At 58.7% G+C, this 63989-nt stretch overlaps 4 protein-coding genes across 8 annotated transcripts in view; 3 read left to right on the top strand and 1 right to left on the bottom strand.

Moving 5' to 3' along the window:
* Positions 1–5594: 5594 nt before the first annotated feature.
* Positions 5595–19584, top strand: DEF8 (differentially expressed in FDCP 8 homolog). 3 transcript variants are annotated; one of them, XM_034788966.1, is made up of 12 exons: positions 5595–5731; positions 8104–8229; positions 9107–9204; positions 9425–9574; positions 9840–9981; positions 10394–10558; positions 11310–11437; positions 11998–12111; positions 12433–12510; positions 13355–13495; positions 14015–14124; positions 14808–19584. In XM_034788966.1, the coding sequence occupies exons 2-12, from the start codon at positions 8115–8117 to the stop codon at positions 14908–14910; spliced, it is 1344 nt and encodes a 447-aa protein (XP_034644857.1). In that variant the 5' UTR covers positions 5595–5731; positions 8104–8114; the 3' UTR covers positions 14911–19584. The 3 variants fall into 3 exon arrangements, with proteins under 3 accessions (XP_034644857.1, XP_034644854.1, XP_034644856.1); XM_034788963.1 differs by having other exon boundaries at positions 12430–12510; XM_034788965.1 differs by having other exon boundaries at positions 5607–5731; positions 8022–8229; positions 12430–12510.
* Positions 19585–20406: 822 nt separating this feature from the next.
* Positions 20407–38798, top strand: LOC117886869 (AFG3-like protein 1). The gene is made up of 17 exons (XM_034788962.1): positions 20407–20580; positions 21348–21435; positions 22717–22785; positions 23232–23338; positions 25474–25623; positions 27000–27068; positions 27449–27573; positions 27666–27936; positions 28873–29010; positions 29534–29687; positions 30085–30192; positions 31111–31236; positions 32375–32485; positions 33717–33832; positions 34333–34533; positions 34657–34851; positions 35119–38798. Exons 1-17 carry the CDS (start codon positions 20467–20469, stop codon positions 35323–35325), a joined length of 2349 nt encoding a protein of 782 aa, XP_034644853.1. The 5' UTR covers positions 20407–20466; the 3' UTR covers positions 35326–38798.
* A 2391-nt stretch (positions 38799–41189) lies between these two features.
* On the bottom strand, positions 41190–52215 carry DBNDD1 (dysbindin domain containing 1). The gene is made up of 4 exons (XM_034788830.1): positions 51917–52215; positions 46380–46526; positions 45881–46021; positions 41190–43202 (listed from the first exon to the last, which is right to left on the bottom strand). Exons 1-4 carry the CDS (start codon positions 51945–51947, stop codon positions 43039–43041), a joined length of 483 nt encoding a protein of 160 aa, XP_034644721.1. The 5' UTR covers positions 51948–52215; the 3' UTR covers positions 41190–43038.
* A 6047-nt stretch (positions 52216–58262) lies between these two features.
* The window catches only part of GAS8 (growth arrest specific 8), a 12609-nt gene continuing 6882 nt past the window's right edge, over positions 58263–63989 (top strand). The window contains exons 1-7 of one of the 3 annotated variants that reach the window (XM_034788540.1): positions 58263–58475; positions 59620–59712; positions 61043–61240; positions 61570–61776; positions 62393–62447; positions 63235–63440; positions 63861–63989. The exon at positions 63861–63989 is cut by the window's right edge and continues 39 nt beyond it. In XM_034788540.1, coding sequence (XP_034644431.1) covers positions 58473–58475; positions 59620–59712; positions 61043–61240; positions 61570–61776; positions 62393–62447; positions 63235–63440; positions 63861–63989 — 891 coding nt within the window. In that variant the 5' untranslated portion in view covers positions 58263–58472. Of the gene's footprint in view, positions 58476–58753; positions 61262–61569; positions 61777–62392; positions 62448–63234; positions 63441–63860 lie in introns of those variants that run through there. The other 2 variants (XM_034788539.1, XM_034788541.1) reach the window with 2 other exon arrangements.

Raw genomic sequence — 63989 nt, 5'->3', positions numbered from 1 at the left:
CAAAACTGGGTGACTGGCAGGACCAGCTCACGTGCCCCCCCTTCCCCTTGGCTGCCCTAAGCACCTGCTTGCTGGGCTGGTGCCTGGAGCCGGCCCTGGTGACTGGGCAACAAAATGGCAGATGAAATTCAATGTTGATAAATGCAAAGTAATGCACATTGGAAAACAATCTCAACTCTACATACAAAATGAAGGAGTCTGAATTAGCTGTTACCACTCAAGAAAGAGATCTTAGAGTCACTGTGGAGAGTTCTCTGAAATCATCCACTCAATGTGCAGCGACAGTCAAAAAAGCGAACAGAATGTTGGGAATCATTAAGAAAGGGATAGATAATAAGACAGAAAATATCATATTGCCTCTATATAAATCCATGGAACGTGCACACCTTGAATACTGTGTGCAGATCTGGTCACCCCTTCTCAAAAAAGATATATTGGAAATGGAAGAGGTACAGAGATGGGCAACTAAAATGATTAGGGTATGAAACAGGAGGAGAAATTAAAATGACTGGGAATTTTCAGCTTAGAAAAGAGACGACTAAGGGGGTCTATGATAGAGGTCTATAAAATCTTGACTGGTGTGGAGAAAGTGAATAAGGAAATATTATTTAATCCTTCACATAACACAAGAACTAGCCGTCACCCAATGAAATTAATAGGCAGCAGGTTTTAAAAAAACAAAAGGAAGTACTTCTTCACACAACATAAAGTCAACCCATGGAACTGTTTGCCAGGGGATGCTGTGAAGACCAAAACTATAACAGGATTAAAAAAAGAACTAGATAAATTCCTGGAGAATAGGTCCATCAGTGGCTATTAGCCAGGATGGGGAGGGATGCAACACCATGCTCTGAGTGTCCCTAGCCTGTTTGCCAGAAGCTGGGAATGGGCGACGGGATGGATCACTTGATGATTCCCTGTTCTGTTCATTCCCTCTGGGGCACCTGGCACTGGCCACTGTCGGAAGACAGGATACTGGGCTAGATGGACCATTGGTCTGACCCAGTATGACCATTCGTATGTAAACATTAATTATAATAATAAAAATGTTTAGTACAGAATCTCCCCAACATAATGACTTCTCAAGATAGCAACAATGTGAGATAACAACCTTGGCAAATAATGCATTTTAAAAATCTTGGCCTACTAGGAAACATATTTATATAAATTTCCATTCCCAGTCACAAATCTAGCATTCTGGAGCAAAGTCACTAAAATATAGTCCAACAAACAAATGTTTATTTAACATGCCCCTCACTTTTCCCTCCACCACACCCCACTCACCGGGGTGTTCCTTGGTCAGTGGAGACTCAGAGTTCAGAGGTGCTTTCATGTGAGTACACCTCCCAGGTGGGGGGGCAAGAAGGCACCTTGCTCGTTCGTCCAGCTGCTCACTGTTCGCTCTGGCCACTGCGGTTTGTTGTGCCACTGTTCACTCCACCACTCTGTTGCCAATGGCCCTGCGCCATCACCTGCTGCTGCCACCTGCCACTGTGACCTCTGCGAGCTAGTCTCTTGAGGTTCCACCAGCTCTCAGTGATTTCAGCTGAGCTTTCAGGGGGGGAACCTCGCTGCTAGTACAGACTGGGTCGTCTCTTCCACAGAAACACTGTCCCACAGCTGGTCTAAGCACTTAGACCTGATCATCAGTGATTTCAGCTGCAGTGGTCACTCAACAGAACAAAAGACGATCTATGGAGCCTAATCAGCTCTGTCTTTAAACAGTGGAGAGGGACAGGTCCCCACCCTCTCTCTTGATGCCCTCAATCAGCACAGGCTAAGTACAGTTCTACTGCCCTTTACTCATACAATGAGAATGTTGCCTGCCCTAAAGGGCTCGAGGGGACAACAATGGTCCGTCGCCCGGTGTGCTTGGCACCAATAAAGACACCGAGGGGAGAAAGCAAGCCAAGTTTATTTCAGAGCTCTGAAATGGCACTAGGAGACCATCATGTCTCAAATCCAGTGCAACAAATACAAACAACTTTTACCTTTTATACTCCAAACTGTTTACATACATCTCTTTGTTTGGCTGTTCCCCCTTACCCCTCCCTTCCAGACAACTGTTACAATAAGCTCTACATAAGCTTGTGAGAAAACTTTCTCAATCTTTGCGACCTTGAGTTAGACGCCTGCAAACTAACTACCCCGCTTCTTATCTCTATTATTTCTGCTAGTGTGAGTGAAACTGCAGCCATCTGCTAAAAAGCTGACATTACATTTCTGCTTCAGCCTACTTCAGAGCATGTAAGCAGTTAGCATAGAAGTAGGTGAGAGTTCCCAAGATGGGGTTTGGGGGTTCAGATAGGCCCAGAGCAAAAGAGCTTCATCGGCACTTGTGGCCTTCCACTCTCCCGAGTTACCTGGTAGCTATGCCTAGTGGACCCCAACAAGAACAACATTTCATCCCCCCCCCGTGCATTCAACCCCAGCCAAAATCTATCACTTGGGCAACACAGCTCTGTTTGCTAGGTAGATTAGGTGTGAATGTAAATACAATCTGGTCCTGCAGCCTTTCCCCCCAGCTCATCACTAGCTGTCAGAGAGCGCTCATTTAGGCTTTGCTTACAAATCATCATTTGAAATGATTAGGTTGGCCAATGTCACTGGAATGAATGCACCGACATGGTCATAAAAACAACAGCCGTAGAAGGAAGCTAGTCTATGTTCATACTTTTCAACTCCTTGATACTTTTTCAGATACACATATTTTATCATACACTGTATATGCTTTTAAAGTGTGTAATAATATTTCAATTTCAATTCAAATTTCCAAACAGTCACTAAATTGTCAGGTTTCAGAGTAGCAGCCGTGTTAGTCTGTATCTGCAAAAAGAACAGGAGTACTTGTGGCACCTTAGAGACTAACACATTTATTTGAGCATAAGCTTTCGTGGGCTGGTCGATGGGGAGGGAAGGAAGAGGACTGCCCTGCAGGGCGCTCTGGTTCTCCGCACCGCCGCCCCCTACAGGGCAGACGGAGCGGAACAAGAACAAAACAAACAAACAACAACAAAAAGCGGCCGTGCCGCCCTAGGATTGGGCAGAATGCCGCCTCCAACAATCTGCCGCCCCAAGCACCAGCTTGCTCGGCTGGTGCCTGGAGCCGGCCCTGCATACAGAGAACATGAAAAGGTGGGAGTTGCCCAACCAACTCTAGGAGGCTAATTAATTAAGATGAGCTATTGTCAGCAGGAGAAAAAAACCTTTTGTAGTGATAATCCAGATGGCCCATTCCAGACAGTTGACAAGAAGGTGTGAGGATACTTAACATGGGGAAATAGATTCAATGTGTGTATTTCCCAGTCTCTATTGAAGCCTAAATTGATTGTATCTAGTTTGCATATTAATTCCTTGGAGTCTGTTTTTGAAGCTTTTCTGTTACAAAATTGCCACCTTTAAATCAGACCTGTACCCAGAAGCCTCCTGCTACAAGACAAGCCCAAAAAAGAAACCAACAGAACTCCACTGGCCATCACCTACAGTCCTCAGCTTAAACCTCTCCAACGCATCATCAGTGATCTACAACCCATCCTGGACAATGATCCCTCACTTTCACAGACCTTGGGAGGCAGGCCAGTCCTCGCCCACAGACAACCTGCCAACCTTAAGCATATTCTCACCAGCAACCACGCACCGCACCATAATAACTCTAACTCAGGAACCAATCCATGCAACAAACCTCGATGCCAACTCTGCCCACATATCTACACCAGCAACACCATCATAGGATCTAACCAGATCAGCTACAATATCACCGGCTCATTCACCTGCACGTCCACCAATGTTATATATGCCATCGTGTGCCAGCAATGCCCCCTCTGCTATGTACATTGGCCAAACTGGACAGTCACTACGCAAGAGGATAAATGGACACAAGTCAGAGATCAGGAATGGCAATACACAAAAACCTGTAGGAGAACACTTCAACTTCCCTGGCCACACAATAGCGGATGTAAAGGTAGCCATCTTACAGCAAAAAAACTTCAGGACCAGACTCCAAAGAGAAACTGCTGAGCTCCAGTTCATTTGCAAATTTGACACCATCAGATCAGGATCAAACAAAGACTGTGAATGGCTATCCAACTACAGAAACAGTTTCTCCTCCCTTGGTGTTCACACCTCAACTGCTAGCAGAGCATCTCACCCTCCCTCGTTATCTCCATACTGATTTATACCTGCCTCTGGAAGTTTCCATTACTTGCGTCTGATGAAGTGGGCATTCACCCACGAAAGCTTATGCTCCAATACTTCTGTTAGTCTTAAAGGTGCCACAGGACCCTCTGTTACCTTTAAATCTGTTACTGAATGACCAGAGAGGTTGAAGTGTTCTCCTACTGGTTTTTGAATATTATGATTCCTGATGTCAGATTTGTGTCCATTTATTCTTTTGCGTAGAGACTGTCTGGTTTGGCCAATGTACATGGCAGAGGGGCATTGCTGGCACATGGTGGCATATATCACATTGGTAGATGCGCAGGTGAACGAGCCCCTGATGGTATGGCTGATGTGATTAGGTCCTATGATGATGTCACTTGAATAGATATGTGGACAGAGTTGGCATCGGGCTTTGTTGCAGGGATAGGTTCCTGGGTCAGTGTTTTTGTTCAGTGGTGTGTGGTTGCTGGTGAGTATTTGCTTCAGGTTGGCGGGTTGTCTGTAAGTGAGGACTGGCCTGTCTCCCAAATTCTGTGAAAGTGAGGGATCATCTTTCAGGATAGGTTGTAGATCTCTGATGATGCGCTGGAGAGGTTTTAGTTGGGGGCTGAAGGTGACAGCTAGTGGTATTCTGTTACTTTCTTTGTTGTGCCTGTCCTGTAGTAGGTGACTTCTGGGTACTCGTCTGGCTCTGTCAATCTGTTTTTTCACTTCAGCAGGTGGGTATTGTAGTTTTAAGAATGTTTGATAGCGATCCTGTAGGTGTTTGTCTCTATCTGAGGGATTGGAGCAAATGCGGGTATATCTTAGAACTTGTCTGTAGACAATGGATCGTGTGGTGTGTCCTGGATGGAAGCTGGAGGCATGTAGGTAAGTGTAGCGGTCAGTAGGTTTCTGGTATAGGGTGGTATTGATGTGACCATCGCTTATTAGCACAGTAGTGTCCAGGAAATGGACCGCTTGTTTGGACTGGTCCAGGCTGAGGTTGATGGTGGGATGGCAATTGTTGAAATCATGGTGGAATTCCTCAAGGGCTTCTTTTCCATGGGTCCAGATGATGATGTCCTCAGTGTAGCGCAAGTAGAGGAGGGGCGTTAGGGGACAAGCGCTGAGGAAGCGTTGTTCTATGTCAACCATAAAGATGTTGGCATACGGTGGGGCCATGCGGGTACCCGTAGCAGTGCCGCTGACTTGAAGCTACACATTGTCCCCAAATGTGAAACAGTTGTGGGTGAGGACAAGTCACAAAGTTCAGCCACCAGGCTGGGCATGTAACTAGTTCACAAAACTGGGGGCGGGGGGTCCCCGCGAGGGAAGCCCGAGCCGCTGGCTGGGTCCGTCCCCCCCCCCCCCCCACCGGCGGGCTCTGCGGGGGGGGGGCCGCGGCTGGGGGGCGCGCTGCCCCCGCCGCGCGGGGGGGCAGCAGCGGCCCCTCCGCCGCCTTCTGCGGCTGCGCCCCCAGCGCCCGAGCTCGCTACAATGTAGCAGGGGCAGCTGGGGTGCGCTGCGGACCCGGCGGGCCGTGCTGGGGCCGGGCGGACCCTGCGCTGCGGACCCGGCGGGCCATGAGCAGGTGAGGGCCGAGCCGAGCCTGGCCCCGCCGCAGCGGAGCGGGCTGTGCCCGGGCGGGGTCCCCGGGGCGGTGCCCCCTGCCCGTCCCGGCAGCGTCCCGCCCCCCCGGCCGAGGTTGGGGGGTCGCCTCCAGCCCCCTCACCCCCAGTGCTGCAGCCTCCCAAACGTGGGGTCTGTGGCGGCTCGGGCCGAGCCTGGCCCTGGGCAGCTCGGGAGCGGTCGCTGCTGTCCCCTGGGGCGGGGGGGCTGCAGCGTGTTCAAGGCCCACTTGTCACTTTCCTGCGTGGGGACGGGAAGAGGCGCGCGTGGCTCTAGCCTCGGGATCAGCCCCCGTGACCCCGAGAAACCGGCCAGGGAGGGGGAGGGGTTCTGCCGAATGCCCCAGGCCCAGGCATCCTTCCAGCCGCCTGCCCCCAGACTAGGGCAGCAGGGAATGGGAGGGGCTGCCCTGTGCCCCAGCCCAGGGGGCCACAGGTGGGGCGGCCTGGGGATTCTGCCGTGCCCATCACCATGGCATTTAGGCACCAGGTTCTGCAGTATTTCTAGGCCACTGCAGAAATCTGCATCCTGCCCCTAGCTTTGGTTGGGTGACACTTGGTGAGTCCCTTTCCCCTCTCTGGTCTCCCATCTATAAAACACCCTTTCTCATGGCAGGCCATAGAGCATTCTTGCTGTGGGTGCAATGTTCTTGTGCTGTGAAGCCCTATATAAACACCGAGCATGTTTATCATCCCACTCTGGCCCTGGGAGGGAGGGGCAGTAACTTGGTGGTGGTGTTAGTTGGGTGTGCGGATAACACCACAGCTCCAGTTTTGTCACAGCAGCACAGCGATCCTTTTAAAAATCCCACACAGGAAACTGTCAAAATCCGGCTACATTCACTGTGAGTAAAGAGCCCAGCCCAGCATTGAAATCCCACCCTGGCTGCCAACCAGGCTTTGAGTGACAATTGGCTTTAGGCGCCACTGTTGATATTTTTCAGTAGCGTCTATTGAAGGGCCTAAAATGCTTTATTTGGGGCCTAAATCTAGCTGGTGTGTGCATTGGAATGGAGCTGCCTAGTCTCTACGGTGGGACTGCAACTTCAAAACACACCTGTTATAAACCAAATTCCTTCCCCGGGCTGCTAATGAAGTGTGGATTTTTGAAAGTGGAAGTAGCAAATAATGTATCCCTGCTCTTAGCAAGGTTCTGCTTCCTCTGTGCTCATCTCTGGCATTGCACAATGAAACTCCGTCTCCCTCGGGTCTGGGTGCTGATTTGTTTGGGTGTCGATGCCAGGGGAATGGTTTAGAAAAATAACTGCTCACTCTTGAGTTTTGAATAGAGACACGTGTTTCTGTGTGCGTCATGGGTTTGGGAAACGCTCGTGTGTGGCTGTCTGTTTGGTTACAGCATTACAATTAGAGGCCAGACTGATCCTGACAGTGTGTCTTCATTAAATGGGATCAGAAATGGTTTCTGGAAATTAAGCAGCTATTTCAACATAACTTCAGGGAAAGCAGTTTTGTTGTGTGACTAAGGGCTTGTCTGCAGCGTAGTCGCTCGCTCCAGCCGCTGTTGGCAGGGTCAGTCCACCTCCCCGAGAGGCAGGAGCTAGGTCGATGGAAGACTTCTTCTGTCAGCCCAGCACTCTCCGCGCCGGGGCCTTCCTCAGCGTAGCTTTGTCGCGCGGGGGGTGGATTTTTTCCCCCTGAGAGGTCGACTCGGAGACATCAGTCTTTGGAGTGTAGACCTGGCCGTCGGAGGAAGCCTGACTGTGTGGGGAGGGCACTGGACTGGGACTTGGGAGTGGGGTTTAATTCTGTGGGACCCTGTGTGACCCTGGCCCAGTCACTTCATGTCTCTGTGCCTCAGTTCCCCACTTGTAACCATGTCGGTCTGCTCCTCAGAGCAGGGGCCCTTGCAAGGTGTGTGTCCTGTGTGTAGCACAATGAGCACTGTCAGCACACGTTTGTAGAGTGCCATTGGTAGTAGTAACTCCAGGTGGCCGGAGCCGGGGCGCGTGCTGTAATGATGGGGTGCCACGTGCCGGGCTCTCAGGTGTCTGGCGGACTTGGTTGGAAGCTGTTCTGGTGACACAGGCAGGTGGAGAGACTGGTTTTTCTACCTCCTCCACTGTGGAGCACAAACCCCGCAGAGCGTGTGAGCGGCGTGGGGTGATACGGCTCGGTACTGGCTGGGAAAAATGATCCATCGATTCCAGTTTTAAGTGGAAGCTGCCTGGGCCGGGCTGGGCTGTGGAGGGAAGGATCAGGCATTGCCAGCTCTAGCCTGTTCCCCTGCTCTAGTGTCACAGGCAGAGGGGGTGAGCACCTGGGGCAGGTGCCGTGCCCTGGCGCGGGCTCCCCTCACCTCTGCGTGGTCCGGCAGGTTGGCCTGCTATGGAATGTGATGAGAAGCTGCTCCGGTTCCGACAGGCCCACCTCAACCCCTTCAACAAGCAGCCGGGGCAAGGCCAGCATGACCAGGAGGCTGGGGACGACCTTTCTTGTCGAGGTTAGTGTGGGGTTCCCTCGCCCACGCCTACCTGCTGCTGGGGAGCAGGCAGTGACCAGGGGCTGGCACTGGCCAAGGGAGCTCTGAGAGCCACAACCAAAGGGGTGGGGGCCCCCTCTAGCCCCAGTCATCCCCCACCGGGTCCCTGCAAGCCAATTTCCTGCCCAGTCCCTGGGCTGCCAGAGACGTAAGTGCCATTGTCTGGGAGACTTCCCCCACACCCTGGAGGTGGGGGGGAGGACACTAGATTCTCCCAGCATAAGGGGTTGTGGACCAGGTGGCCTCCTCACACTGGGCAGCCTGCCAGAAAGGCAGCCGGGGCTCTAGCGACTCCTGGTTCTAACCCCGGCTCGTCCACCCGCTGGCTGCGTGGCCAGGTGACTCGTGCCTGGAAGCTGTGAAGCTCTGAGCACGGGCAGATCTTGCACATGCCGCAGCTGGTCACTCTTTGGGGCAGGGAGGCTGCGAAGTGAGACGGGAAAGCGCTTTCCCAGCATGTCTGGGGCTGAGCGTGGGGGCTGTGTGGGGGAGGGGGGAGTGGGCATCTCCGAACCCACCCGTGTCCTGCTGTGGGGTGTTCAGTTGGGAAGGTCTGTGCAGGGGCAGCCCTCGAGTGACACCTCTCCTGTGTCCCCAGGATTTGGGGTGTGCTCCTGGGAGGGGCCGCTAAGTGCTGCTGCTCCTGGGGCCTCGTGCCCGAGCCGCCCCCACGCCCAGTGCCCCTCACCATTCAGTGCTGTGGGGCTTCCAGGGGCACCAGTGCCCATGTTCTGCAGGGGGTGAGCCTGGCGCTTGCCCTGCAGCTGGGTTGAGACCATCTCGTGGGGGTGGTGCGAGGTGTCTCCCTTCCCTCTCCATATGTCTCTGCTTGTTGCAGACTCGCTGCTGGGGCTGTCCCACGGGGACCCCGGGTTCCAGTGCTCGGAGCGCGTGATGGACTTGGGGCTGGCGGAGGACCACTTCTCCCGCCCTGTGGTGAGTGACTGCGCGGGGGGTGGCTGGGGCACACGAGTCTCCCGGGGGCGGCTGGGTGAAGGTTGGGGCTGGCAGGCGTCTGGAGAAGCTGTGGTGCGGCGTTGATTGGCCCAGCAGGGGCAGCCCGGGAAGTCTCTGTGCCCCGGGGTGGGGAAGGGCACCGTGCCTGGGCCCAGCGGGGCAGCGCTGCTCACCGGGGTTGCCCGTCTCTTGCCTGCAGGGCTTGTTCCTGGCCTCCGACATCCAGCAGCTGCGGCAGGCGATCGAGGAGTGCAAGCAGGTGATCCTGGAGCTCCCTGAGCACTCGGAGAGGCAGAAAGACGCTGTGGTGAGGCTCATCCACCTGCGCCTGAAACTCCAGGAGCTGAAGGTGTGGCCCGGGGGCTGGGCACGGGGTGGGGGCTGCGGCCGGCTAGTGGTTCTGTTGGTGCCTGGACCTTCCTGCTGACTTGCCAACGAGGGCCCCGGCAGCGCTGAGCAGGATTCTGAGGTTCCACAGCCCGGGCAGGGAGCGGGGGCCCCACCCCGGGGTGTTGGCAGCAGTGCCCGCAGGAGGCGATGGCCTGGCTCTCGGTGCAAAGAAGGCGAATGTCTCCCAGGCTCAGCCCCGCTCTGGCCGTCTGTCTCCGCTGCAGGACCCCAGCGAAGACGAGCCCAACATCCGGGTGCTCCTGGAACATCGCTTCTACAAGGAGAAGAGTAAGAGCGTCAAGCAGACGTGTGACAAGTGCAACGCCATCATCTGGGGCCTGATTCAGACCTGGTACACCTGCACAGGTGAGCACCAGCCCTGCCAAGGCAGCACCTCCCTGCTCCCCAGCCCTGGGGCAGGACGAAGGCTTGTTCTCCTTCCCGGCGGCGCTGATCCCCTGGAGCTCAGTCAAAGCTGCAGGGCAGACGGGAGGCGGCAGAGCCCCCGGGCTGGGCGGGTGCTTCTGCCGGTCACCTGGGTCCTGCCGGAGACCCCTGATGGCATAAATTGCCAGTCGCTTCTCCGCTGCCACCCGCTCTGCTCTGAGCCTTTCCCCGCCGTGCGGGATGGCCTGTCTCCTGCAGGGCTGGGCCAGTTCTGAGTGTCGTGGGAGTGTTGGCAAGGAGCCTGGGTGCTCCCCAGCCGGGTCAGGCTGAAGCAAGGGGAAGGCCAGGCCGGGCAGGTGACTCCTGGGTCTCTGTGCCATGTCCTCCCCAGGGTGTTACTATCGCTGTCACAGCAAGTGCCTGAACCTCATCACCAAGCCCTGCGTGAGGTCCAAGGTCAGCCACCAGGCCGAGTACGAGCTGAGCATCTGCCCCGAGACAGGCCTGGACAGCCAGGATTACCGCTGTGCGGAGTGCCGGGCGCCCATCTCCCTCCGTAAGTGCCACCCGCGCGGGAGAGGACGCTGGGGCTGAGGCGTGACCAGGGATCGCCGTTAACCCTCGCAGTTACCAGCCTGCGTGCGCCGGGACCGGGGACCTTCCCGCTCATTTGAAGCAGAGCTCCATTAGCAGGAAGGGGGCGATCTCTGTGGCCAACACGTCAGTGGGGTCACCCTGGCGTGTGTGTGAGCAGGCTGGAGCACAGAGCACGGAGGGAGCGGGGCTCGGCTGGGGTTAGATCTTGGGAGTTCCTGGCTCCCAGGCCTGCGCTCAGCCCACTCTCGGCATCCCTGGGGTGGGGGTTCTGCAGGGGTGTGGCCAGAGGTTGCTCTGGGTATATGGAGTGAAGGGAGCATGGGCTGAGCACAGGGAGTGGGAGGAGATGACAGCAGAGATACGGGCAGAGGCCTTGGCATCAGGACACGTGGAGTCTGGTCCTGGCGTTGCCCTGACTCACCGTGTGCTCATGGGTGAGTCACTTCCCCTCTCCGAGCCTCAGTTTCCCAAGTGCAGAACAGGGCCGGTGACACTCGCCCAGCCTCCCCGAGCACAGGGCTTGGCACACGCTGGAAGTGTTGGGAGGCTCTGCAGCCTCACGGCTAAGGGGAGCAGCAGGCACTGCCCTGGCGGGTGAGAGCAGAGACCCCTGCTGGGTCTGGAATGGGTTGGGACGGGGGACCTGGCAGGGCTGGGGCCCTGGGGCTGTTCCTGGCATGATGGGGCTGACGACCCCATGTCCCATGCAGGGGGTGTGCCCAGCGAGGCCAGGCAGTGCGACTACACCGGCCTGTACTACTGTGGAAACTGCCACTGGAACGACCTGGCCATCATCCCGGCCCGCGTCATCCACAACTGGGACTTCGAACCCCGCAAGGTGAGCAGGCCGATGGGGCGGCCCCGTGGGCAGGGCGGGAGGTGACGCTAGGGGACACTGAGGTTCAGCTACCCTGGGCCGAGCCAGGGCACAGGCTGGGGGGTGGGACTTGGAGCCTTTCACCCTGGGCCAGCGGCGTCCGCTCCAGCCCCGGCTGGCGGAGACCGAAGCTAGTTCCTGTCTGCACCCGGTGGCCTGTGATGTGAGCCCGGGGCCTGCGGGGCTCATTTAAAGACGGGACCAGCCCTAGGAGCCCCGTGAGAGATGGGGTCCGGGTACGGCGCAGGAGTCGGGCTGGCTTTCTCAGATGTGTCAGCACAGCAGGGCCCTGGCCCTTCCCTTTCCCGGAGTGGGCTGCAGACCCCCTCCCAGGCCCTACCAGAACAGCTGGTCAGTATGGAGGGGCCGCGCCCAGCAGCTCCCCTAACCCCCTCTGTGCTAATCACGGGGGCCTGCAGGGCCCCTCCCTGAACCATGTGCTGTTGTTTACACCCCCCGCTGCCCCTGGGGTGGGGTTAATAACGGGGTTAATAACAGGGCGCTCTGTTCTCCGGGCCCAGGTCTCCCGCTGCAGCATGCGGTACCTTGCCCTGATGGTGTCGCGGCCGGTGCTCAAGCTGCGGGAAATCAACCCCCTTCTCTTTAACTACGTGGAGGAGCTGGTGGAGATCCGGGTAAGTGCCTGCGTCCGCCGGGGGCTCGTGCCCCTGGTTCTAAGGGCTGGGGTCCCGTCCCCAGACTGGCTTGTGAGCGTGTGGGGGAGTTCCATGGGGCTTCCAGCTCTGGGCTGGGCCGGGAGCAGCTCCCAGGCATGCCCCCTTCGCTCTGTGTTGTACGTGCTCCCCCGACTTCTCCCCCCTAGACACTGGGCCAGGGGGCAGATTATCCCACACCTGCTACTGCAGGGCCCTTACGCGTCCCTGGGAGGTGTCCGGTCGTGGTTGGACAGGAGGCTGGGCGGGCCCTATTTCCTGAGCCCCGTCTCCCCGCAGAAGCTGCGCCAGGATATCCTGCTCATGAAGCCCTACTTCATCACCTGCAAAGAGGCCATGGAGGCTCGTCTGCTGCTTCAGGTGCGGGGGTGTCTGCACGGGGAGGGGCTGCTGTGCGAGCGAGTGTGCTGGGATGGGGAGGGAGCTGAGCCCCTGAGCGCATGAAGTCGTTTGTGCCCCTGCCCGGCAGGGTACAGATCTTCCACCTGTGCCCAGCTGGTGGAACGGGCCGTGACTGGGCCGCTCCAGCCCAGAAGGTGACACCTGAGAGGCGTGGCACTGCCCACCTGCTGGGGGTGAGAGATCCGTTAATCCATCCCTGTCGGAATCAGCTCCACCTTGTGGTTTCCTGAGGGTAGAGGAGCTGTGGGGTCAGCGTCACACGGGCCAAGCCCAGAATCCACGGACGCGATTCTCCCAGCCCCGAACCTCTGGTGCCGGTGGCTGCTGCGGAGACCCCCTCTCTGTCGTGCTCCCATGTGGGGATCTGCGACCCCCCCGAGGCGGCGCACAGCAGCGGGTTCTGTGGACTCTCTCCGGGACAGGAGCCATGTGCAGGGGGAGGACGAGGGAGGCTGTGGAGGAGGGGGCTGGGTCCGATGGCCGTCGCTAGCCCAGGCGATGGTCTGGGTGGCCTGTATCTCAATTGCCCTGTGTCCTCGGTGAAATGTCAGCTCCTGTAGCTGCCTGCCCTGAGCCCCGGAAGACTCGGGCTGCTGGGGACAAGCCCCGGGCCGGGGAGGAAGGGCACGTTGAACCCCAGTGTGTGATGATGGATCAGCCAGAGGGTAATGCGGAGAGCTCTTGGCCAGGGCTTAGTTGGACTCTGCTCCCTGTCTAAGCCCCAGCTGGGGAAGGCTCCTTGGCGGGTGGGGGCAGGCAGGTGGCTGGGGAGCGTCATGGTCTGACGATTCTTCCCCTGCAGCTGCAGGACCGGCAGCACTTTGTGGAGAACGACGAGATGTACTCGCTGCAGGACCTGGTCGACATCCAGGCTGGGCGCCTCAGCTGCTCCTTAACGGAGATCCACACCCTCTTTGCCAAGCACATCAAGCTGGACTGCGAGGTGGGGCTGGGTGGCTGACCCATCCCCTGGGGATCAGCTGTCTGAGGGGCCGGAAACCCCCACTCCAGCCTGGCCTCCCTGGATGTTTGCAAAGTCTCTAATTTCTGCATCTTCATTGCTAGACAAATGCTTGTGTCTAAACCCCTCCCCTAGCAAACAGGGGAGGTGGGGGGGCCGGCCCTGCCCTCCCCCAGTAACAACCCTAGGACGACAGAGCTGGTAGGGAGCAGGCGTGCAGTGGGAGGAATTCCTTCTTTTGAGTCAGGGCTGCGTGGGGGGCGGCGCCATTGCCACTGCCCTGGTGTATTTGAGCCCCCGCAGGTAGCGGAGGTGGGGATGGGGCACACAGGATTGGGGGAGCAGGGCCTGGAAGCACTGGGGCCCCAGGGCTCTGACATCCCAGTGTGCAATCTGCTGGAGCCAGCAGCTCCATGGGGGGGCCTGGATCCCAGCACTGGTGGGGAGGGGGAAGGGCCCACGCGCTGCACAGGGCTCAGCGATCTTCACTCTTGTCTCCAGCGGTGCCAGGCGAAGGGCTTTGTGTGTGAGCTCTGCAAAGAAGGGGACGTGCTCTTCCCGTTCGACAGCCACACGTCGGTGTGCACGGACTGCTCTGCTGTCTTCCACAGGTGGGTGGGGAGGAGCCTGGGGCCGCATGTCAGCCCCCACGGCGTCCTGTGACAGCCCCAGCTGGGAGCATGGGGCCCAGTCAGGGAGAGCAGGGAGAGCTCTGTGCTGGGGGAGCCCCAAGATATGCAGGACTGTGAAATGAGCCGGACACGGAGCCAGACCCCACGGTGCCCTCAAGTGGCACTGCAAGGAACCGGCACTGGGCTGACCCTGCCTCTGGCCTAACCTGGCACTAGCCCTGGGGAGGTGAAGCTGCTGGCTGAGATCCTGCTCTCTGCTGGGCAGTGCCTGGGGTGCTGCCCGTGCACTTGGCTCAGCGGTGACCGTAGCTGGCCAGTCTGTTCACGTGCAGTTGGGTGAAGCGGGTCCCGAGTGTGGCACCTTGGACCTCTCCAGTGCTGGGGTGGGGGAGGATGGGGCTGGGCTGGGCTGCCTGGAGGAGCTGGCTTGCTCCCTGCCATGCTGTCCTCTCCTGTGGGTCTGCACCTGTCTGCTGGCAGCCATGCTCTCTGTAAGGGCACTGCGGGTGGCTCCCAGAGCGGGGGGGGCACTGGCTGTGAATTCTAGGGGGCATGCAGCTCCTTGCCAGCAGAAGCGCCCGGCGAGGCTGCAGGGCTGGCCTGAGCCCCACGCTCCTGACGGCAGGGCCAATGGGAGTAACCTTCCTCCTCCTCGCTTCCAGGGACTGCTACTATGACAACTCAACGACGTGCCCCAGGTGTGCCCGGCTCAGCCTGAGGAAGCAGTCGCTCTTCCGAGGCCCCAGTGCGGAGGAGCAGGCCTAGGGTCCCCCAGTGCCCCCCCGACCTTGGCACCAAAGAACATTGGAGAGAACTGGGCGTTCCAGAGGGGCGCGGCTGCAGCACTGGGGCTGCAAGATCTGAACTAGCTGCCACTGGGGGCGGCCCCCGGGCCAGGGAGCGAGATGTCGCCCAGGCCCGAAGGAGTTCTTTGCCCTGGGACTCTGGGACCAGCCCAGCACGCTGCCTGTTGCTGGGAGGCAGCTCAGCGGGTTCTGAACCCAGCTCTGAAAACGCCTGTGCTTGGGGGCAGTGGCGTTCCGGGCTCTGCTGCTTGCAGGTGATTTGCCCCCGGCCTGTGCTGAGTGTTGAGTTCCCTGCTGCAGGTGCTTGCTGGCCTGGGCCGAGAGGAGGGAGGTGGCTGTGGTAAGGAAGAGCTGCTGTGTGCACGCTGATCACGGCTCTAACTCCTCCTTTGGAGAAGCCCATTTCTAACGCTGCCTCTGCGCCCCAGCAAGCCCCTCCTAGCATGGTCCGGCATGCCAGCCTCCATTGGCGTTACAGCACGCCCTCTGCCAGCTGCTCGGTGCTCTCCGGTTGGTGCATGCGCGTCTAAAGGGCCGCGTTGGCCTCTGACTGGCCGGGCTGGCTTCGGGCGTGAGCTCAGGGAGCCTCCCCTTGAGGTGTCTGGCCGTGGCCCTGCTGGCGAGGGGCCTGTGTGCAAGGAGTGTGAGACTCAGGCTGGTCCCTTAGGGACACGTGTCCACATCATGTCCCTGTCCTCACCGGCATTTCTCAGCCCCGGCTGGGCTGGGCCATCGAGCCCGTCCCAGTCCTGTCCATGGGCCCTGCAGGGCCGGAGTGAGGCACAGAGGCTGGGCTGGTGGAACGGTTCGCGCTCGGTTCCCAGCCTCGCTAGGCTGATCTGGCTGGCCTCCCCTGGAGCCGGAGCCCTTGGGGCACGCCGTCTGCTGAGGGAGGACGCGAATGCCGTGGGCTGCAGGCTGGAGCATGTTGCGTCTTGCTCAAAGCCTGCCAGCACCTGGTGCTGGCTCCCTCCAGCTCCCCGTGAATGCGGGCGGCACCTCTTTGGCTGTTTAAAGAGAGACACTCGCAGAAATGAGTTTAGGGCTGAAGTAGAGCTGCTCCTTACATGGCCTTTCCCAGGACCCTCCTGTGCCGTTCAGAGGCCAGGGCCTCCGGTTGGAGTCTAGCTGCTTTAGTCTTGTATTTGTTTCCGTGCCCAGCCCGGCAGTGCCCAGAGCAGTGCCAGCATCTCCTCGGTGCTGGGAGCGTAGGGCTTGCAGTCAGCGTGGGACGGGAGCACCTGCTGGCTCCATACACTGACTGCTGCAGGAGCTAAGAGAGGCACCGGCCTCCCGCGCCACCAGCGGGATCCAAACCTGGCCCTTACACACACATGTAAGTGACCCGGCTGCCAGCCTGCGGCTCCCGCAGTGCAACTGCCGCTCTCTCTCGCCAGGGACAGGACAGGCAGGAGACGTTCAGCGTCATCCCTTTAAATAAAAAAGTACCTGGGATGGACCCCTCAAGGCTTGAACTCTAAGCCAGCCCCGTGCCCCCAGGTACGGCCTGGAATTTAAAAGTGCACCGGGGAGGGAGGGCCCTGCTGCTTTACGCAGGGTGTTTGGGTGGAAGAGAGAGCACCAGGGCCTCCCACCCCCTGCCTCACCCGTCTTGCTGCTGCTGTTACTGGGATACACTGGTGGGGGGCTAGGAGCTAGCTGGGGGCCGTCTCCCCATGCTGCAATCCCACCTCCCCACTGCAGGGCAGACGGGTTTTCAGCAAGCAGAACCAAGGACTCGAGGCTGCTGGGCCCGGCCAGGGAGGGACGCAGGCTTTGGGCAGTGACCGTGACGGAGCTCTGGGGGGGTAGCTACGGGATGAGCACTAATCCTTTAGTCTTCCTTTTTCTACAGCTGGGGGAGCAGGGCTGTGGGCTCTGTGCAGGGCCGAGCCCCTCCGTCCCAGGGGAAGTGGGAACTAGCAGGCTTTGTTCTAATCGCTTTTCCTCTTGTCGGTTCCGCCCCAGCCGTCTGTGGGGCTCTCGCATCACCAGGGGAGGGGCTGTGTATGAAACGCCCTGGATAGCAAGTGAAACACACGCTACCTGTTTGTAACCCGATTTCCCAGAGGATGCGTTTCAGCTGCTGGGCCACTTCCACTCCCTTTGGATAAGGGACTTGCTTCTAGTCCCAGTGCTAAGGGCAGGCTGAAGCCAGCAGAGGCCCTGAGCTATTGCTTAGAGCTGGAGTCCAATCAAAGGGGGTTGGAATGGAAACACCACCTCTGCTGAACGGGGTGTGGGCAGTCAGACCCCTCTGGGAACCGAGATGGGCCAGAGGTAGCACCCCCACCCCCTGAGCCAATGTAGTGTGGGGCGGGCCATTATTGCCAGGTCCCAACTGCCTCTGACCTCTTCCTCCGCTTGGATCATAGTGTTTGCTATTAGCAAACGCTGGGATTGTTACTGGGCTTCTGTTAACCCCCACGCTCAGTTTTCACTTGCTCATTTCATTTCTTTCTCAGTAGTTCTCCACGGATGAAACTTCTCCTTCCCCCTGACCGCATCCCGCCCCCAGGACTGTTACACATTGAAACCCTCCCACTTCACACTGGCATGAACTCAGCCTCTGGTTCCCCTCTGCAGTGCGGATGTTAGATACTCTGGGTTTGGTGTAGTTGTCATGGCCCAAGCCTTTAAACTCTAACTCCCTTTTCGAGGGTTTGTAACTTTCACCTGCTAGGCGTCCCTGTCCTGGGCTCTGACCAGAGGCGAGTGCTTGGAGAAAGGGTCCGTGACAGCAGCTCTGCCTCTCCGGAGAAAGCTGGCCCTTGTCTCTTAGTGAAAATGAACCACCACATGTCTGGGACGCTCCTCAAAAAGTGAGCTGCTGCCTCAACCTTCTCTTAATGGTTTTATGTTTAACGGCTAGTCCGCCAGAGCGGGTGTGCAACAATGCGTGAACACTAGCGTGAGCACTTTAATTTCTGTACAGACGTGTATGTTGGTTCTGTTTGAGTAGAAATAACAAACCTTGCTACAGAATCATTGTTTACCCTGTAAGTCCCTGACTTTTTCTTGGTTTCTAGAAACACTATGTTTGCCTGTGTGGGTGAGAGATTCAGATGGCAGGCTCCAGGCAGGCAGGGGGGAGGATCGTTGTGAAGCTGGGGTGAGGCGGCGGTGGTGGTGGTTTTTTTAAGTTTAGTTCTTAATCTTGCAATGACAAAGTCTTAAGAGGAAAGCGTTCTCCCCGCCGCCCTCCCCCCAGTTCAGAGGGCAGGACTAGCAGCGCGAGTGTGTTTTACACCCCTGCCCAGTCACCAGAGCCTAGGCATGGAAGAGCACTTGCTGAACCTGCTGTTCCACACGCTTGCAGAAGCCTGACAAGTAGCATATGCCACAGGTGTGGCCACATGTGCTAGCCTGTGGCAGGATGGGCAGTCCTGAGGGAAGGGTGCAATTCCCACCTTCCAGGCGGTATTGTGTATAACCCGACTGCCATACGTTTATCAGACCCAGTGCTGTTGCACCTATGGCAAGAGACAGTCTAGGCCCCTAGGCCAGCTGCTCCATGGCCTTTATTAAATGCACCTTGGAAAGAGTGACTGCAGCAGCTGCCGCGTTGCACCTGAGCCCCAGACAGATCATTGTAATTGTGTGTGTATTGTTACCAGACCCTCGGAGTCTGTAACTTCAGGAGTGCTTCGAGTAGCATTAACAATGGGAAAGATACCACAGACAGAACGATGGCATGATCCTTGCCTGTATCTGGAAGGGAAAAGACAGGGGAAGTGGCTGTCTGCATGGCAGCTGGGAGTGTACCTCCTAGGCCGACTAGACAGATACAGCTGGTTCTGCTTGAGCTACCGGGCTAAAAATAGTTGTGTGAATGTTGTGGCACGTGAGGACAAACCCATCTGCCCTCTTTGCAGCTCTGAGCTCGTGGGGCTGGCAACCTTTGGCACCCAGCCCATCAGGGTAAAACCGCTGGTGGGCCGGGCCGGTTTGTTTATCTGGAGCATCCGCAGGCATGGAGCTCCCACAGGCTGCGATTCGCCATTCCTAGCCAAAGGGGGGTATAGGAAGCGGTGTGGGCTGAGGGACGTGCTAGCTACTGCTTCCCACAGCTCCCATTGGCCAGGATTGGCAAACCACAGCCCGCGGGAGCTGCGGGGCTCCATGCCTGCGGACGCTCCAGATAGACAAACCAACCTGCCAGTGACTTTACCCTGGCGGGCTGGGTGCCAAAGGTTGCCGACCCCTGAGCTAGGCCATGCCACACTGGCCACACTACTATCTTTAGCAGGTAGCTGAAGCAGAGCTAGTGTGTGTCTGTCTGTCCAGCATGGGAGGCATGTTTCTAGCTACATTGTGAATATCCCCTCTTACAGTGCAGTCTGATTCCTTGCCATGCCTGCCCTCCTGTCAAGGGGTCACTTCATAATGAGAACAAAACTGTTTAGCTGACACAGCTGCCCTGTAATCTGCACAGCAAGAGAGGACAGAACCAGGACCAAAAGTTTGCAGTTCGCAAAGTGTGAATGACAAAAACAAAACCTCTGGGGAAGTTTCCCTGTGGCTACACCACAACTTGGTGGCTGTAGCAAGGGGGAGGAATGGGGGATAGTAGCACAGGAATCGAACGTACGATGGAATTGATTCAATAAACCACTGTATTTGATCATTTTAATGGTGTGTCGGCATTGCTCGTTTGTTGAAGGAGGGGGTGGTGGGGATCAGGCCAAATGACTCACGGAGGTTACATGCTGCTGCTGGGTCTGTCATTACTTAACCTGTTGCACTGAAGCCTGGGAAGGAAAGTTCAGTTGCTAATGAACTAAAGACTACAGCATGACTCAGCATTTGCTGGGACACAGATTAACAGAACTTCCCCTTTGGGCCTTGGCCAGACCAGGAAGGGGGGGGGAGAGGGGTGGGAGGAGAGAAATAGCTTGGCTTGGTTTGGTGACCTACCAACCAGTTCAAGCCCACCCTGGGGATGCACTGGGGGGGTGAGCCCAGGCCCCTGCAGCTACGTTGTCAGTTGTAGCAGAAATGAAAGCTCAGTTCTTGGCACACTGTCCCTTTGCAGGGAAGCCAGGGGGCACTCCAGGAGCTAGCTGGAGTCTGTCTCCAGGGCTCCTGCAATCCCCCACCCCACTGCAGTGCAGACATGGGGAGGGGACTAGCTGGGGTCCCCCACCCCACTACAGACGTGGGGGGGGGACTAGCTGGGGTCCGTCTCCAGGGCTGCAATCCCCCACCCCACTGCAGTGCGGGGGGGGGGGTCCACACTGGACCCCACCGCCTATTGTCCCTGCGCTGAGAGGCCGCTCTGGGCAGGGCCCGCGGGGGTCACGGGAAACGCGCAGCCGTGGGCAGCCCGGAACCAAAGGCCCCAGCGCTCGTTCCTACCCGGAATGTCTCGCTGGGACCCCGGCGGCGCCTTTCCTGTCCCGCCCCTAGGCGTCAGGTGCTTCCGCCCAGGACGAGGGGCAAGGCGCATGTGCATACAGACTTCGCGGGCGTGAACTCTGCGCATGCGCGTCAGGGCGCGACGGAGCCGTGGGGAATGGCTCATCGGCTCGCGTCGGGGACTCTGGTGCCGCCTCTCGCTGCCCTATGGCGAGGGGGCTGCCGGACGCACACACCGGCTGGACTCAGGGGCCTGGCACCGATCCGGCAGGTAAGCGGTGACTGTTTCTTTTCCGGCATTGTCGTAAAATGTACGGCTCCGTATGCCACTACAAGGGGGCAAACCGTCGCCCTGATGACGTCACCGGCGCGCGCGGGACGCGGTGATGACGTCCCTATGGCTGGAGATAAGCGCTGGTCAGGGGGCGTGGTCGGGTTGTTAGGACGAGGCTGCCCCTGCCTTGGCCGGGGTGGGAGGAGCGCACAGCCGTGAAGGCCCCGCCCCTTGCGCCCTCTGCCCCGCCCCCTCCCCCCCGCGGTGCTCTGAGGGGCGGGGCCAGGCCGTTTCCTGCTCACCCTCCCATGATGCTCCGAGTTCTCCAGCTGCCCACGGAGCCGCCCAGGGTTGGTGCCCCTCACAGCCCGCGCTGGCTCCATGGACACCAGGCCCGTCCTCTGCCGCCCCAGCCTGGCTGCCCGGGCACTGAGGCAGAGGCCTAGCTCGGCGCCAAGTCTCCCGGGCCCTGCCCGAGCCGGCACCTGGGGGCTAAGTCGGGGTCCAGCTGAGGAGCTCTGTGCGCAGGACTGGGGAGGCAGGGCCGAGGTTGCTTTGTGCCTCCTGGCGTGCTGGGTCTGCAGGGCTCCTCCTGTCAATTAGAGCAGCCCCAGAGCTGCTCTAGGTTACGCGTGGGCTGCCTGCGGTCCTAGAAGGTAATTGGAGCCCAGTAGTGCTCTGATCATTCTAAGGGTGCCTGGCCCCCGAGAGCCAGTTCAGTCCTGTGTCAGCGGTGTACATGAGACTACTCTTTACTGTTCTAGTGGCTCAAGGGGATCCGCACCCTGCAGCAGGACTATCCAGGGAGCATAGCATCCGCTTGGCAATGGCTCTGCTCAAAACCACCCAAAGGTATGCGTCTTCAGCAAGGCTACTTGTAGGGCCTTTTGCTTCTACTAGCTTTCTTGGTGTAGCTGTGGTTGGCAGAGGGATATAGACGTTAAACAAGAGGGGCACGAATGCAGGCCCTGGGTGAAAGGGGCTTGGGAATGGATTGCAGAACACCCCTGCGCACAGAGGGTGGGCTGCTGCTGCAGGGCTAAAACAATGGGGAACAGAGATCTGTTTGAACTCCTTGGGGCAGGGATCGATTTTTTGTTCTGTGTTTGTACGTCGTCTGGCACCACGGGGTCCTGGGCCGTGACTGGGGCTCCCAGGAGCTACCATAATACATCTAATAATGTACATCACTTGGTAGACCCTGGGCCCATTAATAATAATAATTTGCTCCTAGTGATGTTAAAGGGATGTCATCAGCTTAAAAATCACACTTCTGTTTAAGGGTGGGGTTTTTAATGTGTGTTTCGGGTAACAGCTGAGGTTCATGTGGCTATAAATCCAGACAAATTGGCAGGGAGACTTGGGCAGGGCCCAAACCTCACTGTAACACTTTCTGCAACTGCCTAGATTCAAGCTGCTCATGGCCCTTTGATAAGTGTTGTGTTGCAGGGCTCTCGCCCGCTGCCCTGATTTATATCCCCACAGAATCACCTTAGGCAGATTCAGTCCACCTCAGGAAGTCCGAGTTAAAACCTGAATGTTGGGGCACCTTTTCTCCAGAACTCCTCTTTGCAGTGGGATAGGAGAAGGTAACCGATGTGAGCTGAGCGAGTTCCTCTTCTGGCTTAGTCTGCATTCCAGGCTTTGAGCCAGAGACTGGGGGGATCCACCCTAGAGATCAGGGTATGTTTGTCTGTAGACTTTCAAAGAGTGCTATGCAAGGCATTCCTCTACGCAGGGACCTTCCCTCTACAGAGGCAGCAACATACTAGCTAGCAGGTGTTTCTTCCTTCCCTTAGATCGATCTGTCCAAGTTAGATCCCAGAAGCAGAGATCTGTCTTGGCCAATGCTGTTTGGTAAATAAATGTAAAGCTACATGCTCTAATAATATCTGGTATTAACTATTGTAACCTCCTTCTCTCCAGTCTTGTAGATACTAATCTGCCCCCTGCGGTCCGTACAAAAGGCTGTCATCAAAATCATTTCCCCATACCTTTTGGTTTTGGTTTAGCATCTTCCTGGTTTGCCCAGAATCTTTCCCCTATAAACAGAGGGGACTCTTTGACTGCACAGTGTCAATCCAGTGTCACTGTACCTTTAAATAACCAAAACACAATCACTTTCTCTCTAAGGCTTTGAGAAATATTTTAAGAAGAATGGAAAAAGTCCCGGCCGAGCAGAGGATGCTCACCAGACTAAAGGTAAACAGTACCAAATCCTCCAGGGCTGGTCCTTAGGTTTTATAAAGATGCTCAGGAGTGGGAGAGTGTTAGTGAGGGGGTGGATAGCGATTGCTACAGTGTGCATGTTTGTGTCTAAAATACCCCCATGACCATGAGTCAGTACGTTTCCCCACCACCACCACTATGAGAATTCAACCCTTGTCATGACACCCAACTCTCTCTGCTCTTCTAGTCCTGCCCACCTCAATTCAGATCTGTAAAATCCCCGTTGCGCTGTAGGATTCTGAGTACAATTGGCTTTATCTTGCTTTCCCTGTCTACCTCTTTTTAAATATTTTTTAATTAGACCTTCCAAACAGGGCTGGCTTATTTAATAAACAGGCTGGCTGTTCGGCGTGTGAATGGGGAAATTGGGCTCTCTTCAAAGCCAATTGTCTGTCTTAATGCACCTTTCTTTTCCCTAGGCCTCCCTGATCCAAAAGATCTCGGTCATGGGGGAAATGGCGGAGGAGGTGGCGGCAAGAGAGGAGGAAAGAAGGAGGATTCTGGGTGGTGGAGGCGCGTGTGGAAGGTCTGTAGCTCTGTTATAGGGGCAGTGATAGTTAAGGTTCCAGAAGGATTATGTCCCTTTGTTCATTCTGAAAATCAGTCTCAGTCCTCACAGGTTCATCACCCTGTCTCTGCAGGGCAGACTGAATTGTCTGGAAAGTCGCCCGTAAATCTCTTTATGAGTTTAGTAGTTCACGTGGCTCCCTGTTTGCAGTGTAAAACTGCTGTCTGGCTCTTCCTTCAGATCACTCCAGCTTAATGTTCACTGCAGTCACTCGCCGTAATCTTCGGTTTGGATCCTGTGTCAGAAATGTTTCTGTTTGTGCCCCAGCAGCCGCCCTGGGAATACAAAATCGTTCGCAAGCCGCGGATATAATATTCCACAGCAAAGCCCATACAGGGCTGCAGCGGCGCGCCGGCTTTCTGAGACTTGCAAGGCTCCAGCAGTCTTCGTGTGCCCACCCGCACAAGTTGTCTGGGGCACCAAGCTGCTAGCCATGCAGAGAGAATGTGTTCCCCCGTGCAGTGTGTGCTTGCTCCAGGTGGGTCAGCACCAAGGGGATGTGAAGGAGCTGTGAGCCAGCCCTCCCCCCTCCCCCCCCCCAGACAATACCTACAGCATAGGGTGGTCTCCCCGGCAAGTGCAGAGGATCGCCTGGTGCGAGGGGTGGAGGGCACGTGGCTGGGATGTTCCATTGCCCGGCTAACTCAGTGGGCCTTGCTGGCAGCAAAAGGCAGGGCAGCCTCTGAGGGTTAGGAGGGTACATGGGTCCCCTTGTCTGTCCCGCACTGCGCTCAGCGCCAGCTCAGGGAAGAATTGGGCCAGCGGTGCTCAGCACGTAAAGGCTTTCCTGCCCATCAGACTCCCTGCTCCTTGTGTTGGTTTGGTTTTTAAAAACTAGACAATTCCTATACGCAAACTTAATTAACTCAGGGTTAAGGAAACTGAAATGCCATATAACCCTTACGTACCATGCCTACCTATAGCATTGCCACGAAAATACCCAAGCACTGAAGAGACAGGAAATGAGCGATGCCAGGAAATGCGACCTTGGCTAAGGACAATATCCATGTGAAATCTCTACAAATGCCAGGGAGAACCTTAGTGCTGGCTCACAGCCCAGACTCAAAAGTGTGGGACATCTGGATTGCAAAAGTCTGTTAGCCTGTCCTGTAGGGCAGGGCAAAGGTGGTGGTTGGAATGTGTAGGGTGAACTTTCCCCTCAGGATAGTGGTGAATTGATAAAATATTTATATGAATGATCTGAACTGGTCATTTCCTGTCGGTAATACGTGGGTATTTTAATGACAGTGCTGTAGTTAGATAAGTGACATAAGTCACGAATTGCATCAGCTTTCTTATTTCCGAGTCATTGGGGTTTCTTGTGAGGATTACAAACCCTTTTGCTTTTTGCCAAAAGTAACTACAAACGCTGCAGAATTTCTCTGTTGGAAGGCGCTCTGCTTGCCAGGATCTAGGGATAGTTTTTCTTTCGGGATTAACATTAGCTCTGTGAGGGGGTGGGGCAAGGGCCTACCTTGGAAGGGAGGCATGAATAAGCCACGTGACACACAGGTGGCTGCGGGCTGAATGCAGCCCAGAGCCAGAGGTGTGGCTAGTGAAGACTGTGTGTTCCTCCTTGGTCCGAGTGGCCAAGGCATGCTGGGGCCTGTACTCGGCAGGCCACACCTCCACGTTCGAGGTGCAGATGGTTGGCGTTTGGTTGGGCAGCATGACAGATCAGTGCCCAGGCTCTCAGCGGGCTGCCAGCATGTCCCTTCTCAGGCAGAGTCTGGGGGCCCAGGCCCAGCTGCACACGTGCAGGTACTGACTCCAGTCTGACGCACTAGGCTCCCGCTCTACATGTGAGCGCTCCGTGTAGACACAGGCGCCGCGCTCGGAGCTCAGGGTGGGGCTGCGGCACAGATGCACTGGCTGTTTCTTCGCAATTGGAGCAGTCCTGCACCCCTTTCAAACCCGCCGTGCCAGCAGCCTGCCCGGAATCGTTCAGTAGCACTGTAGGGCTGGCCGGCAGGGCAGGGGGCAGCAAGGAACTGGCGGTTGCTCCCAGGCTAATTCTGAATGTTGGATGTTTATTTCCCGGTTGGAATCAGGCTGCTGACTTGTAGCATTCTTTTCCTTTCCTCCCACCCCAGGGAGAGTTCCCCTGGGATGACAAGAACTTCTGCTACCTGGTTGTCACGGGGGCAGGCGCTGCCGTGGGATTCCTCTATTTTTTTTGGCGAGATCCTGGCAGAGAAATCAACTGGAAGCATTTTGTCCATTACTACTTGGCTAGAGGATTGGTGAGGAAATGTCGTCTGTGTCTGTGTGCGAGAGAATGGCTCTCTCCTGGCTCATTGTGCACGTTTTCCCCATTTGTCCACTTGTGACTAGCATGGCGCTTGGGTTACCAAGTTGCCTCTGAATCCTGTTGACTCTGGGCTGGGGGAGACCACCCCCAGAGGGCCTCTGGAAAGCAGGGACTATTCGGGCACCATTCGGAGGCTGGAGTCGAGGCAGCTTCTGTTTTGATCAGGGAGAGCCCCGTTATCAGAGCATGGGCACCCCCATTCCTCACTCCCTGCCAATTGTTCCCAGAGGACTGGGTGTTACACATCAACTGATCCTGTGCGAGAGCTCCCACACGAGCCCTGGGCTGCCCTTTACCTCTAGCTTCACAGCAGAAGCATGTGACTTGCAAGGCCTTGTGTGCCTTGTGCCAACTGCCTTGAAATCCTGGGCAAGGTCCCTGGGTTCTGCAGCCTCTGGTGGAAGTTCTGCAGATGCTTCATATCCCCGGAGGGGAGGGAGGTATTGAGTTAATAATGAAGTCCGTGCCAGAGCCTCTGTTGTTTTATTCTGACTTTGTCTATTTTATGCTGTCTCCAAAATTTCAGTTTTCAGTGTGGCACAAGTTGCCATCCTTAGGTTTCAGAGTTAACACCTCATTAATAACGGGGTGGTTTGTACTTCCGAGCCGTTGTTTTAGGCTTTCTGCAGACTCAGGCAGGCCTCTCTGTGTCCATTTATGCTTGGTTTATGTTGTCCAGCATTTCACCACAACTATGAGGTCTAGAAGGGTGCAGTGTCTCTGTGTGTCTGTCTAAGGAAGCAGAGATTCTGGAGCTCACTTCTCCCATCCATGTGGTTGGGGGCTGGCTCGCCAGGCCGGGGCTGGACTGTGTGGTTGGGGGCTGGCTCGCCAGGCCGGGGCTGGGCTGTGCGGTCGGGGGCTGGCTCGCCGGGCCGGGGCTGTGTGGTTGGGGGCTGGCTCGCCGGGCCGGGGCTGGGCTGTGTGGTTGGGGGCTGGCTCGCTGGGCCGGGGCTGGGCTGTGTGGTCGGGGGCTGGCTCGCCGGGCCAGGGCTGTGTGGTTGGGGGCTGGCTCGCTGGGCTGGGGCTGGGCTGTGCATTAGGGGGCTGGCTCACGGGGCTGGGGCTGGGGCTGGGCTGTGCGGTCGGGGGCTGGCTCGCCAGGCCGGGGCTGGCTCTTGCAGAGAGAGATGGGGGCTGCCTCCCAAAGTGGCCTTTTTGTACTACACCTGGAGAGGCCCGTGCTGAACAGCCTGCTGTCCTCTACTGAATGCCTCCCGTTAGCACCAGCCTCCCTGAGAATGCAGATTGCTCGTCTTCTAGTGAGGGGCTGTACCCATCGCCTGTCTGCCTGTCTGTCTGTCTTAGGTGGACCGTCTGGAAGTGGTGAACAAACAGTTTGTGCGCGTGGTCCTCGTGCCGAGTGTGAGCTCAGAGGTAATGGGATTGTTGCCTAGTCATGGGGGAGGAGGGGTCTTGGCACACAAACAGAACTGGGGGAGGAAAGGGAAGCCCCCAGGCAAGCATGCCCCATACTGAGCCCCACGGCACAAGCCGGGCTGCTGGGGCCACGCTGGAGGCAGCGCACGCTCTGCGAATTGCTGTGGTGCCGGGGGGGGTCGAAGGGTCTCTGATGCAGCTGCCCTGTGACATAGCTCCGTGTGCGTGCTGGGGCAGCATGTGTGTGTGGCAGGCAGGGGGCAGCGCTTGGTCCTGCTGGTGGCTTGTTGGGCCCAGCCGGGGATCCTGCCCACGGGTGGGGGGCGGAGGCCGATGCAGCGACTGACTGGCTCTGGGTCTGTCCCTGGTCCCTGCAGAGGTACGTCTGGTTTAACATCGGCAGCGTCGACACGTTTGAACGGAACCTGGAGAGCGCCCAGCTGGAGCTGGGAATGGAAGGCTCCCAGCAGGTGGCAGTGATTTACACCAGGGAGAGTGACGGGTGAGTGCCAGCGGGGGGAGCGGCCGGCTGCGTGTGCTCTGCTGCACCATTGCCGCCCTGTGACGCTGGCTTGTGCTTCTCCCCACTCCCAGCACATTCCTCATGAGCATGGTGCCCATTCTGCTGCTGGTTGGCTTCCTTCTGTTCATTCTGAGACGCGGGCCAATGCGAGCCGGGCGCAGAGGACGAGGGGGCGGGCTCTTCAGCGTTGGCGAGACGACGGCCAAGATCCTGAAAGACAACATTGACGTGCAGTTCCGAGACGTGGCCGGCTGCGAGGAAGCCAAGCTGGAGATCATGGAGTTCGTGAACTTCCTGAAGAACCCCAAACAATACCAAGACCTGGGCGCCAAGATCCCAAAGGTGCCATCTCAGAGGGAGGGGTGGCTGGGACCCTCTGCGGAGCAGTTGGAGCGCTGTCCTGGGCAGTTTGGAGCGCTGTCCTCTGAGCAGTCCAGGTCCCTGAGCGGAGCTTTGTGACTAACGGAGAAAAGAGCGAGGAAAGGTGGGCCCAGCGACCAGCAGAGGGCAGCTCGCCCAGACCTGTGCTGTGTCCCAGGCCTGAGCCGTGCTGAGCAAGTAACTCAGCCTACCAGACGGGTTCCCTTGCTGCAGACAGTGGGGCATGGTGCAGAGAGGGGTGCTGTGTGCACGGCACCGCAGGGGGCGCGGACGCTTTCACACTGTGCAGCGGGGACGCTCATGTTACAAGCTGTCCGGATTCCAGCGCTACGCAGTGCCTCTGGCCACTTGCGCATTTAGTCACTTCTCTTCTCCCCCCCCCCCATGTATGTTAGTTACCATGGGGACGATGATGTCATTGGTGTGGGCAGGGCTTAGAGGCAGCTGTAAGTGCTGGTGAATGTGATATTTTGAGTTGGAGGAGGCACCAGGGTGTGCGCAGTGCAAGGCATGGGGTGTGTCCCCCCCTACATGGGGAAGGGGAGGTGTAGCAGGCGCCTGTGCACACACGTACACCCAGACTGCCTCGCTAATGCCGCGGTTCCCCTCGGGCCCTGTGGCTCGGCACTGTCTGGTGATACTGGAGCCCTGTGTGCTGGCAGTGCTGGACTCTCCCGACACGCTGCCAGGCTCTGTCCCTGTCCTGCGGGCCAGGCCTGCTATGAAAGTGATTGTAGTGGAGGCTGCTGGGAGGGACCCAGTCCCCAGACATGCCCCGAGCCACCGGGTGACAGGGCGCTTGGAGCAGCCTTGCCGGCGTTGCTGGCAGCAGGTTTCTGACAGTCAGCCCTGCCAATGGCCCCACGCTAGTGCTGGTCTCCGTTGTCCCTGCTGCAGGGTGCTGTGCTCACGGGCCCGCCGGGCACCGGGAAAACCCTCCTGGCCAAAGCGACAGCGGGAGAAGCCAACGTTCCCTTCATCACGGTGAACGGCTCGGAGTTCCTGGAGATGTTTGTGGGCGTGGGGCCCGCCCGGGTAAGTCCGCGGCAGCAAGGCTCATGAGGGCTCCCCAGAATGTTGTGCCTCTGGGGGGGGCGCGAGTCCCTTCTGGGGTGGTCATCTCTGGTGCTGGAGCTAGACGGGGGTGGCTCCTAGCTGCCACGAGAGCCTGGGGAGCAGTGGGTCTCCCGGGTGGTGGGCGGGACAGGCGGGGAGCCGGGCTCCAGATTCTCTTCCAGTACTGGCTCGTGTGAGCCCCCTCAGCTCGTTGGTGCTGCATGCACTGCACAGGCTGCTGGGCTGGGGCTGGGGCAGGTCTCTGCAGGCCCTGCCTGGAGCCCCTGGGAGGGGTTAGTCTGGTGCTGTTGTCTTCCTCCCATCTCAGCCCTGGTGGGAGTGTCCCAGACCAGTCACTCCTTCTCTGGGGACAATGGTGCTGAGAGGATGACTGGCTCTGCAGTCCCCTGCTGAGTCCCGTCCCTGCAGAAGGGCAGTGGCCAGTGGGGGCCTGTCCGGAGCCTTGGAACCCCTGCGGACCCATTGTGTGTGGCTGTTTCAGGTTCGGGACATGTTTGCCTTGGCCCGCAAACATGCCCCCTGCATCCTGTTCATCGATGAGATCGACGCCGTCGGCCGGAAGCGGGGCCAGGGGAACTTCGGGGGGCAGAGCGAGCAGGAGAACACCCTGAACCAGCTGCTGGTCGAAATGGACGGTGAGTGAGCAGAGAATCCTAGAATCTCAGGATTGGAAGAGGCCACAGGGGGTATCTAGTCCAACCCCCTGCTCCAAGCAGGACCAACCCCAACTAAAGCAGCCTGCGGCAGGGCATCGGGGCGCTCCTTAGAAACTCGGGTGCCGGGTGCTCCCAGGCACGCCAGGGCGAGGGGTGCTGCACGGCTGCTCAGAGCCTGGGTAGTGGCTTATGCTCAAAGCTAGTGAAAGCAGAAGGTCTGGCTTGAGCAGTGGAATCTGTCTGGCCTTCTGGGCCCACACAGCGAAACAGCTGTGAGCCCCTCAGAGTCTGCTGGGAAGTCCAGGCCCTCCCAGTCTCCTGTGCATTCCCCCGCCCCCCCGCCGTTACCTGTGTGACCTCCTCCCACTCTGTTTAGGGTTCAACTCCAGCGTCAACGTGGTGGTGCTCGCAGGAACAAATCGCCCAGACATTCTGGACCCTGCGCTGCTGAGACCGGGGCGCTTTGACCGTCAGATTTACGTCGGTAATGCCTGCCACACCTAACCCTGGCAGATTCTGCGCTCCTCCCTTGCTCCTCAGCCTAGACTTGATCATTAGCGGTAGAGAAAAGAATGTCCTGCCCTACCGCTGCTAACGCGGCCTTAGGAAAGCCAGGGACCGGCGGCTGAGCCAGTGAGTGTGGGGTGGGGAGATCCGGTGCCTCGCCTGGCGTAGGGAGCCTGCTGTCCCGGGGAGCAAATTGAATTTCCCCCAGCTTGGCTGGAAGTTGCAGAATCATCTGGCCTCTGTGTAAACATGGAGTTCCATGATAGTTGCAAGGAGTGGGGGAGCCCAGCGGGGGTTAATGAAGCGGGCAGGGCTGGAAGCAAGACCAGCCCGGCCCCTGTGGTGGGGTGTGAGAGACCCCAGTGCCAAAGGTGGTCATTAGCGACACTGGTGCCACCTTGGCTCATACGCTGCACGGGTCTCTGGACAGCGGCTTGTGGGACTGGCTGCTCTAGCTGCCCTCGGGCAGCTGCTGTTGTAAACAGGCCTTTGCCCCTAGGCAGCCCAGCCTGGCAAGTGGCACTGGGGGCGTTCAAGTCCCCCAGCCGTTTCTGAGTGATCCTGGCTGTGTGCTGTCGCTGTGGGGCTGTTATGCAGCTGCTGCATTCCCCGTCCGTGGGGGTCTCTGCAGCGATCGCGGCACGTTGTGCGACGGGAGGTGCTCTGGATACAGGCATCGCTGTCATTGCAGGGAAACGGACACTTCCAGGCGGTTGATTGTAAATAAAGATGGCTGTGAGCGTTCTCTCCAGTAACAACCTGGGGCAGAAAAGGCCCCTGATCTAGTGAGTCCAGTGTGGCCAGGAGAAGACGTCCCTGTGGAGAGCTTGTTTGGCAGTAGGAGCCCTGCGTTATTCATTTCTGAAACAGCCTCTCTGACTCTGTTCCTGCCCAGGTCCGCCTGATATCAAAGGCAGAGCATCCATCTTTAAGGTCCACCTCCGGCCCCTGAAACTGGAGGAAAGCCTCAGCAGAGATGCCCTGGCTAGGAAATTGGCTGCATGGACTCCGGGATTCACTGGTGTGTGGCAGGGAAATACCAAGCGGGAGGAGGCGTGGGGGAGGGAGCTGTAGCAATTGGCTGCGCTGCTGTGAAACAGCTCGGGGGTGGGAGGACAGATGCCAAGAGGCTCTGGAAGTACCTAGCTGTGAGCCCCCTGCCGTTATGGACAGGTCCGGAAATGATAATGAGCTGCACAGTAAATATTCACTGCAGCCTTCCAGCCCCTGCAGGGTTCACTGGAGTCGCTGCTTTCCTCTCCGTCTCTGCTGCAGAGGGCTGAGTTAGCACGTCAGCGTGCCGCCCCTGTGGCGGAAGGCAGCCAGGCCTCGCCCTGCTCTGCAGGACGGCAGAGGGATCCCAGTGCTGCCCCACGTTCTCTCGGTCTTTGTCCCGTTTCGGCTGTGAATGGGACCGTCCCCACTCACTGGTCCTTCCCCAGCGGGGTGTGACCTGTGCACACAGGCGGGAACGAGAAAGCTGCGGTGCTGCTAGGCCAGAGGTCTTGCCTCTGCTATTCCTGAGCTGTGTTCATACGCACCACTCTGTACAGAGCACCCCCCTCTGGATGCTCGAGGGAGGGCAGATGTCAGCAGCTCTTAACTGCAGGGCATGGGAAGATCACTGGCTGGGGTCAGGAAAGAAGCCCCTTCCCCAGGAATAGCACTGTGCAGTCAGGTGCGCTTTGTGGGGGTTCCACCTTTCTTGGTGCCCTGGGATTGGAGCCGGGATACCTCAGCAGAGGGCCTTGGTCTGCCTGGCGGGTCCTGCTGCTGGAATTGTGCTGGGAGGGCGGCGGGAGCCTGTTAGCCTGGCGGGGGAGTGCAGCCCTGCAGGCGCCAGCGAGGCGGGTGACTGAGGAGTCCAGCGCCCTCTCTCTGAGGGGACTTGTGGTACAGCAGGGGATTCCGCCAAGTCCCATGTTCCGAGTGCCTCCTGTGCCCAGGAGCCCAAGCGCTGCACCGGCACCGGGTTCACTGCTCGACACCCAGAGCCCGCAGCCTGGGGGCCGCTGGTCAGCTCCTTTGGCGCCCCGTGCCGCAGAGGTAGCGCTCGCCCTGCTGGCCGTGGCTGGGGCGCGCTCAAACTGCCTTGGCTGGTCCGGGCTCTTGGCATGTGCATGGGGACTAGGCTGATGGTGTGGCCCTCCTGTCCATAGGTGCTGACATCTCCAACGTCTGCAATGAGGCTGCCTTGATTGCCGCTCGCCACTTGAAGCCCTCTGTCGCCGAGAAGCACTTTGAGCAGGCCATCGAGAGAGTCATCGGGGGTGAGGCCAGCGCGGAGCTCTGCTGGGGGGCGCGGCTGCAGGGGGTTCTGGGAACCACGCAGGGCGTGGCTGGCGGCTGCAGTTTGCTTTGGCCCCGCGCACGGCCCAGCCTGCTCGGCTGCTCGAGCACAGACTGACAGAAGGCTCAGGGCTCCGGCCGAGGCTGCCGGACGATGCGCTAGGCAGCGTGGGGTTCTCCAGGTTCACCTGCTGGTCGGGCCCTGCTCCCAGCTGAGGGGAAGGAAGAGTCTTGGGGAGACGCCCAGGCACTTCTCCTAGGGGCGGTTACTGTGGGGGAGCCGCCTCTGGGGCTGTCAGGAAGGCGACTCTGTGTCCCCTGTACTCGGCTTAGGGGTGATGGGGCCCCCTCCCCTGCACACAGCCTAGGAGCTAAGCTGCCCACACTCCTGCTAGCCTGAGAACGCAATGGGTGGGTCCCTGCAGGGCGAGGGGAGCGGCTGCAGAGCTCCCCTGGCGTGGCCCGAAGAGCCACGTGCTCTCTGGGGAGTCTCAGCCAAGCGGCTGCAGCTGCTGGAGGAGGCGGAGGAGCTGGAATGAAAAGCACCGCGTTTCCCCAGGGGATGGAAAGTAGCAGGGCTGCTGAGCCGTGTGCAAACCCCAGTGCTGCCCCCCTAGCCCGCTAACGGTCGTGCAGCTCTTGGGCCTGCAGCGGCTTGGAGCAGGGATTCCAGCCATCCTGATGGGTTCGTCTCGCTCCGCTCCAGAGCTTGGCCCAGCCCCGCCCCGCAGAAGAGGTGTTTGTGAGAACTAACGTTCCAGGTCCCTTCCTGTGCTCCTCATCTTCCCATCCTCCCACGCGGCCGGGGGCGTCCAGGCATTCCTTGTCTCCCTCCTGCGGCCCCTCCAATCAGCACAGCATCAGCTTACCTCCCCGGCAGTGCTGTGAGCTCCTAACCCCTGAGCTTGTGTTCTAGAAACCCACCGCACGGACTGGGCAGCTCCCATGGCCAGGCACATCCCTCTAGGGGGCCAATACCTCCCCCGAGCCTAAAGAGCAGGCTGGGCCTTGGGAATCGCCCCTAGCCGGCGAGCCAAGGCCCCAGGTGCTGTTCCTGGCTCGGAAAGGAGGGGAGTGGGGTTCTCCCTGCTGGGTGTTGTGGACACCGCTGGGTTTGTTTCACTGGGGCAGGGGGGCTTTCTGGCTCCCACTACGGGGTCCAGTACCTCGGCTCCCCATGAGTGCCACTGACTCTCCCGAACCTGTGTCCAGGTCTCGAGAAGAAGACCCAGGTTCTGCAGCCGAACGAGAGGACCACAGTGGCCTATCACGAAGCTGGGCATGCTGTGGTGGGATGGTTCCTGGAGCACGCTGATCCCCTGCTGAAGGTTTGTGTCTCGTCTGCTCCCCCTTCCCAGGGGCAGCCTGACGGGACTTTCCCATTGCTCTGGCCCTGAGCCTTCACAACATGTCCTCCCCAAGCGTGACTGGCGAGGGGCTCGGGTCAGGATGAGGAGCCCGCAGCGGCGGGGGGCTCTGTTGGCTGGATTATACCCTCGGGGCCAAACAGCCGTGGAGGCTGTTGAACATTTCTGTTTCGGTTGTACCTCAAGCCACCCTGCCCTGGAGGAGAGCACCCCTGGGTGCTGGGCACCACACAGGCAGCGTTCCGGGCCCCTCCCTTGCCCTGACTGTCTGCCGGGCTGCTCTGCAAAGAGCATGCTCGCGCTCAGGCCCCGTTCTGGCCAGCTCTGGCGTCTCCGGATAAGAGCCGAGCCCCAGGGGTGCTCCCAGCATGCTGACCAACATTCCTCTCGCAGGAAGATTCTAGAATCCGGGAGCCGTGGCGGAGGGGCCGGTCTGTCACCAGGTGTCTCGTGTCTTGCAGGTGTCGATCATCCCCAGGGGCAAGGGGCTGGGCTACGCGCAGTACCTGCCCAAGGAGCAGTACCTGTACACCAAGGAGCAGCTGTTCGATCGCATGTGCATGATGCTGGGTGGCAGGGTAGCTGAGCAGCTGTTCTTTGGGCGCATCACCACGGGCGCTCAGGACGACTTGAAGAAGGTGACACAGAGCGCCTACGCCCAGGTAATGCCAGAGCAAGGAGCATGTGGCTGGCACCGGGCTGCCAGGTGTCTCTGCCCGGGGGATGGGAACGGCTCAGCTCGTCCCCTGGGAGCTAGCCAGCTTAGCGGGGCTGCTCTCTTCCAGATCGTGCAGTTTGGGATGAGTGACAAGCTGGGCCAGGTCTCCTTCGACTTCCTGTGGCAGGGTGAGCCGCTCACAGAGAAACCATACAGCGAGGCGACGGCCCAGCTGATAGATGAGGAGGTCCGAAGCCTCATCAACTCTGCATATGAAAGAACCCGGGAGCTACTGACGCGGTGTCACGACCAGGTGGAGAAAGTACGTGAACGGGCCCTGGTCCATGCCCCAGCAGGAGCCAACCCAGGGGCCTCTGGTGGCCCAGTTGCACTATCAGCAGCTGGATGGTTAGCTCCTCCCACACTGGCATGGGACACCCGGCTGGGAGGGGAGAGGAAGAGACGGGTCTGTCTGTCACCCTGACGCACAGCATGCTGGAGCATTTGCCTGTGTGCGACGTGCGGCAGGGAACGTGCAGAGGCTGGAGGGCTGAGGAATCGGGCTGTGATGATTTTATTTTCCCCACAGGTAGGAAAGCGTCTCTTGGAGAAAGAAGTGCTGGAGAAAGCGGACATGGTTGAATTGCTGGGCCCCAGGCCCTTTGCAGAGAAATCCACCTATGAAGCGTTTGTAGAGGGCACCGGGAGCTTGGACGAAGACACCTCCCTCCCAGAGGGCTTGAAGGACTGGAACTGCGAGAGAGATGAGGAGAGAGCGCAGGAGAGCACCTCCTAGCAGTGAGAGCCAGCTGGGGAGGACGGTGCTCGAGCCGCTGGGTGGGCGCCGGTCCCCAGGGGCCCTTTCTGTGTGCGTCTCCCGGTGGTAATGCCGACACCGGACAGAGCCGTCCAGGAGGCCGGAGCAGGGGCAAGGCTAAGTCTGTAAATAGGAACAGCAGGCAAGGCCCCTGCTCTGCCCTGGGAGGGCTGGTGCACTGGCTTTCCCTCTGAAAGCTGCAGGTCCCGCCCTCTCCTCTCCCCAGTACCAGCCTCGGGCCTGGCTGGCTGACACAAGGGCTCCAGCCGCACCCGGTCACGACAAGTGCCTGTTCCTACTGGCGGGTACAGCAGCTGCTTTCCTAGTGCTCGTGGACCAGTCTCCATGGGCCTGTTCAGTCTGTGCAGGGTGGATGGGGCGTGCTCCTGCCAGCATCCACCTCTCCCCAGCAGCTGTCCCAAAGCCAGGAGGGTGCTGGAGGGACTCCCCAGCCACGGGGCGGAGGCTGGGAGCCCAAGCAAGCAGCAGAGTGAGCTCTCCTCTGACTAGTGACTCTGTCCAGGATGCGGTTACCCTAGTGCTACCACAGCATCCTCCCCGACTGTAACGCCCTACCCAGCACAGCCAGCCCGGCAGGAAGGGGGACAAGGATCCCAGGCCATGTCCCACAGCTCCCTGGAGCGTGAAAAGAGCCAATGCCAAAGCTTTTCCCGTCCTCTCCAGCAGAGGGGAGGGTGCGCAGACGGGGAAGATCCTCCCCTGCGAGTTCCTGTCCTCAGGCCCTTCAGTGAAGTCCTGCTTTGCCCTCGGCTCCCTGTGCATAGCAGTGTCTGAGCGAGGACAGCGGTCTAGGAGACGAGGCAGAACCAGTCCAAAGAGCCCTTCAGAGCAGCGTCCGTGTGCACCTGGTAGAAAGAGCCGGCCTGTGGGCAGTCCCTGCAGCGCTACACTGGGAAATGCCCCCCCTTCGCCCGAGGCAACGGGCGCTGGGGAGCCGAGAGCGTGGTGGAAATGGGCTAACAAAACGGTGCTAATGAAGTGACGCTGCCGTGGGCTTTGCCCCCTGGCCTGGCTGGTCCGCCCGGTCGGACGTTAGCAGGAGTCACTCTGGCCCTGTAGGACTCATTGAGTCGTGGGGCACTGTGGGGTGCTGGTAGCCGGAAGCTCCCCCAGCTCTGACCCCTGTTCTGGGGGGTGCGAGTTCCTTGGGGCCTGGCAGTGGGTCTCTTGGCCTGGGGTGTCTTTATGGCACCTCTAGCCGTGTATCAAAGCAGAGTCGCTGTTGGCCCGGCTGTGTCCTGGGTTAGCTCCTCTCTCCGGGCAGGGTGTTCCTAGCTCAGGCCGATGGGGGCGGGGAGGAAAGGAAGGCCTCGCTTCTAAAAGCTGAGGCGTGGATTCCTTCCTTGCATCGAGCCTGTGCCCTGCCCTTGCCTTGTGCCCAGGGCGAGGGGTTCGCCTGCCTTGCGGGCACCCTCGTTCCATGGCCTGGCTGTGGCACTGCTCTGCTTTGCGTTTGGGCCCCGTGCAGCATCCCGGCAAAGGGCGTTTCTCTGTGCCCAGCCCTCTGCCCATGGGCTCCCGAGTGAGCAGCATTCATGCTGCAGGGGCTGTGAGGGGAGGGGCATCTGCAGCAAACCCAGCCCACCCCCCAGTGCAGTTCAGAAGGTGACGTTTCAGTGATGGGAGGAAGCTTTGCAAATAGCCTGTGCCCCCGGCAGGCTGAGCTTCCCTAGCTCCCGTGCCTGACGCTGGGGTCGTGCCCCGCTCCTGCCTCGCCAGCCCCTTGACTGACCGATTGCAGCACCTCCGCTGCTGGAGGAGCCCGCTCCAGCCCGGCCGCTGGATGGCCAACGTGCTGCCTTCGAAGTGCCTTCCTCTGCAGCCATGGGTGTTTGGGCTTTGGAGTCCCTTTACTCCTGTTTCACTAAGGCAAATGCAGACAGCATAACCCCCGCTCTGTTACACTGACATCCCCCTCTGCCTGGTCTAGTCACTTCCCCTGGCCGCAGGGGGGTCAAGCTCAGCTGGTCACCCCTGGGAGCATGTTCCAGCCTTCTTGGGCTTAGGAATTGCAGGCTGTATTCTCCAGCACCCACTGTCTGGGGGCAGAGCTGGGCACATCTCTGTGGGGGGTGGAGGGGAGCACTGAGTCTCAGAGCCCTGGTCAGCGGACTGGGGCTGGTGCTATGGGGCTAAAACTACCAGTCTAGATGTGCCAGGCTCTGAAACCCACCGCCTGGCCTAGCAGACATGCCCTGCTGGGGCTGGGCGCCTGTTACGGCTCAGATGCAGTACGAAGCACCTGCTGAATTTCCTCTGCAGTAGTGAGGCTGCCACGCCAGCTGCTGTGCAGCCAGGAACCTGTCCTCCCTTCTCTGGAGCGTTGGCCTGTTACAGCAAGAACCCCGCGCAAGTGGAGGCAATGACTTGATCTGGACAGCTATGAAGAGTGCTTTGCGTGCTCCCCCTGTGGCTGCCGCTTGCCCAAGACTGGGACTTCACTAGCCAGCCCGGGCTGCGCTGCCTCGGAGTGTTTGTGACTCGTGACACCTGGAGAGCGCCAGACGGCTCATTCCTCCAAATGCCGCAGACGCATGGTTTGGCTCAGCTGGGCCCTCTCGGAAGCGTTCAGCGTTTGTTTCACCCCGACGGCTGTGCTCTCCTGGCTAAGCAGCTACTGTCAAATCTGTTTCCACCCCTTGTCTGCTAGCTGGCCTCTGCGCTTCTCTGCCGCTTCCACAGCACAAGAAGCTGGTACCCTGCAGCTCTCCTCTGACTAGTGCCTGTGGAAAAGGCCCTGGCTTACTCAGCAGAGCCGCCCACTGTCTGTTCGACGTCGGATCTGCTGCCTGGGGTGAGAAAAGCATTTACTGCCTTTGACTCCCGCTGGACCAGGACCACATTGTCCTTCCTCGGTGCTGGGCACGAAATTCAGTCTGTTACGCCACTGGAAGCAGCAGGCCTGTGCCAATGGCACAAAGGACATAATGTGAAGGCAGGGGAATTACATGACTGGTGGTAATGGACCCTGGCGACCCTTCATTCCTGTGGCTGCTGAAGGGAAGAATCTTGCTTGATGTTCAGATCCCAGGCTGAGTTTGGGGCACTGGCAGTTAGACAAATCAGGCCCTCTGATCGGGGCTCCCCACCCATAAACACGAGCCCCTCGGATGGAATCCCTCTGTGACATCCCCACCCCACTGCGGCTGTCCTGCCTGCCTTTCCAGCAGTGCCACTCAGGTAGGGAGCAAGGAGGGAGGGAGACGATGGAGCTGATGCTATTAGTATTTATAATGTATTTCCTCTCACGTGGTGGAGCTGGCGTAGCAGTGTGTGCTTGGGAGGGGGAAGGCAGTGCGAAGGAACTAGCCTTGTCTCCGGCGATCCAGCCCCCCTTTACCACTGCGCTGGGCTCAACTTGATAACGGTGGAGTTGTGATTTCTAATGCAGGGTGCCAAATAAACCATATCCCACTGTGTGGTGAGGGGTCGTTCCCTGTGTCGGCGCTTTCCTTTCTGCCACAGCCAGGGGTGCTTGTCTTAACCCCAAGCACGTGTGACTAGCCCAACGGCTGCAGGTGATGAGTCCAGCTGGTCCCAGTGCAGTATTGGAGCTGAGGCCCGGGAATACCAAGGTCTGCAGGGCAAACTCCCTCCTGCCCCACCTCTGGCCAGTGCTTTAACCCTCTGCATGAGTTGCCCAGCTTAGGCATCAGATCCCATGTCTGCCCTGGTGAGAGTTCATGGTTCTTGTTGAGGGACCTGCCTGCGGCCTGCAACAGCCACTGCTGATGGCTCAAAGGAGCATTGTCCCTGGGGAGAGGCTCTGAGGGGACTGACCCTCCTTGCTGTGCTGTTTGCTAGGCCAGAGCAGAGGGGTTGGGGAGATGGCCCTGCTCACCTGTTAACGCTGGGATGTCCCATTCTAACGAATGATCCGTGGTCCGTGATGAACATGACTAAAGAACAGCCAGGAGTTGATGCCAGCTCTGGGCTGAGCGACACAGTGGTTGAGCGTTGAAAGCCTTCCCGCCCGTCCCCCCTTCCCCTGGGGCAGGAGCATGGCCCAGCAGCTGTGCTTTTCGGATCGTGCCCTTCTGCACACGAGCCCCCGTCTACTTCAGGTGTGCACAGCTGGGTGCTGAGCGAGGTGGGGGACCAAGGAAACCACTGGACACGCCCTGCTGGGCAGGTGGGGATACGTTTTTTTAACAGTACAGAAAGCTGCTACACAACCAATGAAAAGTACAGGACAAGGGCAGAACAGCTCCACAGCTGGCGGGTGCAGTGCGTGTGTCCTGGATGCCTGGAGCTGCCTCCAGACTTAGATTAAAACCAGCCAAGTCCTTATTGTGCCCTGCTGGCATCACAACCTAACTGCTCTTTTACTCTGGTGGCCAGGCAGCTCGGTGCCGGAGCTCCAGGGAGGAGTTTAAACAGCTCCTGCGCTGCGTGGGAGATGGTTTTTAAGGAATCCCTCCCTTGCAAGCCCCTGCATACATCAGAGTTGGAGCCGCCCTTTTCCAGGGGGCTGCTGGCACTTGTATAACTAACAGGTAGGACACTGGAATAGCAACAGCACCCATCTGAATGACAGCTGCAACCCAGCCCAAACCGCCACACTGGGCTCTGGAAGCAGGGAATTTATTTTGGAAGCTGCTGCCAAAGCCCCTAGTGGCTCGTGTCAGCCGAAGCCTAGCTGCACTCCAGCTGGCCTGATTTACATGACAATCAGGAGCAGCTCAACTGTCAGGCCATGAAATTCAGGGTGCAGCCCAGAGAACGGCCTGCTGGAACCCCCTCTCCGTGCTGCGTCTGAATTTCAGTGCAAGAGCCCAGCTGGGCTCAACGGGGCAGAAACGAGAGCTGGGGTTCTTCCCACCCCAGAGATCTGGCTCAGACTTTTCCAGCTTTGGTAGAGGAGAGAGAGGGCATGGTCCAACCACCCGGGGTATTATTTGTAAGGCCCTACCACATTCACGGCCATAAAAATGTGTCACGGACTGTGAAATCTGGTGTGTTGTGTGCTTTTACCCTCTACTATCCACGGGGGAGACCAGCGTTTCTCAAATTGGGGGTCCTGACCCAAAAGGGAGTTGCGGGGGGGAGGGGTGTCACAGTATTGCCACTCTTACTTCTACGCTGCCTTCAGCGCTGGGGGGCTGGAGAGTGGCAGGTGTGGGCTGGGCGCCCAGCTCCCCACCAGCAGCAGTAAGGGTGGCAATACCACAACCCCACCTCCAGGAACCTTGCAGCCCACCTGCAACTCCTTTATGGCTCAGGACCCCTGCAATTACAACACTGGAATGGCAGATTTAAATAGCTGAAATCATGAAATTGATTATTTTTAAAATCCTGACTGTGAAATTGACCAAAATGGACCATGAAGTTGGTAGGGCCCTAATTATTTCACATCCCTTGACAGACGGCCCCCCCCAGACTGTTACTAGTCTCACTTTACAGTGCTGCTGTTGTGCACTAAAGATGAGCTTTGCGGAGAGCTGGACATGACGGGTTGTGCTGGCCACCTCTGCATTGACTCGTTTCCCTCTTGGGAACATGGCCTCCAAGCCAAGCGACCTCGCCACTAACAGCAGCCTGCAAAGTATGAGAGGAACCGCAGGTTCAGACAGTTGGTGTATGTGCTTGGCTGAGGAGCCAATGGGGCGAAGCTACCATCTGTGAGATTATGACTGAACTCCTCTAAGTCAGAATCCCCCCTAAACGTAATGATACGGGAGCGCCGTGGAGCCTCGCTTGGCCCCGGATAGCCGCCGCCCCCCCCCTCCGGGGAGTACGGTTCGATGAGGAGAGCCATTCGGCTCGGGACGGAGTGCGGAGAGAAGGGAGCCGCCTCTCACCCGTTGCGCACTGCATGTTCATGGGGAACCTGGTGCTAAATCATTCGTAGACGACCTGATTCTGGGTCAGGGTTTCGTGCGTAGCAGAGCAACTACCTCGCTGCGATCTATTGAAAGTCAGCCTTTGACACAAGACACAAGGGGCCAGGGGTCCTAAGCAGAGCTGGCAGTGCTGCTCCTCCACAAAGTAGCCCCGGCCAAGACACTACTGCGCACACAGAGCCACAGGGACCGGAGGCAGCCACACACCCACGATGCTACAGTGAGGCAAGAGACGGTGGTTCGGCAGGAGAGTTTCTTCTCCACAGAAGAACGGCAGAAAATGAGGATTCCCCCGTTTAACCAAGGGAAGTTGGAAGAGGGGAAGACCTGCCCCCTCTCCGCCATCCCTTCTTTGTAACTGTCTTATAAGAAAGTTGCCAGGGCTCTGGAGGCAGCCGGGGCATTATTTGGTGATCTGAACAAGGGAGGAGATGAAGACTAGACTGCCCGGGGGGCTCGGAGGGGTGGACAGCAGCAGTTGTGAGAGGAGCCTGTGAAGACATTCTAGCACTGTCCGGCTCCCCTGCAGAACGGCTGGGCCTAGCCAGATCGGGCCCTGTGGGCGTTCAACAGGCTAAACCCACCCCCGGGAGGAGGTAGGAAAAGTTTGGTAACACATCAGATTCCAGTTGGACAGCAGCGGCTCGGAGAGCGGCAACAATTCAATGGGGGCTGAGGTTTGAAGGGGCCAGGCCGGGATGTCCAGCTTAGCCCCGCTTGTTTTCTGTGTGCAGCGCTGGTCCCGTTCTTCTCCCAGGCCACCTCGAATCCATTCCGCTCCTTAGCGCGAAGCGGCTTGTGTCAGTGGTGAAAGGATCAGGTAAACACAGCCCCTCCTGCCTCACCCCAGGGCCGCCTCCAGCAGGATCTGTACATTCGGGCCCATGGTCCAGCTCGCTTCAGCCTACTCCGGTTTTACCACAGAAAGACGTCTGTCCAACGGCCCACGGCCCCCTGGTGCTCCCCAGGAACCAGCCCACGCTGCTTCCAGAGTTGGACCTCGGCTTCCTTGTAACAATGACAAAGCAGTCGTAATTCAGACCCACTGGTTCCTCGCAGCCACGTGAGTTAACGCACGCCAGTCCCACTGCAGAGTTCCTTGTGCAGGCACACGATGGAGCATGAGAACAGGCTGTTGATCCTGGGTTGGCATCTCCAGCAGTGCTGCTCTTACACCAGAGCTAAAGCCCGTACAGGCGTAAGGCCACGGGGAAGGGAATGTGCTTCTAGAAGGTGAGGGCTAGATCCCCCCCCCTTGGCCGGCGGCTCCCAGGCAGCTGGGTTCTGCTCTGAGCTGCAGCACTTCACTGGGGAAGAACCAGCGTGGCTGTTTGCCCTCAGGTTCCTTGGACGTTACCGCCCGCTGCCCTGGGGGAAGAAAGGGGGCTTCCCCCCCTTCCTAACTCTGCCTGCAGCAGGAGGGTTGTTCTCCAGCAAGACGCAATTCTCTCCAAACCTGCTTTTCCCTTCTGTGCAGCCGGGCTCCCTCCTGGCCCTAGGCCCTGCTCAGTACAATCCCTTCGGGGCTCTCACTACTGCTGGTCTGGCCAGCTTTCGTGCAGAATGAGCAAGAAAGGGCTAAAAAGTGCTAAGATGGTGTGATGATGATCTGTCTCCCCCTGGAATTCCTTGCCCAGCATAGCCAGTGCCCTCGCACACCTGCTCCACATCCTATGGCTGCACTAAGGGGGAGCTTTGTGTTGTATGGAGCCAGCAGCGTTTGCACGTCTCTCTAGGTGCAGGGGTCTGTTAAGGTCACAAACTGTCTGGAAGTGGGGGTGAGTGCAAGAGTGACCAGCCACAGCTCGGCACCATGGCTCCCAGCCCCCTATTCCTTCTGGGGCCTCTCCACCGCCAGGAATGTGTCAACAACACCTGCTTGCAGCTCCGAGTCACTGAGGTGTTTCTTCTCCCGTCCCTGCTCCCCTTTGGTCCTTGTCCAGGAGGGGGATCGCAGGTACCCTGCCCGAGGGATGGGGTGCGGGTGCAGACCTGCGAGAGAGACAGATGTGCTAAGCAGGCACTTCCTGTGCCCCTGCCAGTCCTTTCAGTGTTACAGGAAGGTGCTGGCCTCGGCTTGTTCCACAACAGCCGCAGGACAAACTCCCCTGCTCGCTTGTCTCCTCCCCCCGCTCCTGAGGGACCAGCTCGAGGCGGCATTCAGGCCCCGAGCCCCAGGATCGCTGGTGAGCTGTGACCCTACAGCCATAGGAAAGTGGAGTGAGACCCTCAGCTCCTTCCACAGCCAGGAGCCCAAATCGCTAAGCACCTTTGTTTAAAACCTGCTGGGTCTGACACTGCCCTAGCAGCTGAGAGGCCAGAGGCCTGTATCTTATTGCCAGAGCCATTCAGTGGGTTTGGCCCCATTGTACAGGGGTGTCTCACAGCTGCCTGTAAGTGCTGCAAGAACTAGGGGGAAACTGAGGCACGGAAAGAATCTGTGTCTTGCCTAAGGTTACACCAGAAACCTTCCCAGTCCTGTGCCCTGCCCCACCTGCCTGCGTGAGTGATGGCGCACATGCATTGGTTAGTTGCAGGTCCTACTGTGGTAACTGCATGTGCAAATCAGAGTTTGGAAATTGGCCCATCTGCACTAATGCACTAACTGTGCGCCGAGTCCCTTCCTGCAGAGGCAAGGGGAATGTGAACCACAGAGTTCCTTGTGCAGGCACACGATGGAGCATGAGCACAGGCTGTTGTTCCTGGGTTGGCATCTCCAGCAGTGCTGCTCTTACACCAGAGCTAAAGCCCGTACAGGGGTAAGGCCACGGAGAAGGGAATGTGCTTCTAGAAAGTGAGGGCTAGATCCCCACAGTCACAAGGCAGTGACCGAGCAGAGCTAGGAACCCACCCCTTATGCCTCCCAGTCCTGGGTGTGCGTGTGAGTTAGAGCCAATGCAGGGCCTTTCAGTTCACTCCTGGCCATGGACAAGTCTTGTCTGCAGGAGGCAGGCCTAGAGATTGTCCGAGAGCTCTGCCCCGCCCCCAGTGCTGGCCAGAGCCTTGTAGCACTGGGGCGTTAGCGTGAGCCCTGGTTACAGAGCGGGGGGGGGGGTTTACACACAGTCACAAGGCAGTGACCGAGCAGAGCTAGGAACCCACCCCTTATGCCTCCCAGTCCTGGGTGTGCGTGTGAGCTAGAGCCAATGCAGGGCCTTTCAGTTCACTCCTGGCCATGGACGTGTGGTTCACATTCCCCTTGCCTCTGCAGGAAGGGACTCGGCGCAGAGTCAGAGTGGATTTGTTACCATGAGTCTACATGGGCAAACCCATCTGGGGTGCGCACCTGGCCTAGCAGGTGCTGAAGCATCTTCCTTTCAGGGCCTGGGAGCGTGAACGTGGTGGCATTTGAAGTGCGTTTTACACACACGCTTGGTGCCTATGCCATGAGTGCCTGCCCATGTGCTGTGTCGCCGGAACAAAGCTGCAGCAGGGAGCTACCTCCAGCTCCAGTCATCTCCCTAGTTAGAGTGCAGGGGAGTTCTGCTAATTAATTCAGGTCACGTGTTCCCACTGAAGATGCTAAAGGGGCTGATTTACATATTCATTCAATCTGCTTCACCAGGCTGCAGCTGCTGTTTCTGCACCGAGACAGACCGGCGGAGCAGGAGCCTCGGGCAGATGGGTGCTGGGGGTACGGAACAGGTGGGAGCCCCGAGACTGCCCAGGGCTGCACGTGTTCTCGGACAGTGAATCCCTGCTAGTAGCCTGTGCAATAGAGCACTTCCTTCCCGGGCAAGTGGGGAAATGCAAGTCCCTCACCCTGGAGTAACAGCCCCCCCTCGGATCCCCTGGGCCCTGCCCTCCAGCCCAGCATTGCAAAGCTGCTGTGGGCCATCTCCTCAGACAAAGGGCTGCTACTGAAGTGAGACTGCACCCCACAGCTGGGGTTGGCCCAGGAATAGCCCCTCACCTGCTGCAGACAGAGCAGCAAGCCCCAGTGTGCAACCTCCAATCCACTGATGTAGGCGTGCACATGCGCCCCTCCCTCACTGCCCCACGCTCACCCATCCCCCCACACACACACTTGTGCCCATAACTACTGCAGCCCCACACCCCAGCCTGTGTGCCCTCGGGTGCTGCAGGGGCTGGCCCAAGCTCTCTGACAGTTACGTGATGGAAGGGAAGAGCCTCCCATGGCGCAGCGATGCCCCGTGGAGACGCCCCTGTCAAGCAGTATTGATTTGCTCAAGATGCATGGCAGAGCTGGCGCATTTAATGAGGCCCCCCCTGTGCAGCCGGGTGAGCAGGTTTCACAGCCCTGCTGCACTCGGTCACAGGCTATGGCCCACGCTGGGGTGGGGTTTGTCTGCAAAGGCCTGGCTCCAAAAGGCGCTGGAGGAACAGGCGAGGTGCAGCTGATAGAGAAGGGCTGGCCCTGCCTCTCTGCTCCTGGGCCTTGCTGCAGCTTTCACCAACGAGGCAGCTCAGGGAGACGCACGGACCCCAGGAAGGATGTGCTGATCCCATACTGGCGGTGGCTAGGGGAAGCAGCGAGGGGGCCACACCCTAGCTGGGGCAGGCCTGGGTGTTGTGTTTAGACATTGAGCTCACCAGGTGCTGCCTCGACCCCCACCCAGGTGGGAGGGGCCGGGACAGCAGGTAAGTGGGGTTGGCCCGGTGTGCGTGTGGCAGGCCAGGCTGCCGGCCCCCGGGCTGGGCACACTCACCGGCAGGGGACTCGCTGGCTACGTTCTCATCGTCGGAGTCGGCGAAGACCTCGGCGAGCTCCTGGTCCGACATGTCCGTCAGCTCGGTCAGATCCAGCAGGTCGAAGTGCACCTCCAGGGAGGACACGCTGCTCAGGGGCTCTGAGGAGCAGACGTGACAGCTCAGGGATTCGGGGCCAGAGTCCCTGCCTTGCTTCCCTCTCCTTCCCCATGGCAGATCCTGCCTTCTCGCCATGTATCCACAACTGGGGAATCTCCCCTGGAGTCTGCCTGGGGGAATGAGCCCCTGGAACCAAGACAACCATCCCCGGCTTGGGGCCCTGGACAGGAGGAAATCCAGCAGGCGAGCGTGGGGCTAGGCTGGGCCCCGGGGCTGGAAGGGATTCAGTCCTGGGGGCTAGGTCCTGGGCTGGGCCCAGGGCAGGGGGAGGAAAGAGCCCCGGGGACAGGCCCCATGCACAACTGTGAGCAGGGGAGCAGGACGCTGCCTTGTACTCACGTCTCCGCTCGGCGACCTGCAGCAGGCCGGAGCTGGGGATGGGGATCCCGCCTTGCTCCTCGGCAGGGGGGCTGGGAGGCTCCTCCACCGGCCCACGTGCCGGGATGCCTGTGGCTCGCTCCAGCGCTTGGGCTTCTTTCACCCGTTCTATAATCACAAAGTGCTGCCGGTGTTAGACGCCCAGACACCCAGCCCTGGGCTCTGCACCCTCTGCCCACCATCCCACTCGTGCAGGGACGAGGCCCCCGAACAGCCCCCGCCAGTGGGCAGGCACTGGCTGCTCCAGCACGCTCCTGCCTCTGGGACTTCCATCAGCAAGGTGGGGGATGGGGAGAGAGACCCCTCCTGGGTCACACGTGGCTACCAGCTCTGACCCTTGCCAGCTCCCTCCCTCGGGTGCTCTGGCACTGCCAGTCCCGGTGGCTCCGGGGCACACATCTGGCGCAGCTTTCCAAGCCAAGGAAAGCCATTTTGAAATGACAGGATGGGGGGGGTGTCAGGGAGGCTCCGGTCTCTGCCCTCATCCCCAAACCAGAGAGGAGGGACTCGCACACCGAGCAGTTCAGAGAGCGCAAGCCACTGTGCTCAGCCCCACAGCGACTGGGGGAGACGAGAGACCAGACGGCAGGGTCGGGGGGGCTAGAAATGGGATGAAAGGACAGTTCCAGACACTGCACTGCCTAACCCATGGCGAGAACCCCGCCCTGGCTGGGGGAGGGGGCAGATGGACCTGTAGTTGCAGGACGCCATGGGGATGGGTGCCAGTACCCGCGGCTGTGTGCCCGTGGCCTGCAGCTCCACACGCCCTGCCCTGCACAGGGACCCTTTGTGTCAGTGAAAACAAAAGCGGGGCTTGTTCTGGGGAGGCCTGGAAGCCTGCGATAACAGGCGGTTTGTCTTAGGGGGAAGCAAAATCCAAGGGGTGACGGCACTGAGCCAGACCCTGCACTGACTGCTCGCCCGGGTGCTGGGACTGGCGCTTTCCCAAGGCAAACTTGGGGGGTGGGGGGCAGGATGCATCAGTGCTGCCAGGAAGCCACAGCAAGAGGCGTGACTTTGCCTGTCACCACCAGCACATCTCAGAGCAGGTCAGCCCTGAGCGGGATCAAGAGGCCGGCAGGGAGCCCGCCGGGCCAGATGGATCCCCTAGGAGCCCAGGGAAAGGTGAACGGCAGCCAGGCGACGGCGCTTCCACTCGGCAACCCTAGGTGGTCGCCTAGGGCGGCAGGATTTGGGGGGCGGCATTTTACCATCCTCAGCCGCAATTCGGCGGCGGGGGGTTCTTTCGCTCCGGGTCTTCAGTGGAAATTCAGCGGCGGGTCCTTCACTCGCTCTGGGACCCACCGCCGAAATGCCCCGAAGATGCGGAGCGGAAGGACTCCCGCCGCCGAATGCTCTGAGGAGGAGCACTGCCACCTAGGGCGGCAAAAACCCTGGCGCCGCTCCTGCCGGCAGCATGCTGTGGCCTGCTCTTATGAGGGGACAGGGGACACGCTGGCCATGGGCACACAGCAGAGGAGGGGCAGCATGCGCAGGGGACAGGGCCTGCACTGTGCTGGGCATGCCAGGACGGGGCTGTGGAGCGGTCACTGCTTTTCACGGTGCCTTGTGATTAGGGCCAGCAGGGGGCTCGGGCCTTTGTGCGTCCTGGGGCTGGAGAGAGGGACCAGGAGGGAGTTGTTGTTTAGGGGATTTAAGGGTTTTTTCCCTGTCTGAGCTAGGTGCCCCTGGGCGCTGGATCGGAGCACCAGGGAAAGCTGGCTGGTGGGAGGGAAGGATTTGTAATCAGACTCTGTGTGTTTGTTAACTCCTGTTCGATTTTACTGCTGGAGAAACCCCTGGGAGAAAAGCTGTTGCTGTGAAAGATTCCCCACCGCCCCAATGGGGCCTGGGGGAGACTGACAGTTTACATCCCTGAGACCTCCAGCACAGGTGCCGGCAAACCCCAGGACCTCCAGACGTAGGTATCCTCGTGACAGCAGCGCTAGGGCTATTATCGGAGTCGGGCGCCAGCGTGCTGGGCGTTCCTGAGGTCATGGTATTGTTACCAAGCAGGACATGCCCCATGTCAGGCCTCATCTGTGCACCACACCGTAGCAAACGGGCCCACAGGCCCACTGAGCTTGCACCATGTGACGCTGGGTTGGGGCCAGGAGCTGCAGCCATCTTTCTGGAGTGGACCCGAGACCCCAGCCCTCGCCTGAGCAGCTGTTCCCCAGGTCATTCTGCTCCGGGTGCAGTGTCCTTACCGGGGTCAGGCCAGGGGAAGGAAGCACGGGACTCCGGCTGCTCAGGATGGTGCCTGGCCATGCGGGTTTCAAATGCACGCGCTGGCCTGAAGGGGAACGTGCTGGAGACAAGCTAGCCAGCGAGACTGATGCAAGGGAGCTCATCACGCACATGGGCTACACTAGAGCTACCCAGGCCTGCGCTGGGCCACGCTGAACAGACACCTACACATGCAAAGAGCTTGTGGACCCCCGGCTACATTCACTGTCACCAGACAAGGCCTGACTGCTCCCACTGCCGTGTGCGGTGGCCTGTAGCCCTCCGGATGCAGGAAGCCTGTTCTTGCCCCAGGTCTCCGGTAGCTGCCACCCTGCATGGGAGGCTGCATAGCTGCACCCGCTGAATATCTCGAGAAGAGGCCTGCTGGTTCCTGCTGTAGGGACGGGGTCTCCCCCACCCAGGGGAAAGATCCTGGGTGTCCCCCTTAGGAAACAGCAGGCAAAGGGGGAGCCTTGAAAATCAATTCTCAACCAGCAGAGCAGGCCAGAGCGGGTCATTGGGGCCCAGGTAGGGAGCAGAGCTGGGCAGTCAGGCTCAGGGTAGGGCTGCGTCCAGTGACCCCACCTCTCCCCGTGTCCACGGGAGCTCTCCTGGCTGTCAGCACTTGGACGCTCGGGGAGGGATGGGAGGGGGGTCGCTCAGGACGGCGGGATGGAGCAGAGATTAGAAAGAAGGGCTTGTTGCTGCAGTTCCTGAGGTCAAGGCCCCACCCCGCTGTCCATCTCCTCCCCAGCTGTCCTCACAATGGGGGCTCCTGGGCAAGGGTGTCCCCGCACTGATCTCCAATGGGAATATATTAGCCAGACCGATGGAGGGGACTGAATTCAGTAGGGTGACTAGATGTCCTGATTTGAGAGGGGCAGCCCTGATATTTGGGGCTTTTTCACATATAGGCACCTATTACCCCCCACCCCATCCCGATTTTTCACACTTGTTAGCTGGTCACCCTAGAATGCAGGCAGGAGAGCTGGGGGGAGGGACGGTGCTTGGCCGCGGGATGACGGGATGATTAACACTTCCCTTAGCAATGGGGATGGGGGGGGACCTTCGATTCAGCCTAATCTGGGCAAGGGCTGTAGGAGCCTGCGTGGATGGGGAGGGGCTGCTGGTGATGAAGGGGCCCCGTGCACTCGGGGGATGGCTGGCACACCTGGGCATGAGCTCCGTGCCCCAAGTCAGACCACGTGGGGCTGGGATGCGGCCCAGGAGACTTGGTGCGTGGAAGGGGATCCACGCCCCGTGGGGTGGAGTTCAGAGCCCGTACCCCTGCTGAGGAGACAAGTGTCCTGGAGAGCAGGGCTGTGCTGTGCTGGCTGTCAGGAGCTCCAGGTAGGTGGGGTTCTGGAGTTCAGGATACCAGTGCCTGGACACCTCGCCTGCGGCAGCTAACGTCCCCAGGGCCTCGTTAGCATGGGTTACGCTGCGTTATAACCCTATACGTTCAGCCAGGAGACCGAACACATCGCACTTCGGGAGCCAGGCACCAGCATAAAGGAACCTGTTCGACTGGCTCAGCTCCAGCCATAAACCTGTCTCCCAGATCCAGTGCCCTAATTTACCGGCATAAATCCCGGCCCCGCTCGCTCATTAAATACATGCGGAGCTGCTCCGGCTTTGTTCTGTTCTCTCACGCTGCAGGCACGTGCCCCTCCCGGCAGAGAGACGACAGCCTGGCCCAGGAGACAGGTGCTGTGCAAGCCTCCGGCACACAGAGCTGACCTGGCCTGCGGCCCCCTCCCAGCCTCACCCCCTGACCCCACGCTCGGCCAATGCACCTTCGTCCGAACCTGCAGCTCCTTGTGCTGCTCCTATCCTGCAGCCCCTGCAGCATGGTTAGGGCCCCTCAATCCCAACCCGCACCCCCCCCAGAGCCTCTTCTGAGCCCAGGCTGCAGGGTTGTACTGTGGGTGAATATCAAACTGGGAACCACAGTCAGGATTCAACCCCCGTTTCCAGAGGGGAAAGGCTGGTCCCTCTACCCAGCGGGACCCTGATTCTAGCTTTAGAAATGGGTTCTGTCCTCCACCTCCTGCCATCGCTGCCCTTTCGCGGGTGCCCCGGCACCTGCACCCTGGGGGGTGGGGGGAGCTGGGATCAGTGTTACGCCAACCTGTCTCCTTTGCTGACTCATGTTAAACTGCAGCGTGCGCTGGCTCCACCAGGATGATCCAGACAACCCCCGGGGAACCCTCCACATCTTGCCCTGTCTCCTCTAAGCCCCAGGGGAGCCCTGCTGTCCCCTACAGGCACCGCCGCTCCCCTTGGCTCAGGCCTGTCTTGACACAGACACAGGGAAAGCCTGGGACATTGTGTGGCTCTCTGGGGCCCTGAGACGTGAAGGTAAATTACACACACCCCAGGAACCAAGACACACACACACTTCGTTGTGTGCAAACCACGCACACCACGGCATACACACAGCCACGTGCCAGCCCCACCGGCATTCCACGTGCAGCCCACACCCTCCCACACTATAGGCACCACCCCACTGCACACACCCCCCTGCAAACCCCACCCGCCCCGGACACCCTGCATACCTGACCCCAACCACTACTCGCATCCGCCGCCAGCCCCGCACCAGACAGCAGCACAGTCCCCCCCCCCGCCCCCGCCCCGCTTAGCGCTGCCATGGGCCACTCCCACGTCTGGCTGCACTGCCTGGGCCCGGAGCTCCCGGCTGGGCCCCACGCAGCGCCGGCGAGATACCGAGCTAGCCGCGGCCTGACTCCAGCGCTGCGCCCAGGGTACCGGCAGCTCGGCCCCACACACCCCGGCTGGGCTTTGCTCGGGAAACCCGCCGGGTAAGGCCAGTCCCCGCGGCGCTGCACGGGCTGGCTGCGGAGCCGGCACCTGCCCCGGCCGGTGACACGCCCTGGAGGGGCCGCAGGTCCTTCCCGTGCCCGGGGAGTCGCTTCCTCAGCAGAGGCGGCGGTGATGGGCGCGGGGCGAACCTGCCCGGGCGCCGGGGTCCAGGCTCGCCCAGCAGTGCGGGGAGCAGCCGCCTCCCCGCAGCCGAGCCCGACACACTCCGCGCACGGTGTCCCGGGCCTGCCGCGAGCCCCTGCGGGGGGAGGAGGCGCCGGGGACGAGACCCCGGCGGGGAGCGGACCCGGTTCCCTGCGCCCGAACCAACTTTCTCTGGAGCGGGAGCCCCCCAGGACCCCACCCCGGGGAGCGGAGCGGCCCCTTCCTCCAGCACGGCGCTGCCCGCCAACACCCGGGGAAGTGCCCGAAAAGCCGCCACGTACCTGGGGTCCCCGCCCCACCTGGAGCCTCCATCCGGCCGGGCTGCGTCGGCCCCGCCGCCGGGGAGCTGGGGGCTGCGTCAGGCCGAGCCGCAGCCTCGGTGTCCCCGCAGCACGGCCCCCGCGCCGGCACGCATGGCCGAGCTGGGGATCAGCGCCCGGAGCCGGCGCCGCATCGCCACTGAGCGCGGAGCGGGGCGGAGCGGGGCGGGGCCCGCAGCGGGCGGGGGGGCGACGCTGGCAGCAGCCGGGGACGGGGGAGCGGCGAGGACAGGTGCAGCCCGGCCCCCCGGCGGCGCAGCCCGGCTAGCTGGGGGCAGAGCGGGCGCCCCAGGCCGCAGCTCCCTGCAGCCCCCCCGACGCTGCTCCCCCCACGCTGAGCTGTGGGCCCCGCAGCATGTGAAATGCGGAGCGAACCAGCGGCCGGCTCCCGGGGGGCGCTTCCCGCGGCGGGGCCGGCCCTGCGGAGGCGCTGGGGCAGGGCGACCGCGCTCGCACGTCGGCTCAGGCAAAGCTGCCGCTCAAGAAAACAGCCCGGGCCTTGGAGGCGGTGGAGGACCCCGGAGGGAGATGGGGGAGTCTCAGCTTTTCCAGGGGTGAAGGACATACCGGTGGGTTCCATGCGGACACCCCCCAACTGCCCTCCTTGCTCCAACCTCCCCATGGGGAAGCTGGAAGGTGTGGAGGATGGGGCTTGCTGATACGGCGTGAGGAGGAAAGGACACACACAACCCAGAGGAAATGAAGATGCTGTAGCCACAGACAGGCCTGGGCCAGCATCGGCACCGTGGCAGGCAGGGGGCCATGGGAGAGGCGACTAGGAGCTGGGAGGGAGGAGCGCCCGGAGGGAAATCTTAGGGGATGCCAGGCTCAGGGAGGGAGCCCGGGCTGAGCTGTGTGGTTGTTTCTGAGGCCTGGTCCACACCTCAAAATCAGATGGACCCAGCCCCTGGCTCGGGGCTGAGAACAAGTGTGTGCCCTGTGTGACGTCGTTAGGCCCACCGGACCCCACAGAGGTGCAGCTAGACCTACGGGAAGGATTCTTCTGGCGACCTGGCTGCTGCCTCTCAGAGAGGTGGATTAACCACATTGACAGAAGAACCCTTCAGGCAATGTACAAAGCACCCGCGCTGCAGGGCACAGCTGCCCTGGAGACCTCAGCTGCGTTACCTATAAAGCCAAGCCCCAGGCCAGAAGGGCAGTAAGACCCAGGCGTCCAGGGGCTAGCACAGGAACAAAGGGAAGCGGTTTGGACCTCCCCTACTCAGCCTTCAGAGGTCCTCAACTTGCGTCCCTGCATCAGTGGCCCCGATGAAACTTTGCTGGGGTGGAGACTCAGGCATCAGAGAGCAGGGCCACAGGCCTTCCTGGTAATGGTATTGCATGAGCTGTCGGACTAGCTCTGATGAATAAATCCAAATACCTGGAAAAGGGACCTAACGGAGCAGAGCACAACGTCCCAGACAGGGCGGCCGTTCATGTTCCACCGGCTAGACTCGTGTCACCTGCAGCCAAAGTGCTTACACAGTCCTACCCAGGAAGAGCAGTGGATTGGCAAATGAAAGCGAGCTGTGCTCTGGCCCCCACGCTGTCTGATGGCCCAGATCTCCTGGGTCCCTGGCCTGGGATTCCCGTTAATGCATGACATTCAAAGGCCATCCCACTGAGTCCCCCAATTCCCTCCCTCCCACACACACACTGCCAAGAGCAGCACCTCCTGCTGGCTGCAGAGAAGGGACAGCTCTGGAGCTGCCGACAGGAGCTAGATGCAGTGGGGGATCAGGGCAGGTCACTGGGTGGGAGTTTAGGCCACTTTTGTCAAAACCAGGTGCCTAAGCTCAAGTTATTATTAAACTGAAATAAATTCCAGTCAGGCACCAAAGTCGGGGTAGTCTGCTTCTCTGAGGGGCTCGCACTGGGGTCAGTGGCAGCTGTGGGGGCGGGGCTTGGTACCCTGCAGAACCCAGCCCCAGGATTTGAAAATTCGTGCTTTGGAGACCTTGCTGGGCAATTAGTGCAAATTGCAGCCATCTACTGGGGAGGTCCCAGCTGCTGTTTTTTCCTGCTCAGTTCTTACAGTGCCTGACTAACAAATTGCCCTGCGTGTAGCTGCAACCTACCTAGTGACCCTCTTCAAACAAACTCTGAACGATCGTGACAAATGCCCCAGCCTGGCCAGCGTGGAGCTGCTGCCTGAGAAGAACAGGGCTCTAGCCCATCTCCAGGAGCACTGAGCTCATCCCTGCAGAGGGTCAATTCACAGCAGTGGCCAGAGCTCAGAATAGCCAGCAAGGCTGGCAGTGCGGGCTGACGTGGGCTGCACTGGGGTGGGCTGGGTCCTCTCATCTAGGCTGACAGGCAGGAAAATCCTGCGCAGCTACGATAAGAACTTTTGTTCAAGTTTTCAGTGTATAATGCACCCACAGGGCATTGGCTACCAATGTGTCCCAGGAACACTGCGTCCCTGTCAGAGACACCTCCCATTCAGCATCTCCTGGGAGAGAGCCTTGCAGAGTGGTCTTGGGCCAAGTGAGTCCCAGTTCCGTCACTGCAAACACCCTTGGGATGCCAGCCTAAGGGAGGCAGACCCCCAAACACAAAGGACTTCACACAGCAGAGGCAACACCATTAATTGCATCTGGAAACTAGTTGGAAGCCCTGGTGTAGCATGCTCCCTGTGTGTAGCCCTGCTAGGCAAGAAGACAGCTGCATCCTGTATCTGCTGAAGGTTATGAGTGGCCTTTGGGTGTAGTGCAGGGATGGGCAAACTGTGGCCCATGGGCCAGATCTGGTCCACCACCCATTTTAAGTTGGCCCTTGAGCTCCCGCTGGGGAGTGGGGTCTGGGGGTTGACCCGCTCCACGCGGCTCCCAGAAAGCCGCAGCATGGCTCCCCTCCAGCTCCTACATGCTCCAATGGCCCCCTCCGGCGGTCCAATGGGAGCTGCAGGGGCAGTGCCTGCGGACGGGCAGCATGCAGAACTGTCTGGCTGTGCCTCAGCGTAGGAGCCAGAGGAGGGACATGCTGCTGCTTCCAGGAGCTGCTTGAGGTAAGCGCCGCCCAGAGCCTGTACCCCTGAGCCTCTCCCTACGCCCCTAACCCAGCCCTGATCCCCCTCACGCCCTCCAAACCCCTCGGTCCCAGCCCAGAGCACCTTCCTACACCCCAAACTCCTCATCCCCAGCCCCACCCCAGAGCCCACACCCCCAGCCGGAGCCCTCACTCTCCTCCCCGCCCTCCCTGCATCCCAACCCCAAGTTTGTGAGCATTCATGGCTTGCCATACAATTTCTATTCCCAGATGTGGCCCTCAGGTCAAAAAGTTTGCCCACCCCTGGTGTAGTGCCATGCGGAGTGCATGCTGCATGCTCCTGGCACTGTGACCAGGTTTCTTTGAATCAGGTGAACGTCACATCAGAAAGGTGCCTGTGCTGTGGCATCTCAGGTTTTATCACCTGTTCTTACTATGACTTCCAGATCCACACTGCTCCCCTTTGAAGTCAGGGGGAAGTCTATTAACTGCAAACTCCCCCTGGGACCTGAAAACCCAGCTGTTCTTCCACCTCTGACCTCCTCCCCTGCCTTCCCATACTGAAGATTCTGCTTTTAGAACATTCCTGACTCACAGTGCTGCTGCACAGCGTGGGCCTGACTCCGTCTGGCTCTCCCATAGCCGTGGGGTGTCTGAGGAGCTGCTCGTTAGCCTTAATGCTGCAAATCATAGAATATCAGGGTTGGAAGGGACCTCAGGAGCTCAAAGCAGGACCAATTGCCAACTAAATCATCCCAGTCAGGGCTTTGTCAAGCCGGGCCTTAAAAACCTCCAAGGAAGGAGACTCCACTACCTCCTTAGGTAACCCATTCCAGTGCTTCACCACCCTCCTAGTGAAACAGTGTTTCCTAATATCCAACCTAGACCTCCCCCACTGCAACTTGAGACCATTACTCATTGTTCTGTCATCTGCTACCACTGAGAAAAAGTCTAGCTCCATCCTCTTTGGAACCCCCTTTCAGGTAGTTGAAAGCAGCTATCAAATTCCCCCTCATTCTTCTCTTCTGCAGACTAAACAATCCCAGTTTCCTCAGCCTCTCCTCATAAGTCATGTGCTCCAGCCCCCAATCAGTTTTGTTGCCCTCCGCTGGACTCTTTCCAATTTTTCCACATCCTTCTTGTAGTGTGGGGCCCAAAAATGGACACAGTACTCCAGATGAGGCCTCACCAATGCCGAATAGAGGGGAATGATCACATCCCTTGATCTGCTGGCAATGCCCCTACTTATACAGCCCAAATGCCATTGGCCTTCTTGGCAACAAGGGCACACTGTCGACTCATATCCAGCTTCTCGTCCACTGTAACCCTCAGGTCCTTTTCTGCAGAACTTCTGCCTAGCCATTCGGTCCCTAGTCTGTAGCAGTGCATGGGATTCTTTTGTCCTAAGTGCAGGACTCTGCACTTGTCCTTGGTGAACCTCATAAGGTTTCTTTTGGCCCAGTCCTCTAATTTGTCTGGGTCCCTCTGTATCCGATCCCTACCCTCCAGTGTATCTACCATGCCTCCTAGTTTAGTGTCATCTGCAAACTTGCTGAGGGTGGAGTCCACGCCATCCTCCAGATTATTAATAAAGATATTAAACAAAACCGGCCCCAGGACCGACCCTTGGGGCACTCCGCTTGAAACCGGCTGCCAACTAGACATGGAGCCATTGATCACTATCCGTTGAACCCGACGATCTAGCCAACTTTCTATCCACCTTATAGTCCATTCATCCAGCCCATACTTCTTTAACTTGGGGGCAAGAATACTGTGGGAGACCGTATCGAAAGCTTTGCTAAAGTCAAGGAATAACATATCCACTGCTTTCCCCTCATCCACAGAGCCAGTTATCTCATCATAGAAGGCAATTAGGTTAGTCAGGCACGACTTCCCCTTCGTGAATCCATGCTGACTGTTCCTGATCACTTTCCTCTCCTTTAAATGTTTCATAATTGATTCCTTGAGGACCTGCTCCATGATTTTTCCAGGGACTGAGGTGAGGCTGACTGGCCTGTAGTTCCCCGGATCCTCCTCCTTCCCTTTTTTAAAGATGGGCACTACATTAGCCTTTTTCCAGTCACCCGGGACCTCCCCCAGTCGCCATGAGTTTTCAAAGATAATGGCCAAAGGCTCTGCAATCTCATCCGCCAACTCCTTTAACACCCTCAGATGCAGCGCATCCGGCCCCATGGACTTGTGCACGTCCAGCTTTTCTAAATAGTCCTGAACCACTTCTTTCTCCACAGAGGGCTGGTCACCTCCTCCCCATACTGTGCTGCCCAGTGCAGTAGTCTGGGAGCTGACCTTGTTCGTGAGGAGGCAAAAAAAGCATTGAGTACATTAGCTTTTTCCACATCCTCTGTCACTAGGTTGCCTCCCTCATTCAGTAAGGGGCCCACACTTTCCTTGACTTTCTTCTTGTTGCTAACATACCTGAAGAAACCCTTCTTGTTACTCTTAACATCTCTTGCTGGCTGCAACTCCAAGTGTGATTTGGCCTTCCTGATTTCACTCCTGCACGCCTGAGCAATATTTTTATACTCCTCCCTGGTCATTTGTCCAATCTTCCACGTCTTGGACACCCAGGGAGCAGATCTGGGAACTTGTTATAGGCATTTCCTGCTCCGAGCTATAGTGAAGCCCTAAGAGACTCAGTGAATCCCCAGTGCCTTTGGCCTGTTCCTAATCTGTCCAAAGGTGGAGAAAGTCCCCTCAGATCTCAAATAGCAGCATCTGTGCGTCTCTGTCTTGCTCCGCGGGGCAGAGGTGTACAGCTGGCGAGAGCCAAGGAAGCCCTAATGCTCATAAACCGCTCGCTGGGCACAGTTAGAGTCAGTTTGGTGCCACAAAAAGAACAGGAGTCCTTGTGGCGCCTGAGAGACCAACACATTTATTTGAGCGTAAGCTTTCGTGGCCTACAGCCCACTTCATGGGATGCATGGCGTGGAACATACATTGAGGAGATAGCTAGAGACCACGAACAGGTGGGAGTTGGGTCCAGGAGGCAATGGCGCAGCTGAGCTCCTCCCTGCAGCGGTCCCAGCGGGGGCAGCGCCTCGGGGGAACCGGGCAAGTCATCGCTGGCTCTGACTCGCACGCGAGAGCAGGGGGCCAGACGGGCTGGCACTGGGCCCGCAATGGCCGGGCGAAGGGAGGCGGTCAGGCCGCCCCCGCCCCGCGCAGTCTCGGGCAGTTCCGACGGCTCGAGAGCCGCAGACAGGGCGGGGCTGGGCTGTGCGCCACGCGGGGGGAGGGGGAGTTAGCGCCGCCCGGACACCCCGGGGAGGGGCCCTGGGGGCAGCGGGAAGGGCCGAAGTGCGGGGCGGGGCGGGGCGGGGCGGGGCGGGTCTGGGGCAGGGCCCCGCCCCCCGAGCCAGGCCGGGCTCCGCAGGGAGCAGCGCCGCCGGCGGTTGCTAGGGCCGTGGCGCGCGTTGCTATGGGCGGCCCGGAGTTCTCGCGAGGCTTCCCCGGCGGTTGCCTGGAGACTCGGTGACTCCGCCGAGCGCGAGCAGCAGCTGCAGGAGCCATGGTGAGGGGGGGACCCTGGGTTCGAGTGGGGCGCTGGGGGGAGCCCCTGGGTTGGACGGGTTCCCTGGGGGTGACTGGGGCGCTGGGGGGAGCCCCTGGGTTGGACGGGTTCCCTGGGTTCGAGTGGGGCGCTGGGGGGAGCCCCTGGGTTGGAGGGGTCCCCTGGGGGTGACGGGTGCTGGGGGGAGCCCCTGGGTTGGAGGGGTTCCCTGGATTCGAGTGGGGCGCTGGGGGGAGCCCCTGGGTTGGAGGGGTCCCCTGGGGGGGCTGGGGGATCCCCGGGATCGAGGGGGGCGCTGGGAGGAAAACACTAGGTTCAGGGGTCTCCTGGGAGCCCCCGGTGTGCTGGGGGGCAGCAGCATTTGGGGCAGGGTTCTGGGGCAGGCAGCAGAATTGTCCCGTTCCTCTGTGCCTGGGGCACTTTGCTCGGGACTGATGGCTGCAGTGGCCTCCCTGGAGCTGCAGCTGGGCTGGTCAATGCCCTGAGCTCTGGGTCGCACAGTCCTTCCGGGTGACGGGTCATTCTGAGACCTTGGCTGCACCAGCCCATGGCACCTGTTGCATGCCCCTAGCTCATCACAGGGCGCAGGCTGCTCCAAAATGCACTCACGCTCCCTGGCTGGTTAGGACAAGTAGCACCACATGGGATCTGGGTGAGCGAGGACACACAAGACATAGCATGGGGAGTGTGCAGGGCCGCCCAGAGGGGGGGGGGGCAAGTGGGGCAATTTGCACCGGGCCCTGCAGGAGCCCCCACGAGAATATAGTATTCTATAGTACTGCAACTTTTTTTATGGAAGGGGCCCCCGAAATTGCTTTGCCCCAGGCCCCCTGAATTCCCTGGGCTGCTCTGGGAGTGTGAGAGGGAGCCATGCATCCCAGTCCCCAGCACCAGAAGTAGCAGTACCAGTGCTGTCTTAGTTAATTGCTTTGGTGTGGAGTTTCTTGTACCTTTACTGACCCTCCAGCCCTCTGAAAGCTGCACAACAAAGCTGCGCCTGTGGGGAACTGGATGATCCTACCTAGTGTCATCTCTTTAATAAGAATGACATCCACACCCAGTGGTCCCCAGCAGCCCAGGTCGGTGGCACCTCTGTCGGTCTGAGCTATGCACGCCTGTCATGTATATTGTTTTCTTTTCTAAGGCGCCCAAAAAGAAAGGTGGCAAAAAAGCCAAGGGAGGCAAAGCTGCAGCAGTGGTGGATGCTGTCCCCCCGGAGGACATGAGCAAGGATCAGGTGAGAGCTCACAGCTTCTCTCCTAGGGCTCTCTGCCCAAGGGCTTCGCACGGCCACCGAGCTCCTGGCGAGAGGAGGCTCCCATTTGTAAGGATTATTGGTGGCATGAAGTGCACAAGGTTTGGTTCAACCCATGAGATGGAGATGGCAGATGGTGAAGGTTAGTAGAAAAGACAGGGTGGGTTTTCACACCAACAACGGCACCATCCCTCACATGCCTGAACTATTTGCATGGGTATCACAAGAGCGGACTCGTTGTGGGCTTTGGGGTGTAGCTGGGTTCCCCAAGGGTTTAACCATCTCATCTCTCCCTCTCCAGAGCTTCCATAACTTCCCTGTGTCCCTCATCTAGCCTGCACTCTGTTGCCCGTGACCAGGATTCTGTGCCCTCCTCTGTCTAGTAGTTATAAAAGGTTTTCTGTGACACAGTCTAGCATTTCCCTGTTAGTCTGAGCGCTATGTCTTGTTCTGTCCTTATTTCCTATTGGAGAAAGCCCCCTCCACTCACTCTGATACAGGTGTATAACCCTTTTAGAACTTGAATTACTGATGAAATCAATGTCTGTTGCTAGGGCATTCATACACCCCATGCCATAAATACACTTTCCTCTTGTCTCCGGGCCCAAGCAAACCAATTCCTCAAGTGGTATTCGTTCAGATTCAGTTCTATGATTGTTCAGTCTGTGGTTTGATGATCTGCAATCATGCTAGCTGCTGCGCTCTCAGCGCATCTTGAATGAGAGACTGGACTAGGTGCTGTGCGAAGGGGAGTTAGTGATTCAGGAGGTAGCCCTCTTCCCTGGTATTATTATTTAGTATGGTAATGGCCAAAGGCCCTGCTTTGCTGGCTGCTTACAATCACATATGAAGACATGATCCCTGACCCAATGTCCCTGCAGTCTGAAAGAGGAGCCTGCAATTCTGAGTCCGAATTGGTTATCAATGAATGCAGCACTGCTCTTCCAGATGACAAATAGATCTGCGGGTCTGTTCCCTTCCGATCAATCAAGATGCCTTAGCTCCCTTTTCTAGAGGTCAGGGTGTTAGTCCCAGTATCCATATCTTAATGGCTAATTACAGTCTACCTCCCTAAACGCCCCGTGGTTTCTGTTGGATATGGCATCATCACTTCTCGTCCTAAACTTCTGTATCCTGTTAAACAGCTGCCATGCTCCACCCAGGGGAGGCTGTAGGGATTGCTGGGGGTAGTTTGGAAAGAGCTTTGGGCCCCCAGAGGGTGACGGGTGCTAGAGAGACGTAAGTCAGCAATTTTGTGGGAGGAGAACTCCCCCGCCAGTGCCTTCACCAGCTGCGCTTGTTGGCGCTGCAGCTGGAGGAGCACATTGTGCGTCTTCGGGAGGAGCTGGACCGCGAACGGGAGGAGCGCAACTACTTCCAGCTGGAGCGTGACAAGATCCACACCTTCTGGGAGATCACCCGTCGGCAGCTGGATGAGAAGAAGGCGGAGCTGCGCAACAAGGACCGTGAGATGGAGGAGGCCGAGGAGCGGCATCAAGTGGAGATTAAAGTGAGAGGCTAAGGGAAGACGGTTAGTGGACTCCAGCTTTCCTTACGGGTACCATAGATCCTTGCTTGGCTGTGCCCATAATTAGTAGCACCCGGTGTTCTCTGTGTGGGCCCCGAGCAGCATGGGAGAAAAGGAGGGGGCAAAGGGAGTTGGGCAGGACACTAGCAAGGGGTGTCTCAGGCAGTATTTCAAGTTCAAATGTGTTCTTGCCCGTATCTGCTAATGCCCCTCTTCCCAGGCCCCTGCAGAGGGGTGGGTCCCCACTGCTGGGCTCCCCCTGCTCCCATCCCTGTCTGGGGGCTTTACACCACTGAGTTCCCTTCTTCCAGGTTTACAAGCAGAAGGTGAAGCACCTGTTGTACGAGCACCAGAACAACATCACAGAACTGAAGGCAGAGGGCACTGTGTCCATGAAGCTGGCCCAGAAGGAGCACCGCACCCAGGAGACGGAGCTGCGCAAGGATATGCGCACCTTGAAAGTGGAGCTAAAGGAGCAGGAGCTGGCCAACGAGGTGGTGGTGAAAAACCTGCGCATGGTACGTTGCTCTCAGACAGATAATCCTGGGGCTGGGGACGCCTTAGCTGCAGGGCTTGTCCAGCCTCCTCACCGCAGCCTGGAAGAAGAGCGCAGCAGAGACGCCAGAGCAAGTCCGAGGTCTGGGTGGTCTTGGCATGTAACGGAGATGGGAGAGCCCAAGGGTAGCTTGTCAGAGAAGGAGGCGAGAGGGGGCACCTTACTGAGACATCCAGGCTCTGAAGGGCTGAATGGAGACTGATCAGTCCCTGATCCTTGCACCATCCCCATCATGTGAAACTAAGGGGTCACCCAGTGACATCTGTGGGAGATCTATTTAGAGTCACTGAAGGAAGTCTGTCCTCCTGGGGCTGGGAGTCAGTGCTGCAGGAGTCAGAATCCAACATGGGGCTGGAGAACCTGATGGCCAGTAACTGCATGGGTCACTCTGCAAACTGCAGTAGGATTGGTAATCAAACCATGTGCTCCAGGGCATCAGCTGATCCGATCCCCCTTTCTGTGATGGCTTTTCACTGCAGCCAGGTGCGCAGATGGCCTTGACTCTGAGCCTGTGCGTAGGGGAGGATTTCTCTCTCTATTTGGCTATCCAGGTCTAACGTGCAGCTTCTCCCTGTCAGAAACAAGAGGAGGAGATCACGCGGCTGCGCAGCGACTTTGAGAGACAAGTGAAAGGTCAGTTCCTATTTGGACTCCTGTATGAAACCCAGAGAGAGAGCTGTCTTAGCACTCATCACACTGTGCCTCCGCTGGGCTCCCTCCCCGAAGCAAAACAGGGCCTAGCTGGCGGATGGCCATTCTCCTCCTCCTCCCCTCTTCCGCTGCTTGTGGGCTGTAAGGCTGAGTGGCTTGTCTGAATTCCCAGGAGCAGCTTGTCTGTGCGCACGCAGAATGGATCAGAGCAGCACCAGCAGCGGGTGCTTTGCTGCCACTCAAGGGTGGACTCGGGTCAACCTCTACGCTGCCTGTCTCCATGTGGCAGTGCAGCCCTGCTCCCCCCATCTCTGTCGGGGGGACTGTTTAACACTATGGGCTCGTGGGCACTAAGCAGTAAGTGCCCCTCACAGCTGATTACTGGCTCTCTGGAGCTGCAGGGCTCTAAGGCTGGAGGAGACTTTACAGGCACCTAGGCCTTGTGCTGGTACCTCTTTATTATAATGTGGTTCGATTTGCATGATTACCTGAGTGTTTCTAGTGCTCCCCTGCCTAAGGTGTCTGGGCACCGCAGTCAGCCAGGGTTTCTGGGCATTCCCTTCCATGAGTCTGCTGTAACTGCTCCATGCGCTAATGGGAGCTGATATGGCACCATTAATGGGCATCCTTTCCAAGAGTACCATCCCCATAGTGTGGACTGACCAAGCAGCTTGTAGCAGCAGCAAAGGGGAGCTCATGCACTGGGTCCCAGCCTGTCTGGCCTGCCCTATGGGGTGGTCACTCAGCCATGTGTGGTGCTTCCCTTCAGAGATTGAGGCCAAGTATGACAAGAAGATGCGCGTGCTGCGGGACGAGCTGGATCTGCGGAGGAAAACGGAGATTCATGAGATCGAGGAGAGGAAAAATGGACAGATCAACACGCTGATGAAGAACCACGAGAAGGCCTTCAGTGACATCAAGAACTACTACAACGACGTCACCCTCAACAACCTGGCACTCATCAACACTCTCAAGGTAACGCTAGCCTGTGCCCAGCGCCGGAATGGGGACACAGCTGGGCCGGAAGCCCAGTGGTGGAGAGGACTGACGCTCTCTTGGAGGTGACAGTTCCTGCCTGTTAACTACACGCATTTCAGTATTGGCTTCCCATTGAGTGCCTTCCACTGCAGGGGTTCCCCCGCTGCTTCATATGCTTTGTGAGCACCATCACCTCTAATCCTGAGGAGTGGTGACACATTTACACAATTACACTCGTGAAGATCATGCAGCTGCGTTATAAACATGGCCATTTTAAGCCATCGGCTAGGATGCTGCTGTGGCAGTGCTACATGCAGTGCTTGGGAGTCCTGCAGGCCTAGGGTCTCCTGCTGCGATGCCCCATGCTGGCAGCCCTGCTCAGGGACTCAGTACTTGTGTATCTGCCCCTGAGAACAGGAGCAGATGGAGGAGATGAAGAAGAAGGAGGATCACCTGGAGAAGGAGATGGCGGAAGTGCTGCTTCAGAACAAGAGGCAAACAGAGCCCCTGCAGCGGGCCCGGGAGGAGGTGGCCGAGCTGCAGAAG

The sequence above is a fragment of the Trachemys scripta genome, chromosome 13 (genome assembly GCF_013100865.1).
Source record: "Trachemys scripta elegans isolate TJP31775 chromosome 13, CAS_Tse_1.0, whole genome shotgun sequence".
Taxonomy (NCBI): Eukaryota; Metazoa; Chordata; order Testudines; family Emydidae; genus Trachemys; species Trachemys scripta.
This window is presented reverse-complemented; position numbering and strand designations above follow the sequence as displayed.

What these genes read in the sequence shown, in the direction of transcription:
- LOC117886869 (XM_034788962.1), top strand. Translation starts at nt 20,467, where the DNA reads ATGGCTCATCGGCTCGCGTCGGGGACTCTGGTGCCGCCTCTCGCTGCC. An exon ending in GCTGCTGGTCGAAATGGACG is followed by an intron (nt 29,688 to 30,084) that starts GTGAGTGAGCAG and finishes CACTCTGTTTAG; the next exon opens with GGTTCAACTCCAGCGTCAAC. An exon ending in CACAGAGCGCCTACGCCCAG is followed by an intron (nt 34,534 to 34,656) that starts GTAATGCCAGAG and finishes GCTCTCTTCCAG; the next exon opens with ATCGTGCAGTTTGGGATGAG.
- DEF8 (XM_034788963.1), top strand. Translation starts at nt 8,115, where the DNA reads ATGGAATGTGATGAGAAGCTGCTCCGGTTCCGACAGGCCCACCTCAAC. An exon ending in ACCACTTCTCCCGCCCTGTG is followed by an intron (nt 9,205 to 9,424) that starts GTGAGTGACTGC and finishes TCTTGCCTGCAG; the next exon opens with GGCTTGTTCCTGGCCTCCGA. An exon ending in ACATCAAGCTGGACTGCGAG is followed by an intron (nt 13,496 to 14,014) that starts GTGGGGCTGGGT and finishes TCTTGTCTCCAG; the next exon opens with CGGTGCCAGGCGAAGGGCTT.
- DBNDD1 (XM_034788830.1), bottom strand. Translation starts at nt 51,947, where the DNA reads ATGGAGGCTCCAGGTGGGGCGGGGACCCCAG. An exon ending in AGGTGGGGCGGGGACCCCAG is followed by an intron (nt 46,527 to 51,916) that starts GTACGTGGCGGC and finishes TTGTGATTATAG; the next exon opens with AACGGGTGAAAGAAGCCCAA. An exon ending in GCAGGTCGCCGAGCGGAGAC is followed by an intron (nt 46,022 to 46,379) that starts GTGAGTACAAGG and finishes TCTGCTCCTCAG; the next exon opens with AGCCCCTGAGCAGCGTGTCC.